The sequence below is a fragment of the Carcharodon carcharias genome, chromosome 10, assembly GCF_017639515.1.
Source record: "Carcharodon carcharias isolate sCarCar2 chromosome 10, sCarCar2.pri, whole genome shotgun sequence".
Classification (NCBI taxonomy): Eukaryota; Metazoa; Chordata; class Chondrichthyes; order Lamniformes; family Lamnidae; genus Carcharodon; species Carcharodon carcharias.
In genome coordinates, this window is record NC_054476.1 from 130,921,536 (window position 1) to 130,993,624 (window position 72,089).

Sequence of the window (72,089 nt, forward strand, 5' to 3'; positions counted from 1 at the left end):
TTATCTGTTGTGCTATTTCCTGATGGGTACTGACATGAGGGGTGTGCAAGCAGAAGGTTTACCCACCATTCTCATTGCTGACAAACCAAATGCAATCTCTTAAGGTGCTGTGCTGTGCTGGCAAGAGAAGCACACTAGACCTCCGGTCACCTTGGATACAGCCTGTCCAGAACCTGATGTTTGGTATGCTGTGACGCAGTTCCTAACTGACCTGCCATTTGGTGATAATGTACAGAGATTTTTTGAGTGCCTGTTCTTAAAAATCTTGATCAAAGCAACATTTCCTGGCATTGTAGCTGGATGTTATTAAAATTAAACTCTAAAAATAAGTGAGAAGCTACCTTGAAACATGGTTATGCGGAATGTAATCTTTAGAAACCTTTGCCTAAACAGGGATATTAGGTGCACCAATTCCTAAGCTTCTCCCCACAAGATAATGAACATTGAAAGTCTACTGGGGTACTGCAACGACAGCTGTTTCTGTTGTCACCAGAAATGCACAGACGCTACCAGGGGTCTCCACCCTAGGCAGGGAGATTCAGCCAGCATGCACCCTCCTAATCACCGTTGAATGGCCTCTGCTGGAGAAAGTACCTGCTGTTGGGTTGGGGAGGATTGGGCAGAACTTGTCAGTTATCAGCCGACATACCTGTTAAGGTTCACACATGAAAAATGGTAACTTATAAAAGGATAGCTGGAGACAGTCCCAGCAGGGGAGCACAGCAGCCAGCAGGGCAATCCCGGCAGGGGAGGAAAGGAGATCAGTGCAGCCAGCAGGGCAGTCCCAGCAGGAGAGGAAAGGAGATCAGTGCAGCCAGCAGGGCAGTCCCAGCAGGAGAGGAAAGGAGATCAGTGCAGCCAGCAGGGCAGTCCCAGCAGGAGAGGAAAGGAGATCACTGCAGCCAGCAGGGCAGTGCCAGCAGAGGAGGAAAGGAGATCAGTGCAGCCAGCAGGGCAGTCCCAGCAGAGGAGGAAAGGAGATCAGTGCAGCCAGCAGGGCAGTCCCAGCAGAGGAGGAAAGGAAATCAGTGCAGCCAGCAGGGCAGTCCCAGCAGGAGAGGAAAGGAGATCAGTGCAGCCAGCAGGGCAGTCCCAGCAGAGGAGGAAAGGAAATCAGTGCAGCCAGCAGGGCAGTCCCAGCAGGAGAGGAAAGGAGATCAGTGCAGCCAGCAGGGCAGTCCCAGCAGGAGAGGAAAGGAGATCACTGCAGCCAGCAGGGCAGTGCCAGCAGAGGAGGAAAGGAGATCACTGCAGCCAGCAGGGCAGTCCCAGCAGAGGAGGAAAGGAGATCAGTGCAGCCAGCAGGGCAGTCCCAGCAGGAGACGAAAGGAGATCACTGCAGTCAGCAGGGCAGTCCCAGCAGGGGAGGAAAGGGGAAATTAGAAACAAAAACAAATGCACTTTTTGAAGGTTCTTTACAACTAGGGGAGTGCAAAGGATGGGGTATATCATTCAACTTATGAGAAATCCCCTAATTGAGCAGCGGCCTGCCTCCTCTCTCATGCCTCACGGAGCCGCCAGGTATTCCTATACCTGTCGGAAATGCCTTTTTTGACTTCAAAGCTTTAGTCAACACCACAAACCACTTCCTAATTAATATGCTGACAAGAGTCCCATTCATCTGCTTTGGAGCTCACCGCAGACTGCTTTGCTGTACTTTCATGAGCAGGATGTGAATGGGAGCAGGTAGGGCTGGTGTCACAGCCTGTCTTCATTAATAAATCTCACTTTGAAATGTGGGCGTGTGGGCTGAGACTCCTGCTTTATGAAAGATTGAATTTATAAAACCTTAGAACTTTATCTGGTGGGAGACAGAAGTTCTGGATAATTCCAGTCAACTCTGTGTTACCAGAATATGTTATGGTTGGATAGGATTATTGCTAAACCAGGAGCTTGATAGACTGATTGTATGGCCGATATACATTAAATGAATGATCACAGTAGCTTATGTGTCAGCCTTTTCATTCAGTCCAGAAGGCAAGTCTTGTGGGAATTCTTTACAGCTCCGTACTCCCCAGACTTATACATTCCCATTTTCTTTCCCTCTGGAACTTGTTGTGAAATTTTTCTGTAATCTCCTTCAGTTCTAAAACCTTCCAAGAACTCTGCCAAAACCAATTTTTGGCTCTTGGGCATTCCTGATTGTCATTACCCCATCATTGCTGGCCATGCCTAGGCCTCAAGCCCTGGAGTTTGCAGCCTAAACCTCTCTGACCCTTCTCTCTCTTTTAACAACATCTTAGATTTATCTCGTGCCATTAATGTAATGAATCATCCCAAGGCCCAAGGAGCATTATAAAACAAGGTATGACACGGAGTCACATCAGGAGATACGATGTCAGATGACCAAAATCTTGGTCAAAGAGATAGGTTTTAGGGAGTGTCTTAAAGGAGGAAAGGGAGGTAGAGAGGCAGGGAGGAGAAGGGAGGGCATTCCAGAGCTTAGGATCCGGGCAACTGAAAGCACAGACACCAACATAGAGCAATTCAAATTGTGGATGCACAAGAGGCCAGAATTAGAGGAACCGAGACATCTTGGAGGGTTGCGGGGTAGGAAGAGGTTACAGAGTTAGGGATGGGTGAGACCATGGAGGGATTTGAAAACAAGGAGGAGGATTTTAAAATCCAAGCATTGCTTGACCAGAGGCCAATATAGGTCAGTGAGCACAGGGGTGATAGGGGAACAAAACTCTCCTTCAAGTGCCTCTTTAAAACCTACCTCTTTGCTCAAGCTTTGGACATCTGTCCCAATACTTTCTTGTGTGCTTCAGTGACATTTTTTGTCTAATAACATTCCTGTGAAGCACCTTGGGATATTTAACTACATTAAATGGTGTTTTCTAAATGCAAGTAATTATTGTGATTGCTGTCAGATTCCAGTTTCTTGAGCATCATCACCTCTCCAATATATCACTTAAATGGTTATTCTTCATATATGAGCCTAGATGTAAATACCAATGTGTTTTCCCCGGGAAGGCCACTTGTAATCACTACTGACACCCACAACCCACCCCATCCCCTCACAACCCCAACCCCCATTCCATTACTATCTAGGCTGGAATTAATTAATTGAGCACACTCCTGAGACTGATCGTTGGACCTCCTGTGTAGTGTTTTGAGAATATCATTGTGCATTCTTTCCACTTGAGGCTACCATACGGGCATGTATGAGCAGAGGGAGACTGCTAGTAAGAGATAATTGAGGATCCAGGTTTAACTGCTCAGGCAGTTTTAATTTTAAATGTCACTGGCTGAATATATAGCTGTTTTTATCCCAAGAACGTCACATTCCGCTCCCCTTTTCTAGTAACTGCTGCAAAAGTAAACAGCAAGAGGTCACTCACATTTAACCTTTCTCCAATCTCCATTCCTTCCTCCTTCTTAAATACATAAAGTTTGAATGAGGAAATATACTGTCTGTCTGCCATGTTTACTGGATCTCCTTCTGACTCAGAACTTCAAGCAATTACTGTTAATCTTTACCAACTGGCAGCAAAACACAGATGAGACAATTAGTTGGCTTCAAACTACAACTAGTGCTTTATTTTAAATTTAATTAACATTAATTGAACAAAACCTTTGGGGGAATTTTCTCAGGCTGCTGGAGGTAGGTTTGGGGTGAGCATGGGAGGACAATTCTGGAAAATGAAGTCCCGATGTAATCCTGCCACCTCTCAGCTTTCCCAGGTGTGGGGAGCCTATTGAAGGACCTAAAAAAGCAATTAAAAACTATTTTCAGCAAACAATGCCTCGTCCCCAAGAACACATTCAGAAGCTGTGTGAACTCCAAAGGAGGCAATGCAGGGTCCTCCAGCTCAGCAGAACCAGCAGCAGGGGCAGCAACTCCAGAAGGAGCAACAGCTCCACATGCATCTGGATGCAACGGACAGGACAGTCACATAGCAGTGATTCCCTCAGCACAGGGTCTCTGGCAAGGATCAGATTCCTGGACCTTCCTGAATTGCAGTGTCTACAAAGGATACAGCCCTCACAGCAGCTCATCACAGAACTCTGCTCTCTCATGGAGGAAGACCTAAGGCCAATAGGAGCAGGCGACCACCTATTGTCCACGGTGGTCAAGGTGAGCAGTGCTCTCAATTATGTTACATCTGGTTCCTTCCAGGGTTCAACTGCTGACATACATAGAATATCACAATCTGCAGTGCACACCTGCAGCAGCCAGAGTATGGACGCATTGTTTGCGAGGGAATCCAACTACATTAGCTTTGAGGCAGATGTGGCCAGTTGACACCAGAGGATTGTCAGGAGCTGCCTCACAGGATTTCCACCAGCCCAGGGGGTTGTAGACTTCACCCATGAGGCAGTGAAAGCTCCATTGCAACAGCATAGCATTTGTGTCAATAGGAAGGGATCCCACTTTTTCAAAGTGCAATTGGTATGTGGTCTGTACAAGAGGATAATGAAAGTATGTGCAAAATATCCAGGGAGCTGCCATGACTCCTTCCTCCTTCAGGTGCAGCTGTTCTCTCCCCCAGTGAGAAACCCCACCACAGAGGCAAGGAGGGTTGTAATCCTCCCACCAGTGTGACAATAGCGTAAACCATTGGCTTGCTCAAAATGAGCTTCCATTGCCTTCAATACTCTGTGGATGCTTTTCAATATGACCCAGCAAGGGTGCCCCCAGATTGTAGTGGCGTGCTGTGCCGTCTATAACCCGACGCTGCAGAGAGGATTGGAGCTGCTGCCAGAGGAAGGTGGAGGGTACCAGGCATCCTCAGTGAGGAGAAACAGGAGCATCCTGAAATGCAGTTTGTGCCTGCAGGCATGGACCTACATGCCTGAGGAGCCTGCAACGCCTTCATCCAGGCACACTTCAATTGAGCTCTGTAGGTGCAGCATTTCACCCCAGAGAAACCAAACACCCTCCCCCTGAAACCCACAGTCTCCCCAATACAGTCAGGAGTCCACCAGTTATATTCAATGTCTTACAGATTCATCAATGAGTTTCGAGCCATCCGCCAGCATTTACCTGCCCAGGCTTAACTACACTATGACAATTATCAGCTTACACAAAATGATGCCTTCATTAAAAAAACTCCTAGACATGTGATAGTGATGTGTAATAACTACCCAAGTGATTCCCTTTGTTCAACTAAGACTGTGCCTGTGTCTTCTCTCTCTTATTTCCATGTGGTACTACCACTGTGGTTTCAGCAGGACTGGAGGCAGGCTACTCATTGCCCTGCTCGGACATATGAGATGGGTGTTGTGGATGCCTTCTGGGTTTTTGAGTCTGTGAGGGCCCTGCTGCATGGGCAGATGCTGTCATTTGAGCACTATGCAGCATGTATGCCTCTGTCCTAATGCTTTCATGGGTCACCTGCATCTCTCCATTGGCATTGACCTACACTGCTGCTGTTTTGCTGATTGCCAAGGCTTCATCCTCCATAGTGGCTGGTTTGACCTCGAGTGCAGTTCTACCCCTGCTTCTCTGAGTCTCCCAGCTGATGTGGGCTCTCTTCTCCTGCAGGGAATAAAGGCAGTGAGTTAGGAATATGAGGAGTTATGTGACTGCTGAGGATGAAGGGGAGACATTTGGGGGGGATGGCTGTGGGCTGGAAGTGAGAGAGCACCAGGTTGCAGGTAAGTGTTAATATTGTCTGTTGAGATGGAGATTTGAGGAGGGGAGAAATGAATGCGTGTGGCAGTAAAGCCTGTAGCTTAGAGAATTGCTATGCAGAAGATTGCTAAGGAGATGGAAGAGTGATGACGGCCAGCTGAGACACACAGGGCTCTCACTTAGCTGGACCTCAGGAAGGCATTGAAACATTTACAGTGCTGGATCCACATCCTCACACCACAGGTCTGCATACCTCCTCTGCGACTTCAACCGAGGCTTCTTGGTGAGCTGGCTGATCTCCTGCCACCCTCTTCTCTCTGTTCTTTGTCTGCTTCCATTCATCCATGAACTGGGGGCAGCCTTTCCACACCTTCCATCCACTAAGGGAACCTCCAGTATTCTCCCTCCACCTGGACCCTTTGCTCTGGCCTCTTACCTGCCCTTGATCTTTTCATTGAGAACTGTCGGTGTGACACTGGCCTTCTCATCTTCTCTACTCCTCTCACCCACTCTAACCTGTCTCCTTCTGAACTTGCCGCATTCCATTCTCTCAGGTCCAACCCTGACTTTGTTATCAAACCTGCCAATAAGTGTAGTGCTATTGTTGTCTGGCCTACTGACCTCTACCTTGCAGAGGCTGAGTGCCAACTCCTAGGCACTTCCTCCTACCTCCCCATGAACCATGACCCCACCACCAAACATCAAGCCATTGTTTCCAGGCCATTGTTATTGAATTATTTCCCCTGGAAATCTTCCCTCCACAGCTTCCAACCTCAGGCTCCCAAACCTGCACATTCTGCTTCTACCTCCTTCCCAAAATCCACAAACAGGATTGTCCTGGTAGACCGATCGTGTCAGCCTGTTCCTGCCCCACGGAACTCATTTCTTCCTATCTTGACTCCGTTCTCTCTCCCCTTGTCCAGTTTCTTCCCACCTACACCTGCGATTCCTCTGATGCCTACATCATATCAACAATTTCCAGTTCCCTGGTCCCAATCACCTGCTCTTCACCATGAACGTCCAATCCCTTTACACATCCATCCTCCACCAGGATGGCCTGAGGGTCTTCGCTTCTTCCTTGAACAGAGGCCCGAACAATCCCCTTCCACCACCACTCTCCTCCGCCTGGCTGAACTTGTTCTCTCACTGAGCAATTTCTCCTTAAACTTGTCTCACTTCCTCCAAATAAAAGATGTAGCTATGGGTACTTGCATGGGCCCCAGTTATGCCTGTCTCTTTATGGGGTATGTGGAACGTTCCTTGTTCCAGTCCCACTCAGGACCCTCCCACAATTCTTTTTTCAGTACATCAATGACTGTTTCGGTGCCTCTTCATGGTCTCATCTGGATGTGGAAAAATTTATCAATTTTGCTTCCAATTTCTACCCCTCTATCACCTTCACATAGTCCATCTCTGACACTTCCCTTTCTTTCCTTGACCTCACTGTCTCCATTTCTGGCAATGGACTGTCCACCAATATTCATTACAAGCCCACTGACTCCCACAGTTATCTTAACTACAGCTCCTTGCACCCTGCTTCCTGTAAAGACTCCATCCCGTTCTCTCAGTTCCTTCGCCTCCATCACATCTTTTCTGATAATGCCACTTTCCAAAACAATTCTTCTGGCATTGTCTTCCTTCTTCCTTAACCGAGGTTTCCCACCCATGGTGGTTGTCAGGGCCCGCAACCATGTCCGACCCATCTCCCGTACCTCTGCCCTTACAACTTCCCCTCCCTCCCATAATCATGATAGGGTCCCCTTTGTCTTCACTTTTTACCCCACCAGCCTCCGCAATCAAAGGATCATCCTCTGCCATTTCCGCCAACTCCAGCATGATGCCACCACCAAACACATCTTCCCCTCAGGCCACGGGATACCCTGGTCCACTTCTCCATCACCCTGAATACCTCAACCCCTTCCCACGGCACCTTCTCATGCAATTGCAGAAGGTACAACACCTGCCCCTTTATCTCCTCCCTCCTCACCGCCCAGGGCCCAAACAGTCCTTTCAGCACTTCACTTGCACCTTCTTCAATTTAGTCTACTGCTTTCGCTGCTCCCAATGTGGTCTCCTCTTTATTGGGGAGACCAAACACAGACTGGTCGACGGCTTTGCAGAACACCTTTAGTCTGTCCGTAAGCAAGAATCAGACCTTCCTGTTGCTTGCCATTTCAACACACCACCCTGCTCTCCTGCCCACATGTCTGTCCTTGGCCTGCTGCAGTGTCCCAATGAAGCCCAATACAAACTGGAGGAACAGCACCTCATCTTCCGATTAGGCACTTTACAACCTTCTGGACTTAATATTGAGTTCAACAATTTCAGACCATGAACTCTCTCCTCTATCTTCACCCCTTTTTAAATCCCCTTTTCCAAAATTTTATTTTATTTTTTATGCACTTATTTTTGCTTTTATTTATTTTTAATTTTACTCCTTTAATCATTGTTTTATCCCCTTTTTATCCCCCTTTTTATCCCACTTTCTATCCTTTTCGCCACCCCACCCCCAACAAGGCCATCTGTTACTTGTTCCATGTTGTTCTTTCACAGAGCGCTGACCCTTGTTCTGCTATTATCACATTCTATTTTCTTCCCTTTATGCCTCTATCAGCTCCTTTTTTAGCCCTTACCACTAACATTAACACTCCCTCTGTCCTTTTGTTCTTGGCATCTTTGTCAATTTCTCCTTTGCCCCTATCCAGCTTCACCTGTTCTGCCCCCCCTTAAACAGTATAAATTTCATCACATTTCTACTTCTCTTTAGCTCCGAAGAAGGGTCATATGGATTCGAAACGTTAACCCTGTTTCTCTCTCTATAGGTGCTGTCAGACCTACTGAGTTTTTCCAGCATTTTCTGCTAACTGGGGAGTTGGTTTCTTGACTGGGAAATTGACCTGCCATTGCTCCAGAGACTAGGGCAGTAAGATTCAGCCTTTTGTCCCTTTACATTCCTCATGCCCTGTCTCTCCCTGAACCAACCTCTCTGATGCCAGTTTCACACTCTCAGCTTAATACACTTTCTAGAGTTGCTAGAACACTAAACAAAAGCTACACATTTTCTAATTGTATCAGTGTCATTTCTCTCCCTCCCAGATAAAACCTTCAACAAAGCTTTTCAACAATTTTCCCCGTGGGTTTCAAATGTAATGGAAAATATTGAGAAGAAAGTGCAAGAAACTAATGGGAAAATTTCCCTTAATATAACTGACAGAATAAGACTGATTTATCCTGGGAAGTTACGTTACACATGCTTCTACTGCACAATATCAGTTCAGCATTAGAGTTGGCTTTGGGAGAGGCAGAGGCCTGGCAATTCAACCTTTACTGAAGGCATTAAAAAGCACAGATGAATAAATTAAATCATACCATTATGAAATTGTTAATTTAAAAATAGCTGTTTACAACTGCAACATAAGCAAACAAAAACAAGAAGTCAAGTTGTTTAGACAGAAAGTGAGCACAAATGTAGAGGGATTATGTTTATCTTGGATGTAAAGGAACATGGGCAAGAGTGCAAGGCCATCCATTTACATTCCGAGTTTGAGCCAACCAGGCAGAATTTAAAATGAGTAGCTCATATGCTATCACCTGAGCTATGCTATCACCCATTTAGAATTTCACCCCCAAAACATTTAATAAAACATATGTCCTTTTGACCTTATACAGTTATTAACATTTAGATGGAAAAACTTGACCAAAATTTTCAAATCCCAGTAAAAGTCAGTAATACTGGCACTTGTAATACTGGAGTTCCATTTTAAGGTATACAAGTCCAGTTCAGACAAGTTTTACTGGTTCTCTTCATTTCCAAGTTTTACAGTTTCTTTCTTCAAGTTTATTACTAAGTTTATTAATATTTTAAGCATATAAATTGATCGCTATACAAATTTAAGTACCATAAACATAGACTTATTGCAACTTGTACTTACCATATAGTTATTGGTTTATAAATTTATTATGATTTAATTTTTTGTATTTATTGTATATAGATTTCGTATATATAATTTTTAAGCCAGAGCTGACTGAATATTCTGAACAGACTTCTTTGCTTCTTAAGTGATTTGATTACTCAGGTTAATCATCAGTGAACCAAATGCAAAATTATCTTTCCCATATTTCGCTTTTCTAGTGGAAAAATACCGTGTTGCCTAAAAGCGTGGGAGAAGTGGGAATGAGATAGAATTCTTTGTTTGAATCCAAATCCTGTGTCAGTCAGATATGAACCATGCTTATGTGGAATTGACTGGAGCAGAACAGTGTTTTCAGAACATTGGCAACTCTTCAACCTTGTAATAGTTCATTGTGTTTGTACAAAAGCATTGACTGCACAGACTTCAAGGTTGTTAAGTACAGGGTAATGGAGAACTAGCAGCCTGTGACAAGTCTGTAGCACGGCCAAGGGATTGACATTACATCACCAACTGCATACTATAGATCAATTGCATGTCTCCATCAATTGGAAGCAGTCTGCCTGTTGCCTGTTATAATTTTCCAAACCCCTCCTCCACCCCCTGTTTTTTCATCCTTCTGCTGAAGGAGCTGATTCTTGAAGTACCGTTCACCTCTTTGGTACCTCATCCAACTTGTTATTCTTTCAGTGGGAAATGGAGAATGAACATTGGCAGACTGCTCTATCGGAGTGGACATTGCAGTCAAGTGCAGACCTGTTCTCATGTGCATATTCACAGATGCAGTTTCCAATAGGGATCACTGGACAGCAATCAATAGTGGAACCCCAACTGACGCTACCCACCCTCACTGGCCCAAGGAATTAAGGACCAAGTTAAGATCTCCACCAACACTTAGGGTGAATCGACTAACTTAGCACAGTCGGGGGACTGACCCTTGAAATAATTTCTAAATAGGACAGCACAGCTGCCAGTTGAGGTATTAGACATGTTCCGATTGCCTGCTCATAATGATGACAACAATATAAAGATATCCACACTTATGTATCCAGTAATGAGTACTCCCTATGGAATATCAGGCCCTGTGTTTATCGCAGTTATAAGATCATTGCAGGTGAGGAAGACCATTATCCCTAACTTAATTCATTCATTCAGAATGACTGTAAAGTTTTACCATTCTGGCATCCACTTGATTCTTAATGATTGAACAGATTTTTCCCTCCATTACTTCACCTGCAAGTTTGTTCCTTTTTCTGTGAGAAATATTTGCCTTTTACTTGTTTGAACCTCACAATTCAGTTTGAAATAATTTTCTGGATTTACCTTATCCAAACCCTTCGCTATCTGTTATACCTTCAAAAGTTCACTTCTCAGCACGACCCTCTCCGTTTGGAAAATTTTAAGTTCTCAAAACTCAGAGCACTGAAGGCAGTCTTGTGCCTCCTCTGGGCACAACCACCAGCACTTGGATCTATCCCTTGAGACTAATTGCCCAGAATTGTACACAATGCTGGAAGAGTGGACTGACTAGAGCACTATACATTTTGATTATTGCTTCCTCTGTCTTGTACTCTACTGTCCTGTTACATGGTTCAACAATTTATTGGCTTTATTGGTTGCTGTTGTACATCAGCTGGACATGTTGAGACTATTACAGCTTCCGGGTCCCTTTTAACTTCATCATGAACACCTTTGCTTTTTTATTCTTCCTGCCAAAGTGAACAACTTCACATTTTCATATATTATAGTCCATCTGCAAGATTTTTGTCCACTCACTCAACCTATCTATATGTGTTTTCAACTTCCTTATGTCCTCTTCATAATATACTTTCCTACCTATCTTTGTGTCATCTACAGGTTTAGCTACCATGCCTTTGTTACTCTCAGCTAAGTCATTGATATAAACTATAAAAAGTTGAGGTCCCAGCACAGACACCTGCAGCACTCCGCTCGTTACATCCTGCCAATCAGAAAATGACCCATTTATGCATATTCTCTGTTTTCTCCCAACCAGTCAATCTTCTATCCATGCTAATATATTACCCCCTGCACCATGAGCTTTTATTTTCTGCAATAACCTTTGATGAGGCCCCTTATTGAATGCCTTTTGAAATCTAAGTACAGTACATCTACAGGCTCCCCTTTATCCACGGCGCAACTTACTCCTTCAAAGAACGACAATAAATTGGTTAAACGTGATTTCCCTTTCACAAAACCATGCTGACCCATCCCAATTACCTTGAGTTTTTCTAAGTGCTCAGCTATAACCTCCTTAATGATTGGTTCTAGAGTTTTCCCCATGACAGATGTCAGGCTAACTGGCCTATAGTTCCCTGTTTTCTGCCTCCTCCCTTCTTGAATAGAGGGGTTATGTTTTCTACTTTCCAGTCTGATGGAATCTTTCCAGAATCTAGTGAATTTTGAAAAATTCATCTACGCATCTACTACTCGTTATCCACCTCTTTTAAGACTCTAGGATAAAGTCCATCAGAACCCAGAGACTGTCAGCCTGCAGCTCTAACAGTTTGCTGAGTAGTTTTCCTAGTGATTGTAATTTCACCAGTCTCCCCTCTCCCTTCCACCTCCTGATTTGCAGCCATCACTGGAATGTTTTTTGTATCCTCTGTAGTGAAGGCAGGAGTAAAATATTTGTTCATTTCATCCGCTATTTCCTTATTATCTACTATTAGCTCCCCATTCTCACTCTCTAGAGGACCAACACTCACTTTACTTACTCTTTCCTTTTTTAAAAACCTGAAGAAGCTCTTGCTATCCGTTTAAACATTTCTAACTAGCTTCCTCTCACACTCTAATTCTTTCTCTTGATTAACCTTTTAGTCATTCTCTGCTGTTCTTTATATTCTGACCAATCATCTGACCTGCCAGTCATCTTTGTGCAGTTATGTTACTTTTCCTTAAGTTTGATGCTTTCCTTAACTTGTTTAGTTAATCAAGGATGGTGGGTCCTCTCCTTAGAATATTTCTTTACGGAAGGAATATACTTATTCTGAATATTCTGAAATAGCCCCTTAAATGTCTCCCACTGCTCCTCTATTGATCTATCCTCAACCTAGTATCCCAGTTTACTTCAGCTAACTCAGATTTCATGCCCACATAGTTGTCGTTATTTAAGTTTAAAATACTTGTCTTAGACCCACTTTTTTCTTCTTCAAGCTGGATGTAAAATTCAATCATATTGTGGTCGCTGCTGCCTAGGGGTGCCTTTACTCTGAGGTCATTAATTAATCCTATCACATCACACAATACAGAGTCTAATTTAACCTGCTCTCTGTTTGGTTCCAAAATGTGCTTCTCTAAGAAACTGTCTCAAAAACATTCTATGAACTCCATCCGGGCAACACTGCTAATTTGATGTTTCCAACTGAGATGCAGATTAAAATCACCCATGATTACTGCCATATCTTTATCACAAGCACACAATATTTCTTCATGTATACTTTGTCCTACATTGTGGTTACTATTAGGGGGCCTGTAGACCACTCCCACTAGTGACTTCTTTCCCCTACTATTCCTCATTTCTGCTCAAACCGATTCTACACCCTGATCTCCTGAACCAAGGTAATCTAATGCACAAATGCTATCACTGATTAATAGTGCTACCTCCATCTTTAACTCTCTTCCTATTCTTCCTGATCTGCAATATGTACATTTTCAATGGATACATCCTCAAAATGAACATCTTCAATACTCATATCTTCGATAAGCACATTTTCATTGGGTACATTAATAAGGCAATACCTTGATAAGTTTGGAAGATTGGTTTGTAGGCTATAGCAACTATTTTTGTTAATCTATCCTATTAGGATTGAAAAAGAAAAAGAGAAATGTAGTCAGAGGAAAGTATGTCGGTTTGACAAGATTATACCTTCAACTGGATTGCATTTCATATTGCCTTCTATGGGGAAGTATAATGCCAATCTTGAAATTTGAATCTTTTTCCTTTCATTATTCCTTTCAATGCAAAGAAACAACATAATTAAAATACCAGGGATTACCACTGAAAATGTGCTTTTGAAGATATGTACATTAAAGATGTACATTTTAAAGATATGTTTTTAAAAATATCAAGATTGAAGATCTGCCTATTGCAGATGTAAATAATGATGGGAAAATCATTTAAGGTGTGAGTATTGATAACATATATACTGAAGATGTTAGGATAAAAGATCTGATGTGCTTTAAATATATGCATATTGCAGAGGTGATATTAAAGATATTAGGATGCTTATGTCAACATACAAATCAAAAACATACATATTGAAGATGTATGGATTAAGCATATGAGTATTAAAGATGTTAGGATAGAAGATGTGCATGCAAAAACTATTTGAACTGAAGGTGTGAATATTGAAGATGTGAGCATTGAAGGTATGAATATTGGAGATATGAATATTGAAGATGTGAATGTTGAAGATATGAATATTGGAGATATGAAAATTGAAGATGCCAGTATTGAAGATATGAATATTGAACATATGAATATTGAAGATGTAAATATTGAAAATGTGAATATTAAAGGTGTGAATATTGAGGATGTGAAGATTGAAGAGGTGAGCATTGAAGATATGAATTGAAGACATGAATATTGAAGGTGTGAATATTGAAGCTGTGAATATTGAAGATATGAGTACTGAAGATGTGAACATTAACCATATGAAAATTGAACATGTGAATATTGAAGATGTAAATATTGAAAATGTGAATATTAAAGGTGTGAATATTGAAGATGTGAAGATTGAAGATGTGAGTATTGAAGATGTGAATTGAAGACATGAATAGTAAAGGTTTGAATATTGAAGATATGAATATTGAAGATGTGAGTTTTGACAATATGAATATTAACCATATGAATATTGAACATGTGAAAATTGAAGATGTAAATATTGAAAGTATGAATATTGAAGTTGTGAATATTGATTATGTGAAATTTGAAGAAGTTAATATTGAAGATGTGAATAATAAAGATGTGAGTATTGAAGATTTGAATATTAAATGTGTGAATATTGAAGATGTGGATATTGAAGATATGAGTACTGAAGCTGTGATTATTAACCATATGAATATTGAACATATGAATATTGAAGATGTGAATATTGAAAGTATGAGCCTTAAAGCTGTGAATATTGATTATGTGAAATTTGAAGAAGTTAATATTGAAGATGTGAATATTAAAGATGTGAGTACTGAAGATTTGAATATCAAACATATGAATATTGAAGATGTGAACATTATGGGTGGAATTTTCTGAGCTCGGAGGTGGCGGGTGTAATAGGTGGTATGCAGGGAAAATATGGTGCGACCTGCTTCACGATGGCGTGAAGGCAGTTCACGATCGTCCACTCAGCCCGCTGAAGGCAGACTGCATTTCCTACCATCGGTCAGCGGGGAGCTAATTGTTATACATCAGCATATAATTAAAAGGCCATCCCACCAGGCTCTTGGAACCCCGCCATATTGTCCATCACGTCAGCAGGAAAGCACGCCGATGTGTTACACAACAGCACACAGGTGACGTGCAATTGGCGGCCTTCACTTTGGGGGGAACTGAGGTGAATAGGCAGCAGTATTCTCCACAGCTCACCTGTTGTTTACAGGCCTCAGGGGCACCAGGGAGGGGTTGGGTCGGTGGGCGGTGGGGGGTGGGTGTGCAGTGGAAACTGATGCCTGGCCCCCTAAGTGATGCAGGAGGTGGGGGTGTCCGGGGGCAAGTGCTGGCCAGTCTTGGAGGTGACTGCTGAAAGTTGTGGGGGGGGAGGGTGGGAGGGTGCGGTGTCTGGGGGCAAGTGCTGGCCAGCCTTGGAGGTGATTATTGTTGGTAGGGGTGGTCAAGTGCTGCCCTGGCACTGCATCCTGCACACAGGCAATCGAGATGGGGGCAGGAGAAGCGAGGGAAGTGGCTACACATTAGGGACATCTGTATAAACTGACTATGCCTCTACAACTGAGACAGATCAGGTGCAGCCACAGTGATATGATTGGGATCGGGCTCTTAGCCTGCCTGCCCATGCAAGCAACGTGGAGGAGCCAAAGGGCAAGCAAGTGCTCCATACCTTACCACTCCCCTTCCTGCCCCTCTACCCTACCGGCACAGACTTCAAGTCCGCCAGCACTTTATTAGACCGTGGAGCAGTTGGACTGCACATGCTGTACAATCTCCTGGCCAACACTGGCCATGTAGCAGTCACTGCTGGAGGCGCTCACAGCCCCTTGCAATCTCAGCATCCCAGTTTGGGCCAGTGTCCCCTATGTCACAGGATGACAGGGCAGCCATGCAGCGCACTCATCCCTGGCCATCCGAGGGGTGACCAGCACTCTCCAGGAAGCATTAAAGGGCAATCACACAGGGCCAGGAAAGGTGTTTAATATAGCCATGATAACAACGTCTCGCTCTCTCTCTCCCACGCTGCAGGAGGACCACGTAAGGAGCATGGAGTCTGGTGACCGAGATGTATGCCTGGTGGTCTACAGAGGCTGTAGAAGATGGAGGAGAGAGTGACGGAGGCTCTTGGCTGCACAAGGGCAGGAGCAACAACCTCATGAAGAAAGGGCAGCAGGGGCTCCCACACACATTGCCCAGGAGTGACAGTGAGCCGTGGCTGGCTGGCACCTAGCGACACCCAGGGTCTATAGACGCCGCCTGCCATTCCTGCAGATGACTGAGAACCAGTGTCACCAATGACTGCGCATGTCTAGGGATCTGGTGGCTCACATCTGCCACTTACTGCAGGACTTGGTGCCAAAGGGATATGGAGGGCATCCACTGCCAGTGGCTGTGAAAGTGACCTTGGTGCTGAATTTCTATGCCAATGACTCCTTTCAGGGCTCCACAGGCGACCTCTGTGGGATTTCACAATCCGTCACCCACAAATGTATCCATGGGATCATGGATGCCATCTTCTCCATGGCACACAACTTTGTCCACTTCGCCCAGGACCGGGACAGCCAGGATGCAAGGGCAATTGGATTCGGCCTGATCTCGGGATTCCCACAGGTGTATGGTGTTATTGACTGCACTCATGTGGTGCTCAGGTCTCCATTGCTACATATGGTGGACTTCATCAAGCACAAGGGCTTCCACTCACTGAACATGCAGCTGGTATGTGACCACCAGAAACGCATCCTGCAGATAAGTGCACGGTTTCCAGGAAGTGTTCATGAAGTCTACATCCTGAGTCACTCGCAGATCCCTGCAGTCTTTCAGGGTCCACAGAAGCTGCAGGGTTGGCTCCTTGGGGACAAGGGCTATCCACAGAGGCTGTGGCTGATGACCCCTGTGCAGCGGCCTCAGACTGCAGCAGAGTGACGCTATAGTGAGACTCATGCAGCAGCTCGCAACTTGGTGGAGCAGACCATTGGGATGCTGAGGATGAGGTTCCAGTGCCTGGACCGGTCTGGTGGAGCCCTGCAATACTGTCTACAGAGGGTGTCACACATCTTCGTCGTCTGCTGCACCCTTTACAACCTGGCGCTGCAACGGGGAGAAGAGCTGGCTGAGGAGGAGATGGAGGAGCTGCACGTCTCCTCCAATGAGAAGGATGCCGACGGGGATGAGGGTGAGGGGGTCCTCAGTGGTGACGATGACGGAGTTGAGGCTCTTGCACTGGCTAGACGAGGCAGGCTTGCTCAGGAGGTCCTCATAGCTGTCAGATTTGTGGAGGATGATACCAACATGCAGTGAGGACACTCCATAGATCTTCACATAGCCGCTGAGAATGTCTGACTCCTGGCCAAGGGCAGCTCACTTTCGCTCCATGATCAGGGCCATCTCAGAGATGCAGCCAGGAAACTTTAGATGCATCTGATGCTGTGTCTGCCTTCAGCACCTCAGCCCTTCAGGAGCTGGTGCACAACATCACTGATCACAGATGCTGGTGTGATGGGGGCCAGCCCCACCTTAAAGGTGCTGAGAGCACACAGAGAAAATGAAAGAACTATGTGGCACCTGCCCACAACATTCTGGCAGCAATGACCAGCACCGCCAAGGTGCAGGCATCAGTAATGTTTCCAGGGTGTGTGAGGCTGGACCGTCACTGTGGTCTGAAGGCTGCACAGAGCACAGGGAAGAGGCCCTGGACTGAGACACCTGCCTTTTATATCATGCAGAAAGGTTTCACATCTGAATGACAAGAACACTGCTCATCAGAACAAGGAGCCATTGGCAAGGAGACATTCTTAGGAGTTTATTGACAATAGTGAACAGTATGTACAAGTGATCAGCGCCCATGGTCAGGCTGTACAACTACTTTCCTAACCCTGCCGCAACATCTTGGTGCTCCCCAGACATCCACAGCAGAGGTGAAGGCTGTCTGCTGACTGTGACATCCCGTCTGCGATGACTTTGGCGGGTTTCTCTGGAGGGCTGAGATTTAGTGGGCCCCAGCCTGCTTTCGGGGTCTTGCTGTGTGGCAGTGGCACCCTCCTCAGCCTGTGAAGTTCGATCTGCAGAGGTCACAGGAAGAAGAGATTCAGATGGGCCGGTCACTTCCAGAGTCACCCGGGTGGATGGCCTGGAGTGTGCACCTGCTGATCCTCCTCTCTATGGGTGCCCTAGGGCACTTGGCTGACTCTGTGAGCAGGAGGAGTAGCTGGACCGAGATCGAGCTTCACAGCATGCCTCTCATGTACACACTGTTGGAGGCCAACTATGGCATCAGCGATGGAGTTAAGCAGCAGTGTAGGAATGACATCCGGGACCAAGATCTCCATGGTGGCCACCATCCTATCAGTGTTGACCTCGCTGAGTTGGCATGCCAGCGCTATCACCTCAGCCTGTAGGCGGACAGACTCCTCCATCGTGCCTTACAATCTGAGGAGTGCAGCGAACATCCCTTCCTGATGTTCCTGAGCTTGTCTTTGCAGCTTCAGCAACTCTGACATGACTGAGTCCAGAGGCTTGTCATCTGACTCGGACTCAGCAACGTTCTGGCCTCCAGCAGTCCTCCAGGTGCCTGGGACCTGGGAAGTCCCTGCCTCCACCTGCTGTGGATCAGAAAGTGTGATGTGCTCACCAGGTTGTGACCATGAGGCTACTCTAAAGCTAGGTCCCACCGAGCTGTGTGTCTCTGGGCTGCTGCAGGATGTGGGTGAGTGTCGTGATGGGTCTTCAGGGAGGGTGCCTCCAGATTCCTCTTCAGAGGTTTCTTCAAAGCTTGATTAGACGCCCTGGATCATGGACTCTGTCGGCTGTTTGGCAGATGTGCCTGCAAAACAGGACACATATCTCATGGCATGGTTGTCTGATGGATGTTGCACTGCTGGATCCTCACATGTTAAAGCAGCGCCGACCTCACTGTCAGCACAGGACTGGTCCCGATCATCGCCGGCCAGCTGGATGGCTCTGTTTTTGAATTCCGGCATCCCTCCACCTGCCTGTGACCTTTCCCTCTGTTGTGAGCCAGTCTGTCCTGCGTGGATAGAGATGGGGAGAGTGTATCAGGATGCCTGTCAGGCCAGATGATAAGTATGCCTGGCCTGTGTGGGTGATGAGTGCTCCCATGGATGGGATGAAGACAATGACAGTATGTGTGAAAGAATGAACGGTGATGTCCCTTACACCGGCAGTGAGTGAGGGCCCTGTGGACGGGTTTGTAAGTGTGTGAGTTGGGAGTGATGAGAAGAGTGACTTATCCTGCCAGAACAGAGGAGATCATTCATCCTTTTGTGGCACTGGGTAGCTGTCCTCCTCTGCAGGGTGTTTGCGCTGACCACCGCTACCACCGCCTCCCAAGGTGGGCTGGTGACTTTGCTGCCCATCCTGCGAGCAGAGCCCAAAGGGCATCCATGAGGGACCTGTTGTTGAAGTGGAGGGCTTCAGTCTTTTTTCCTTTGCTGGCCATGTCTCCCAGGCAGCAGCGGTCATCTGGTGGCGATGAGTGCTTTGTTAGCGGTAGCCCTTTAAAGATGGCGGCCGGTGTGATGCAACAATGGGGTAATGGCGGGCGGGTGAATGATAGCCCATTTGCCATGGAAATGGCATGTTTCGTGGGAGTGAATAAATAATGAGGTGGGTTCGGGACATTACAGCATGAAAACCCACCATTTTCATTGGCGGGTAGGATTCCATTTTACCCGCTCACTACTGCACTTAGTGCAATTCTCAGAAAATTCCACCCTAAAATTTGAATATTGAAGGCGTGAGTTTTGAAGAAGTGAATATTGAAGATTTAAGTATTAAAAGTGTGAATATTGAAGATATCAGTATTGAAAATTTGAATATTAAATGTTTGAGTATTGAATATGTGAGTATTGAAGATGTGAATATTTAATTTAGGAATATTAAACATATGAAGATGTGAACATTGATAATGTGAAAGTTGAAGATCGGAATAATGGAGATGTGAATATTGAAGATACCAGTATTGAAGATGTGAATTTTAAATATCTGATTATTAAACATATGAATATTGAAGATGGAGGGGGTGGCTTAGTGGTATTATCCACTGGTTTGGTAATCCAGAGACCCAGAATAATGCTCTGGGGACCCAGGTTCAAATTCTATGATGGCAGATGGTGGAATTTGAATTCAATAAAAATCTGGAATTAAAAGTCTAATGATGACCATGAAATTATTGTTGATTATCATAAAAAACCCATATGGTTCACTAATGTCCTTTAGGGAAGAAAATCTGCTGTCCTTACCTGGTCTAGCTTATTTGAGATTCCAGACCCACAATAATGTGTGGTTGACTCTTAAATGCCCTCTGAACAAGGGCAGTTAGGGATGGGCAATCAATGCTGGCCTAGCTAGCGATGCCCACATCCTGTGAATAAATTTTAAAAATGTGAATGTTGAAGATGTGAATGTTGAAGATTTGAATATTAACCATATGAATATAGAAGATGTGAGTTTTGAAGATGTGAATATTGAATTTATGAATGTTAAACATATGAATATTGAAGATGTGGATATCAATGATGTGAATATTGAGGATTAGGATATAGTAAGTGTGAATATTGAAGATGTGAGTATTTTAAGTCTGAATATTGATGTGAATATTGATCGCTTTATTTGCCTTTCGGCTCAGGGAAACCCAACCTATGTACTTTTGCACACCATGAAATGTATACCTAACCTTGTCTCACTTTGTCTGGGATTTATGTGTTTTCACACAGGAATGGAGTTCACTATATGTTTTGCAAGTGCGATGGTGTTTGGACATGGGGGCGGGTCATTTAGAAGGCCTGCCTTGTCTTTTCAACACAGTAGGCCCGCTCCCAATGCCATTGAAAGACTCCAAGACGTCACCTCTCACCCCACCCACCTTTCAAGCCTCAGACGCTCCCTCAGATCACCCATGCCACTTCCAAGCCACCTCAGATCACCAAAGCCACCTTCATGCCCCCTCAATCCCACTTCAAGCCCAAGCCACCAAATGCTCCCAAGTCTATTCCATGCCCATTCCATTGTATGCCCTCTCACTACCTCACTTGCCATGCCATCCCATGCCTCCCAAAGCAGCCATGCAATTCCATGTCTCCTCACCCCCAATCAATCCCCATGCCATTTCCATGCCCTCCATATATCCTCCTTAGCCACTCACCCAGTTGCATATGTACATCTGGAAGAGGCGAGTGTGGATTTTGCACCAAAGCATTCCTGACCTGTGAGAAGGGCACACAAAAATGGTGTGGGGTCAGGAAGGAAGAGTTAAATTGCTTTTTGAGTAAAATAAAATATAGTTTATTGGTTCGTGACACAATTCGCACCTCCATTGGGTGATATAAATCCCACCCTGAAAGTGTGACAATTGAAGGCGTAAATGGTAAGATGTCAATAGCAACAGGAATTATTTTTAAATCAGTGGAAGAAATCAAATCTCTAACAGTCGAATAAAATCCTGAACTCAAATACTTTCTCATTGACACTGGAAAAAAAAATTCTCCAGTACAAAAAAGTGTAACCCTTTAAGTGCCTATTAGGTTGTAAACAAACAAGAAACCACATCAAAGATGTATTCTCTTATTATAGCCTCTTAAAAGTTTAAATTGTTCTTGGATCAATAGACCACCTGCTGAGCTGAAGCCACTTATAGCTTTTGAAACTCAGCCAAACATTTATAACAGCTACAGCTGTCATAAAATAGCTTTCAGCTATATTGCCTAAAACTGACAGTACAGAATTGTGTCCTATTTCCATTTCAAAGCAGAGTCCTTGTCAAGCAATGGATGGGAGCAAGTGCAGAGATTTTTCCCATCTTTCAAAAGAAATTTATTTTTAACAGACAGAGCCATCAGTCGATTTAAATCATAGCACAAAACATGGCAGCAGAGAATGACAGACTTTTGTTTTTACTTTTTTTGCATTATGGCACATCCTGCAATGGAAAAAGTACTGTAATGCATAATAAAACTTACACAATGGTGGTCAAGGGTCAACATACTTTTGGAGGACAGATCCCTATGATGAATTGCTGCATTAAAAACACATTTATATTATAACACAGCATCCAATATTGACATTTGAATTTGTCAAAACATCTTACACTTACCTTTCAGAATATTCTTGACTCCTGTGCCTGCTTCCCACAGTGGCCATGAACTCTCCAAGGAGGTACACTTTTTTAGGACTTCTAAAATCCACACCAGCATGAAAATTGTGCCCAGGAGGAAATATAATTTTCCTCGTGATCCTTTCAATGGGGACCCTGTCCTTGGAAGAGGCGAGTGTGGATTTTGCACCAAAGCATTCCTGACCTGTGAGAAGGGCACGCAAAAATGGTGTGGGGTCGGGAAGGAAGAGGTAAATTGCTTTTTGAGTAAAATAAAATATAGTTTATTGGTTCATGATGCAATTCGCACCTCCATTGGGTGATATAAATCCCACCCTGAAAGTGTGACAATTGAAGGCGTAAATGCTAAGATGTGAATATTAAAGATTTGCAGATTGATGGTATTTTACTGAAGATGCGAATTCTTAGTTATGTGGATTGAATATTTGCTTTGGAGATTTGCTTATAAAAGTTGTGAATATGGCAGATATTTGTATTTCGATTTGCAGATTGAAGATGTTGAGATGAAGACTTGTATTATGGAGATATTTGTACTTAGATGTGTAGATTGAAAACGTTTGTACTAAATTAAATGAAAATTCCTGTCATTTTACATTGAATGTTAACGTTTTCATAAAGGCTCTCTTCATGCCACAACTATCTCCATTTTAGGCTGTTTTAAAATGAACTTAACATTATCACTGTTAGTTCCTACAAATATACTTTCCAATCTAAGTACCATATGACCTTCAGCTTGCAGGAAAATAAGAAGCATCAGAGAGACAGAGAGAGACATCAGAGTAAGAATAAGAGAGTGAGAAAAGGGAAGGATTTTGTTGGGACAGGCCCTGTTTCAGCCTGTCAATTCTCAGTACTCAATTGAAGCTACTTCAGTACCTGCATTTGCACATCAAAAACTTGAAGGATAATGCCTGCAGGCAGGCAGATAATAATGAGTTTGCCTGAAAAAAGAGGAAATAAAACAGAGCTGCAATAATCTTTTTAATCAAAGTTCTTGTGATAGTTTCCTTTATCACTTTGCCAGCCCAAATCATCAATGGCAAAAGTTTATTCCCTTCATCATTGTAATCTTTGCACTCTGGCTATCAAGTTGGCAGCTTCTTAATTTTCTCCACTTTCTCCAAAAACTCCTTCAGTTTTCCCCCTGTTCTCCTGAAAGAGCTGATTCTTTCTGGGATATGGTTCCTTGAACATTGACTGTCCTCCAGTACCTCACTCAAGGGCCATTGTTTATGCAGGAGTTTCAATGATAGCTCAGCCAGATCCTGTGTTCAGCTGATGCTCATGTATGCTGTTTCCCTACAGCTCTGTGGTGGCTGTTTTAATGAATTCTGTCTCACATCTTGTCATGTTGAGGTATCACTTAGTGCTATGAGGAATGAGAGTAGGCCATTCAGCCCCTCTGGACTTGCTCCTCCATTCAATTCGAGGTTGGCTGATCTGGACATCATTTTCCTATCTTTTCTCTGAATTGTTCGACAACATTATTTAACAAAAATTTATATGAAGTGAATTCATGATCTAGGGTGGCAGACACTAAATAGCCACTAGGCTACTGTATCCTCCAAATGCTTACTTTAAGAATCAGACTGTGAGATCTGAGTCCACTGGCTCCTCACTCAGCCATCTTTGCTGCCTCAGTTGCCTCTAAAGAGAAATGAATGACTTCTCTTCCATTCCCAATGCACTGAGTCCTTTGTACTCTGTGCATTTTCTAAAATACTTCCTAATCCTGGTTTTTTATACTCAGAGGGTTGTGAATCATTGGAATTCTCCAACCCAGAGGGCTGTGAAATCTCAGTCTATGAATATATTAAAAGCAGGGATTGACAGATTTCTAAATACCAAAGACATAAAGGGATAGAGGTATAGGGTGGAATTTTATGGCAGCATTGTGGCAGAGGCAGGAGTGTAAAATGCGGCGAGCCATTCAAAAGTCCATTGACTTTGGTAGTAACGTAAAAGCCTGCCAGCATAAAATTTCACCCATAACGGGGGAAAAGGCATTGAAGTGGATGATCAGTCACGATTGTGTTGAATGGCAGAGCAGGCTCAATGGGCTGAATGGCCTACCCCTGCTCCCAGGCTCCTATGCTCTTATTCTCCATTGCCTTTCTTCTGAGCTGGTGAGCGCAACAGAGAAGGCAAATGAAACAAAGGGCAGAATCTTGCCCTTGTTGGGTGGGCTTGGCGGGGGCGGGTGGAGGTGGGTTGGGGGGGTGTTGAGAAGCTGAACGCCGCCCACGATCGAGGCCGGAAGGTGATTTCATGCTGTTGGGGGCCAACTAAGGCCAGCCCAGTGTGAAACGTGAGCGGCAGCGCTCAGCGCTGCCTGTGTGGGTGCGGGGAGGAGGGTGTGTGGGGCGAGTGCAAACTTCATGCATGCATGTGAGTGCGCACTACAGATTCCCCCTGAGGCCCAGAGCTGCCTCAGGAAGATGAAGAGTTATAAAAGAAAATAAAGAAGTTAAAAATGTAATAAAACATGTTCCCTCATGTGACTCTGACCCGTGGATGAGGTTTCCTAAAAGGTGCAAAGGCTGCTTGGCCTTTTCACCTGCCACATAAGGTTTGACAGGCAGCGAAAAATTTAACTTAATTCATAAGTTAATGGCCTTAACAGGCCTTTTAATTGTTGGCAGATCCGCTGCCGACTCTGGTGCGTGTCCGCCAACCGAAATATCCGCACGATACTCGCCAGAGTGCCTCATTTTACACTCAAGTGGGTCAGGCGCGTGCCCACCTGCTGAGCAAAAAACTTTACCCAAAGAGTAAAAGAAATGGGCTGTGGCCAGAAATGAAAGATCAGCTTCCTTCTCCTTCTCCTCCTCCTCTCATCAATACTCTCCTCTTCTCCCCACACGTTATCATCCTCATCCTCCTCCTCCTCCTTCTCATCTTCCCGCTTGGCTCTGAATGATTTGTGGAAGAAGAGGAAAAGAGCCAAGAATGAGTGTGCAATACCAAGTGAGCGTGATATGTTCAAGACAGCAATGCTATAGAGATTTCTGGCTGCTGGGCTCAGTAAACAACTGTAACAATTGCTCACAACCCTTAACACCTGCATGCATATCTCTAACACAGCTCACTATAGCTAAAGTGGATTGTCTCCCCTGTCCAGCTTCACTGTCTGCTCCTCATTAGAATTAAGCCACTTAATGTGAGGGATTTCCCTCCCAATCCCAACGGCCCATCTCTCCCAGGTATTTGTTGTAGTTGTCTAAGGAAGAGTTTCCAAGGCACAGAGTCTGAACAGTAACTATTTATTGTAGAACATAACTATGTACAGATATATAAGACAGTAGGCTTCTTCAGTCCAAGCCACAAGCTTTCTCCACTTAGACTACTACCAGAATACTACTAGTCATATAGCTCCCTTTGCACCATCATGTAGGCAATATTGTTTTTCCAGTCCCACATTAACCCTTTCAGTCCTGAACACCCTAATACGACAGTATTACTCACAGTTTTCTCCTGCAACAAGAGAAACAAAGGCCTAAATCTTCTGATCAGCAGTGGAACCATTAGCAGAATTTTACGCTGATCAGGGGACACAATGACTGATCGGACATAAAATAGCGTGAGATGATGTCGGGCAAGCGTCCCGACGTCATCCCACATTTGCGCAAAATTTTGGTCAGCGGATACACGCAGGTGTCAGAGCTGCACCCACCATCAATTAAGAGGCCAGTTAAGGCATTTAAAAAAGCAATTGAAACTGATTTTTGTTGCCTGTGTGATTTCACGCTCATCGCACAGGCAAAACAGGCAGGTGGGCAGCCGACAATTTGCAAAACCTCATCCACGGCTGGGATAAAAAGGGTCAGCAGCATTGACTGTGTGAGTAGTGAGGAGTTTGGGAGATAGTTTGCTGGTTGCTTATTGGTGCTTGGTAGCTTTATCTCTGTTTGTGGCTTCATTCTTAGCATTCCCAAGTTTCATTTCAGGACTCACTGGTGTCTCCAAGGCCCCTGGAGGATTTGGACTGTGTGGAACCTTCCAGGTATCAGATAGCCTTCTCTTACCCTGGTGATGGGGATTGTGCTCTCCGCTGGAGGCACCCCCTCTGAGGAGGAAGAGAGCGGCAGAAGGGAGAGGAGGCCAGGTGTCCAAATGTAACTTCCAGGGGAGGGACCTGTGGGAGGAGGGACGCAGGCACAAGGGGTGCAGGCCCAACAGGAGGTCCAAGGCAGAAGGGGCCGCAGAAGATGCCACTGTCCTGCTGCCAGGGTTTATAGGCGGTGATGCAGCAACTTCAATATGTCTGAGGCGCAATGCCGAAGGAGGCTCCATCTCTCAAGGGAGACAGTGACTTCCATTTGGCAGATGATTGGGCCTGAAATCAGCTCTGGCTGTGTGGGTGGAAACTCCATGCCAGTGGCTCTGAAATTACAGTGACCTTCAACTTCTATGCCTCCGGCTCTTTCCAGGGGTCAGTGGGGGATCGGGGTGGAGTCTCCCAATCAACTGTCCACAGTTGCGGCAAGCTGGTGACAGAAGCTCTGTTCATTCATTTCCATACAGATGAGGCCAGCCAGGCTGAGTGAGCCAGAGGATTTGCAGCGATTGCTGCGTTCACCCGGATACAGGGTGCAATTTGCTGCACACATGCAGTCATTAAGGCATCAGCAGGTCAGCCGGGTGCCTTCATTAATAGGGAGGGATTCCACTCCATGAACGCGCAGATAGTGCGTGATCATAGGATGCAGATTCTGCAAGTCTGTGCAAGGTACCCAGGCAGCTCCTATGATGCTTACATCCTGAGACACTCCCAAGTGCTGAGGCTATTCAGTGCTCCAGCCCGACTGGATGGATGGCTGCTGGGTGACAAGGGCTACCCCTTGAAAAGATGGATTATGACGCCTCTCTGCCACCCAAGAACAGAGGCTGACCAGCGTTACAATAGGAGTCATGGTTCCACAAGGGCGGTGATAGAGAAGACCATAGGTCTTCTGAAGATGAGCTTCCAATATCTGGACCGTTCAGGGGAAGCACAGCAATAACCCCCCAAGAGAAAATGTCACTGATTGTGGTTGCATGCTCTCCATAATCTGGCTCTGGCAAGGGGGGACCCACTGGAGGAAGAGGATCTTGATGCAGCTGCACGGGCCACAGAGGATGAATCAGGTAGTGAGTCAGAAGAGGAATACGGTGAGGAGAATGCTGAGGGCATAGAGGCAGACCTCAGTAACCTCCAGGGAGGTAGGGACACCAGGGACACCTTGATCCAACACTCCTTCAGTTAGGCTGCCAAAACCTGCTTCCACCTTATGGCAGGGCTGCTGCCTCTATCCCGGGTGTCTGAAATGATCTTTTCCTTTGACCCCAAAGTCCACTCAGTGCCTGTGCAATAAAATTTAGAACCACCCACGTCCAGCATTACATACTGGCGCACCCTGCACCACATTAAATTAAAATGGTGAAGCATACACAGACCATTACGACAAAAAAGAATTTATCTCATGTTGATAGTCCAAGCAAATTAACAGAACCTTCCCTAGTCTTTAACCCCAGATCAGTTAAAATAAACAAAACATTGCTCAACAGAAGATTGCCTGTGACCAGTCCCTCCTGTGCTCGTGGTGTCTTAAATTTAAGTTTACAAGTGCTATGTCTTGGTGCCCTCCACCCCTCCCCTCCCCCAAACCCCACCCCCCCCCACCCAGTCACTGGCACCGGCATTGGAGGCAGCTGCTGACTGTGCTGTCCTGTTGGCCTTGATGACCTTAGCGGTTGCCCTCTGGCCAGTGGAGCCTGCGATGGCCCTGCCTGGGAGGGAGCAGCCAGTGCCAGAGCTGGCATCTCCCCAGCCATCACAGCCTCATCAGATGCCACAGTCACTGGCAGAGAGGCAGAGGAACTGCTGCCATCATCCAAAGCACCCTGTGAGGAGCCCAGAGACGAAACTCAGCTCGTGCGCCAACAGGACCTCCCTGCTCGCCATTGATGGACGGGCACCTAGTTGGGATACTGGGACCCTCATCCACCTCCAACACAGACATTGACCACCTGAGCTCAGTGCTTGTGTGAGGGCTGGCAGGTCCAAGTGCAACCCCAAAGACCCCTGATTCTGTCCCTGGAGCTGCTTCTTCATGACAGTCGCCACTCTCTCAAAGGAGGAGGCAGTGGACTCAGTCATGCAGGTCAAAAGAGTGCTCATGCTCCAAATGGACTCTTCCACAACAGAGATCATGGGTATGCATATCCTCATGGATCTCCGCCAGATCTTCCTGCACATCCCGCTGGACATCCAGCATCTTCCGCCTAATGGACGGCTTCAGAGGCTCATCATCTGCCTTTGACTCAGCATCATCCTGGTCCCCAGCAGCCCTCCGACCCTGGGCACTATCTGCCTCCGCCTGCACCTCAAGTGAGTGTGAAGTACCCTCATCGCTGTGCACCAAGATACTAGCCACCAATCTAACGCCCACTGAGGTGCTGGTGCCTGATTCAGAGAGTGGATGTGACATGGGTGCATGTAGAGCCTGGTCATCCTCTGGCGTCAGAGGTGGCTCTCCAAGGTCCTGCAATTGGGTGTGTGATGGCAAGTCTAAAAAGGAGAACAACAACATGTCATTTTTTTAAGTCATCACACTATCACTGTGTATGCCAGGCACCCAGACAATGGAGATCTGCATCATGGTGCTATCGTCTTTCAATGATCAATGGAGTCTCCAGCTTCAAGGCTCCCATTAATGATGAGACTGCACTAGAAAGTTTACACCATCCGAAACTCTCACCTCTGTGCACTGCACTCTTACCTCTGTCTGGCACCCCAGCCTCTCCACGGCCAGTTGATCGAGGTGCATGTTGCCTCTCCAGGTCCAGGGCATCCTGCTCATACCTGGCTAGGATTAGGAAGTTTTGGGGGGGCTTCCGCTTATCCGTGACCTTTCAATGTTGTTAGGGACTGTCTTCTCCTGAAAGGACAGAGGTGCATTGATTATTCCCCTCTCTCCCTACAGCACCATTGCAGCCTGGCCAACCCCACTTGAGGAACACCTTGCAGGGCACATCCGAATTGTGGCCGTCGAGCAGCCAGGCACTCAGTCCAAGCAGCCAGGCTCACCCACTTTGCCATCTCCGGTGTCATAGGTGGTTGGCACCCAGACTCTAACACCCCTGAGCTTCACAGGAGGACCGCCAGCCCTTATCACTTCACCACACTGGTCCATGCCAACATGGTACTCACCCTTCAGAATGCAGCTGGTCATTAAGCCTCTTTATGCGCTGGACCTGGGTGCACTGCACCACATCATGGCTGCTGGCCAGTGCTGCCACCTCCCGCCAAGCCCTTTTTGTCAGGCGTGGTGGCCTCATCCTTCCATCCCCATGGAGAAGGTTGCCCCTCCTGGCAGTTACCTCCTCCAGGAGGACCGTGAGGCACTCATCAGGAAACTGGGGGAGCAGAGTGCCCATCCGACCTGCCCTTTGCCTGGCGTCTGCAGCCGCACTTGATGCCATAGCTTCCTGGTCACAACACTGAAGATGTCTTCGTCATTTGCAGCCTTCCAGGGGCTTCCTGTGCTGTTTTTAAACTGGCTGCTGGGTCGTCCCTTCCCAAACATTGGGGAGTCGCATTTCATGCTGATGGGCCTTAATTGACCAGCTGGCATGAAATCGCGGTCGAGGGCTGATCGCAGGTGATAGCCCATTTCCAGGCCGATCCTGGGCCTGCCAATCGCACCCGCCCGCCGACCTGAAAATTCCATTGGACACAGGTCATTCAGAAAACTGCAGGCTTATCTGGTTATGTTTAAAAAGGTCAGGCTTCTGACCCACGATGCAGAGGAACACCCTCAGTGCAGAAATCCACGTACAGACCAGCAAAGGGGATCAGCCTTTTTTTACAGCACTAGCTGCTGTGTTCTGGTAAGTATTTAAAGATCCGGCCTTTTAATGAATGAGTGTGGTAATAGAACGGATGAGTGATTGGGTGAGTGGGTGTGTGAGAAAATGGGCATGTGGGTGAGGTGGGTAGGTCGGTGTGTGGGGGAGTGGGTAGGTGAGTGATGAGGGTAGGTGGGTAGGTTGGTGTGTGGGGGAGTGGATAGGTGAGTGATGTGGGTGAGGTGGGTAGGTGGGTGTGTGGGGAAGTGGGTAGGTGGGTGAGGAGGCTGGGGGTAAGTGGGTAGGTGGATGTGTGGATGAATGGGTAAGTGGGTGAGGTGGGTATGTGGGTGTGTGGGTGAGGTGGGCAGGTGGATGTGTGGGTGAGCAGGTAGATGAGTGGGTGAGGTGGTTAGGGGTAGGTGGGTAGGTGGGTGAATGGTAGTTGGGTGGATGGGTGAGGTGGGTAGGTGAGTGTCTGGGTGAATGGGTAGGTGGGTGAGTGGGTAGATGTATGAGTGTGTTGGTGGAGTAATGGGTGATGTGGGTAAGGTTGGTGAGGTTGGGAAGTGGGTGAGTGAGTAGTTATTCAGGGCGGTATTTAGGTCGGGTTGGGGGGTAGTTGGGTGATCAGCATGTAGTCGAGTCAGGTGTGTTAGGTGGTCAGGGGTAATCGGGTGGGGTTGGGTGGTTAGGGGGTAGTTAGGTTGGGTCAGGGAGTAGTTGCATCGCGTCTGCTCAGGGGGATAGTCAGGTGGTCGGGGGGGTGGGGTGGTTGTTAAATTGGGCTGGGAGGTAATCAGGTCTGCTCTGAGGGGTGGGGGAGTTGTAGTCAGCTCGGAGCAGTATTCAGGTTGTCAGGGTTGGTTGTCACAGGGGCCAGGTGGTTGTTGGAGTGTTTGGGGGGTATCAGGTAGCCTGGTGGTCAGGCGGGTGTTTGGGGGTCAGTTATATAGTTACTCAGGTGTTAGAACAGGTTTTAAACAGTCTAACATTTTCTGGGTAACTATTCAGTTAAGTTCTACAGATCAGTCCCAAGTTTCCCTCGCTAACTCAGAGTCGGAGACACTTGCTCAGGGCCCTGGGGAGCAGGGGAATTGCCAATTGGAAATTTAAACTTCCCAGGCAATTCTCACTTGGATCTGCGCATCAGGGCTTCCTCAGGGCCCTGATGAACATCTTTGGTCATATGGCTGATCTCTAACAATCCAGATGCCGGAAGGTTTGGGCCAATATTTTCTAAGGTCAGCATCTGGTGGTTTTATCCGACAGCCAATGCAACAGGAAGGGCAAGTGTGTGAAACAACCTGGGCTGTGGTGTGAATGGTTTGGTGTAACTAGCTAGATACAGCTCCTCGGTTTAATTCAAACTGGTCTCAGAAAAACAAGATATTTCCTTTCCTGTTTGTTACCTAGTTACCCTCCTGACAAGTGTGCACGTGCGAAGATTGAATGGAGACAAGATGGAGTTTGGCTAGATGAACAGTCTGTTGGCACTTGCTGTGTAGTCTCACATATGAATAATGAACACTGGGGACAGAATTTTCTGGCTGGCGGGGGGGGAGAGGGGGGGAGCGGGAGAGGGCATGGGCGGGCGTGGACCCGATCGCCATCCGCGATCAGGTCTGTGCTGTCATTTTACACGGACGAGTCAATTAAGGCCTGCCCAGCGTGAATCGCAGCTCCCGAGGACAGCAGGAGTGGGCAGGCGGCAGTGGGATTGCAATGCCCGCTGAGTCCAATGGCGACCCCGCGGCCTGTTTTAAAAAGCTGCTGCAGCCTTTCAAAGGCTGAAAATCATGGCCAGTGGAAGGACTCCCCAGAGCGCTGCTGGTGAGCAGACCAGGCAGGAGGGTAGGGCAGGGGGGTTCTTGCCCCTTGTTTCTCTGATGATTGCCTTGCTGCCCTCCTCGAGGAGGTGGCAGCATGGTAGGAGGTCCTGGTCCCCCAGGGCAGGAGGAGGAGGCCCCCCCCCCACCACCCCCCACATGACCAGATGTGCCTGGGAGGAGGTGGCGGATGTAGTGAGCTCCTGTGACGTGGTGCAGCACACCTGGATCTAGTGTCACAAGCACTTCATCAACCTGTTGCGCTCAGGAAGGGTGAGTACCATGTTGGCAATGAGTACCATGATCAGCAAGTCAGCTCTCTCCCACTGGTGCTGCCCCCGTCCCCAAGTCCGAGTGTAGTGACTGCATTGAATCATTGACGGTCCTTCGCTAGGTGGGCCAGCAGATATTACCCATGCCAAGGTCACTCTGAGAGGGTGGTGAAGAGATGGGTTCTGCCCCCGCAGCATGTGATACACTGAGACCTACATTACTGTTTTGGGAGCAACCTGGAGGAGCTGCACCGAGGCGCAGTGCTGGAACTCCAGGATATGTCAAAGTCAGGGTGGTGACATGCTGGGAGGGGAGCTTCAAGGTGGCGTGGCACCAATCGATCTGCTGTCCTCTGTGCTCCACGTGCTTGTGCCTCCTTGCTATGGAAGGTTAGACCGTGTGGTGCCTAATGTGATGTAGGCAGCATTTGGCCAAGGGGGTGGGGACAGGCCTAGCATCTTTGTCTGAGTGTGCAACAGTAGCGGGGCGAGAAGACACTGGACCCTGCAATGTCCCACGCTGGTTGGGGTGGGCCGTCCGCAAAGAGAGTCCAGGTAAAAGTAGCACTAATCAATGTTCTTCTCTCTTTTTCAGGAGAAGAATGCACATAATGCAGCCAAGCGGGTGAGGACTGGGGGCAGGCTGGCACAGTTAGCGATTCTTAGCCACTTCAAGCAGGAGACCCTAGATTTGGAGAGGGACCATGCGCCCAGGTCCACCGGTGTCGGTGAGGTTGGGGTGCCACGGGCAGGTATGTTTGCCCAGCAGTGAGGTCACCATTGTTCTCCCAGCAGCCATGGCAGAATGTTCAGTGATTGAAGTTTGCAACATAGCTTGACCATTGCTTATGGAGGATGAGCGTGTAATTATCCGCGGGACAGGGATGCACTTTGACATTGTCTCCACATTAATTGATCCAATGTCCTTGTTCTTCCTTTCAGCATCAGTGGAGCAGGGCTGGGAGGAGGAGCAGCAGAGGCCCCTTCTCACACCTGAGGGCCCTGAAGTCTCACCAGCATCACACCATCTCTGCCAGGCAGGCACCAGGGCAGATATAGCACCTCGGTGGGAATTAGAACATCGGCTTGTGTCCCGGGGCACAGCGGTGAGGGCACTTCACAGTCACTGGTGGAGCTGGCAGAGACAGAGAGTGCCCATGGCGCCAGCAGTAGGAGGACTGCAGGGGACCAGGCACATGCTCAGTCGGTGTATGATGATGCGACACAGCAGGTGCAGGAAATGTGGCCAAGTGTGTGGGAGCACCTGGGGGAGATACATGAGGCTATGCTTGGCTTGGTCTCTGTGGTGGAGGAGTCTACACGGACGATCGCAAAAGCAATAAGCCACTTGTCCAAGCGCCATGCGTCCTCCATGGAGAGAGTGGCGACTCTTGTGGAGAGGTTCCTCCAGGAGGCCCATCAGGGCTTCCTGGGGATGCGCTCCAACCAGCAAGCCCTCACATTAGCATAGACCTCTGCTGGTCAGTGTTAGTGTGGGCACCAAATTTCCCAGCTCGGTGCCCATCCATCCATGGTGAGCAGGGAAGTCCGAAGCGACTTCACGTCAGCCCAGCAGCTGCCTGTCCTATCTGTGGGCACCTCTCAGGGTGCTCCAGGTGACGGATGCAGATCCTCTGTCCCTCTGCCCCTCTCCCAGTGACCGCTGCATCCGGTGAGGCTGTGAAGACTGGGGAGATGCCAGCTGTGGAACTGGCAGCTCCCTCCCAGGTGGGGCCAACACAGGCTCCACAGGCCAGTGGACGACCGTCAAGGTCTTTAAGGCCAACAGGACAGCAGCGTCAGCAGTTGTCTCAGATGCCACTCCCAGCAAGGGGACAGCACCAAGACGTAGCACCCAAAAAAGTAACCATAAGGCACCTTAGGCACACCACGGGTTGGCCCGCAATGAGGTCTTTGTGAGTTGGTGTGATTTTAAACACCTTTGTCATTTTGTTTCATTAAGTTTCTTTGGCTGCAATATTAATTTCAGACATGTCACCATGGCTGAGGGTGCCTCTTTTCTTCTGCAGGTGGATGGTTTCCAATAATGTTATGAATGTTCTGTGAGACATTCAGCTTTATTAACAAGGACCTTAGTTAATGTTTCTAATCAGGCAGATTTTGCACTTAGGTATTGAGTATGGAGTCTGCAGCCCAGGCTTGTCCTGGAGGTCCATATGTGGTGTGCTAGCTGAAGGTTTGTTGGATTAAAGCCTCCTGGATGTCCCTGCCTCCCTGAAGTATGCTCAGGTCAGCATCTACCCACTCAACATTTCCCTGTGCGTGCTCATCCTCGGACTCACTGCTGGACTCATCGTGTGCAGCCGCAGCCACTGCGTCAATGTCTTCATCGTCCACAGCATCTCCCTTTTCCAGTGCAAGATTGTAGAGAGCGTAGCATACAATCATTATCAGTGACACATGATCTAGGGGTTACTGGAGTGTGCCCCCTTGTGGAGGCGTGGCCTCTATTGTACCACTGTTCAGCTTCTGTTCTTGAATGACGGAGAGGGAGCAAGAGCCACTTTCTGAGGGGATAGCCCTTGTCACCCAGCAGTCATCCATCCAGCCAGGCTGGAGCACTGAAAAACCTCGGCACCTGTCTGAGTGTCTGAGGATGTAGGCGTCGTGGGAGCTGCCTGGGTACCTTGCACAGACTTGCGGGATCCGCATCCTGTGATCACGCACTATCTGCACGTTCATGGAGTGGAAGCCCTTCCTGTTGACAAAGGCACCCGGCTCACTTGCTGGTGCCTTGATGGCCAGATGTGTACAGTCTATTGCACCCTGGACACGGGGGAAAGACAGCAAAGGCCGCGAAGCCTTTGGTTCGCTGTGTCTGACTTGCCTGGTCCCAATAGTAGTGGATAAAGGTCAATGCATGGCTGAACAGAGCGTCTGTAACCTGCTTGACACAAGTGTGGACAGCTGATTGGGGGACACCACAAAGATCATCCACAACCCCTGGAAGGAGCCAGAGGCTTAGAAGTTGAGGGCAGCTGTGACCTTTAGAACCACTGGCATTGGGTGTCCACCCACACAGTTAGTGGAGATCTCAGGCCCAATCATCTGACAGATATAGTTGACTGTCTCCCTTGAGAGATGGAGCCTCCTTCGGCACTGCACCTCAGACATATTGAGGTAGCTGCTTCGCCGCCTGTATACCCTGACAGCAGGATAGTGGCGTCTTCTGCAGTCCCTTCCGCCTTAGACTACCTCTTGGCCCTGTGCCCCTTGTGCCTGCACCTGTTCTCCCAAAGGTGGCTCCCCTGGAGGCTGAATGTGCACTCCTAGCCTCCTCCCCCTTCTAGACCTCCCTCCCTCCTCAGAGGAGCTGCATCCAGTGGAGAGTTCAGCTCCCATTCCCAGGCTAAGGGAAGGCTTCCTAAAACCTGCAGGCCCAAAAAAGATTCCTCCCTGCAGAATGCTGACCTGAAGGGTGAGTCCAGACCAAGCAGCTGGTATGCGTTTTGAAGTATTGCAGATCACACGGGCAAGTATCAGTAATTTTGAAACATCAATATTTGACAGTGCACACTCGCGACTGCACTGAGCCCTCTTATCCCACCTGTGGATGAGGTTTATACAAATGTGTCCTACCCACCTGCCCGTTGCGCCTATGCGCCGTCCTGAAGATTGCATGGGTGCCGAAAAATTGGCGTCGATTGGTGCCTCAAGGGCCTTAAGCGGCCGGTTAAATAATGGCTGGCATGCATCAGATATCAATGGGCGCCTGCCCAACGAAATATCATGATGGCACGCAGTCACATCGGGACACTCGCCTGGCATCACCGCGCGTCATTTTATGCGCATGCACGCGGGGCCCACCCCTGCTTGCCAATGGGAAAATTCTGCCCTGGGCGTAAGGCTTAGTAAAACAATGAGCCTGGTGAGAAAATTGGCCAAAAGGAAGTTTGGGGCAAAATATGTTGTCTGGTTATGTGATGCTCTAATTCAGTGAAATCACATGGAATTAAATACATATGAACATTCATACGAACATACGAATTAGGAGCAGGATTAGGCCTCTCAGTCCCTCGAGCCCGCTCCGCCATTCAATAAGGTCATGGTTGATCTGATTTTAATCTCACTCCACATTCCTGCCTACCCCTTTGACCCCTATGCTTATCAAGAATCTAACTAACCATTCCTTAAAAATATTCAGTCTCTGCTTCCACTGCCTTTTGAGGATGAGAGTTCCAAAGACTCACAACTCTGTGAGAGAAAACATTTCTCCTTCTCTCTGAATTAAATTGGTGATCCCTTATCTTTAAACAGTGACCCCTAGCTCTAGATTCACCCACAAGAGGAAACATCCTTTCCATATCTACCATTTCAAGACCTCTCAGGATTTTACATGTTTCAATCAAATCGCCTCTTACTCTTCCAAACTCCAAAGGATATAACCCTAGCTTGTCCAACTTTTCTTCATAAGACCACCCTCCCATTCCAGGTATTGGTCTAGTATACCTCTGAGTGGATTCCAATGCATTTACATCCTTCCTTAAATAAGGAAACCAATACTGTACACAGTGTGGTCTCACCTATGCCCTGTATAACTGAAGCATAACCTACTTACTTTTACATTCAATTCCCCTCACAATAAATGATAACATTCTATTAGCTTTCCTAATTACCTGCTGAACTTGCATATTAACCTTTTGTGATTCATGAGCTAGGACACTCAGCTCCCTCTGCATCCCAAAAAACTGCAATCTCTCACCACTTAGATAACATGCTTCTTTTTTATTCTTCCTACCAAAATGAACAATTTCACATTTTCCCACATTATACTCCATTTGCTAGCTCTTTGCCTACTCACTTTAACCTATCTATAAGCCTTTTTACACTCCTTATGTCTTCTTCACAACTAACTTTCCTACCTATCTTTGTGCCATCAGAAAATTTAGCAACCATACCTTCTGTCCCTTCATTCAAATCATTTATGTAAATTGTAAAAAGTTGAGGCCCCAGCACTGATCCCTGTGGCACACCACATCTTGCTGACCAGAAAATGATGCATTTATGCCTACTCTGTTTCTTGTTAGCCATCCAATCTTCTATCCATTCTAATATGTTACCCCCTACACCATGAGCTTTTATTCTCCACAATAACCTTTGATGTGGCATCTTATCAAATGCCTTCTGGAAATCTAAGAACAGTACATCCACCGGTTCCCCTTTATCCACAGCACATGTTATTTCTTCAAAGAACTTCAATAAATTGGTTAAACATGATTTCCCTCTCACACAGCCACGTTGACTCTGCCTAATTACCTTGAAATTTTCTAAGTGCCCTGCTATAACATATTTAATAATAGCTTTTACATTTTCCCTATGATAAATGTTAAGCTAACAGGCCTGTAGTTTCCTGCTTTCTGTTTCCTTCCTTTTGATTAAAAGAGTTACATTTGCTATTTTCTAATCTAATGGAACCTTCCCCGAATTTAGGGAATATTGGAAAATTAAAACTAACACATCAACTATCTCACTATCCACTTCTTTTAAGACCCTAGGATGAAGTCAATCAGGACCAGAGACTTGTCAGTCCGCAGTTCCAACAATTTGCTCAGTACCACTTCCCTGGTGATTGTAATTTTCTTGAGTTCCTCCCTCCCTTTCATTTCCTGATTTACAGCTATATCTGGGATGCTACTAATATCCTCTATAGTAAAGACCAATGCAAAATACTGGTTGAATTTACCTGCCACCTCCTTATCCTCCATTATTAATTCCCCAGACTCACTTTCTGTAGGACCAATATTCACTTTGTTACAAAAACAGAAAATGCTGGAAAAACTCAGCAGGTCTAACAGCATCTATGGAGAGAAAAACAGAGTTAATGTTTTGAGTTCGTATGACTGTTCTTCAGACCAAAGCAGTCATACGGACTCAAAACGTTAACTCTGTTTTTCTCTCCGCAGATGCTAAGTTTTTCCAGCAATTTTCTGTTCTTGTTTCAGGTTTCCAGCATCCACAGCATTTTGATTTTCACTTTGTTAACTCTTTTCCCTTTCAAATATCTATAGAAACTCTTAGTATTTGTCTTTACGTTTCTAGCTAGCTTTCGCTCATACTTTAATTTTTTTCCTTGCTTAATAACCTGTTTGTCATGCTTTGCTGTTTTCATATTGTGTCCAATCTTCTGACCTGCCACCAATCTTTGCATGATCATATGCTTTTACTCTGGGCAGAATTTTACAGCCCCAGTGTGGTGGGGCGGGGCCGTAAAATGCAATGAGCCATTCAAAAGTCCATTGACTTTGGCGGCACCGTAAAATACTGCTGGAGTAAAATTCCGCTCTTAAAGTTTGATACTATCTTTAACTTTTTTAGTTAACCACTGATGGTGACTCTTTCCCTTGGAATTTTTCTTTCTCGTTGGAATGTATAAAATGGGCAACATAGAAACAGGTCATTCAGTCCACATAGTCCTTTGTTTATCTTCCACACATGCTTCCTCCCACCATAATTCATCTAAGACCATCAACATGTCCTTCTATTCCTTTCTCCCCCATGTGTTTATCTAACTTCTTCTTAAAGGTATTTATGCTGTTCATCTCAGCAGCCTATATGGTAGCAAGTTTTATATTCTAATCACTCTCTGTATAGAGAGGTTTCTTTTGAATTCCCTATTGGATTTATTGGTGATTATTTTATATTTATAGTCCCTAATTTTGCTCTCTCCCACAATTGGAAACATCTTTTCCACATTTATCAATAAAAACCCTTGCATAGTTTTAAATTCATCTATCAGATCACCCTTCAACCTTCTCTCTTCTTGATTATTTCCTGATAGCTGTAACATCTCAGTTCTGGGATCATCCATGTAAATTTTTTTTTTGCATCCTTTCCAGTGCCTCTATCTTTTTTATGATATAGAGACTAGAACTGAGCACAGTCCTTGAGCCCTCTAAGGTTCTATACAGATTAAACATCGCACCTCTGCTTAGCAAGTCTATCTTTCTAGAATTGAATTCTAATGTTTTATTTGCTTTATTTCTGGCTTTATTAACCTAGCTTGTTATGTTTAGTGATTTGTACATCTTAGATTATTAGACTATTTGCTCCTCTATGCCATTTAGATTCTTATTTTCCAATATTGCTTCCGCATCCTACTTTGCAACCTTGGACATCTATGTTGAAATTCATTTGCCAATCACACCCTGCTCTGCAAGTTTATTTGTGTCAACTTGTATTGTGTTGCAGTCTTCTTCCCTATTAACTATAATTCTCAATTTGGATTTCGTCTGCAAATTTTGTGATTGTAGTTCCAGTTCCCAAGTTCACATTGCTTAGCCGATTCATTTAAAAAGCTTCATTTTGGCCCACAAGAACAGAATTTAGTTCTTTTAAAGTACCTTTCTTTGGCAAGTTGCTGCACTCCCTGTGAAAATCCTCTCTACAGTCCACCACCCACTCAAACACCATGCTGCTTGATTCCCAATGTGGCAGATGGTCACAGATCTGCAAATCTCTGGGTGGGAATGTCATGCTGGCTGTTCGGCCACTGGTCACAATTCATCCTTTATTGGTTGTGCGTGTTTACAACAAGGTATTATCTGAAGAATTATTGGACTTTTAAATGAAGGTACTTACACTTAGGAGAGTTGATTATGCCAAACAATACATTTAGACTGATATCTGATGACCCTTTGGTAAAGACAGTGGTAAAGGATACGGACCAGTTGGGCCCATCTTCCCTTTCCTGGTCTTTGCCAAGTTAGATCCTCTAAGCAGGAATGGTAGAGAGGACCTACAACCAACCATAGTAGCCCAGAGCCAGGGAGAGAAAAATTATCAGCCAAGGTTCCCACTCCTGAATGCTGCCAGATGGTACCTGAGGGAAGCCGTGCATGGGGGTGCCAGGTGAGATGATCAGGATCAGCAGTTGTGCTGCTCACAGTTAAATGGCCTCAATTACTGTCTTGGCAGACATGTGAAGAATACCTCATGGCCAAGGTACTAAAGGGTGGCTAGTGTTCATGGATATATCCCAGAATGAAATGAGGGGGCGTAACCCTTTCTCCGATTAATATTCCCTGTGAATGCAACTGGCTTACCATGAGTGCAAGAGTGTGGAACTTCAGCATGGGAGGGAAATAAAATTGTTATCCACCATAAAGGGAATCCCATTGAAAACACACTGCAATCTTGATCTAACTGGCAAGGGTTTGACATTTTGAAAATGGTGGGTGCTTGGCTTTGCAAATGAGTCCCAGTATTTTTTCAGTCCATACCTTACCCCATCCTGCTCTGCCTAATCTTTTCAAGCCATATATCCTACTCCCCAGCCTCTGACCTTACCACCCTGCTCTTTCATGCCTCAACTCCATGAGTGGCAGAAATCTTTACCGCCCTGCTCCTGCATTCTAACATTGCCTCCTGAAACTCCCACCTCCAGCACCACCTCTATCTTCCAACATTTCCACCCCACCTCTTTGCTGGAGCTCTTATTTATTGTCCCTATAATTCTGACAACTCCTACAAGGTGCCTAATCACCCTCTCAATCCCATGGAGCATAGAACAAGCATAAAACAGGTTCAACAGAGGTCAATTTTCAGGACCAACACCCTGCTCTACCAGGTGTCCAAGGCAGCTGCCTAAAACAAACGATGATCCCTTTGCATATGCTACTGAAGGTCCTAGCACTATTTCAGGACCCCACCCTCAGGGGAACTAGGCCACTGTAAGGGTAGCAGGCATCAGGTTTTCCACGAATAGATGTGGCCTAGCAAGCACCACCACTGGAAAGGTAGCTTTATTTTAAAGTTTGATGTGCAACTGGAAGAATTGCTTCTTTGGCTCCGTAACATTCAGGAGAAGCACTGTTGGCCTATAATCAGTACCCTACTTTAACTCTGCTCCACCCCCACTCCACTCCCACCAGCCCACTGGGCATGTGGCCCAGCACAAAACTGCCCCTAACTAACTGCTTTTAAATTACAATTTCAATCAGGAGGGCACAAGATAGCTGTAGAGATGATAAATGTCAGATTGACATTGGATGCTGAGGTTGAAGTAGATGGAGCTTCACTCTGGATCTAATTCTGTGCTGGACCTCATCTGTAAAGTGCTTAATACCCAAAGTGGGAAATGCTTTTTTTCTCGAACCCTTGTCACAATGAGCATAAAATTCACACAAAATCTTTATTTTTTAGTAAAAAGGGAAGGCTCTCTGTGAAAATGGGGAAACTCGTTATGTAGAAGTTGTACATCTTCAGAGTGATGGATCTTCCTGTCTAAATATTTATCCACAGTGTCACCTTTTTTCATCTTCTATCGGCTGAAGTGAATCCATTTCATTTGAGACCTACCCCTCAGTTAGGGTCAGAAAGTGTGATGCAGAAATAAAAGCGGACACAGTTTACAAAAAAAGAACCCAAAAATATATATTTGCATTTACACTATCATGAACATATACAAAAACGATATTCTATTGTTTGTCTTACCATAAATTAATACATCTACAATCATCGAGTAGACAAAGTGAAGTGAACTATAGGCAATACAAACTATTTGCACAACCTCTTGTATAGGGTCCAGCTAAGACAGACAATGATCCTGGAAATAGGAACAGAAGGGGATACACCTGTCCCAACGGCTATTGTCACAAACCCACATCCAACCTCATCCATCACTTCAACTTTCCAGTTTCTTTTCTTCCCTGAATGCTCAGACTCAAGTTGCTTAAGTGCTGGAAGTGGCAGGGGCAGGGGTAGTTGGGGTGTGTGCTGGGGGAGGGCTGATGAACACTGGACAGGGTCCCAACTCAGGTGCAAGGTTTTTAGGACACTAGTGGAGGAAAGTGGGAAGGGGTGGCTGGGCACTTTTTAAGATTACCTCAAATTCCCTAATTAGGTTCCTACTGGATTGCTCATCTTGTGAGCCAGGAACAAATCCAAGCAGAAAGGGCCAAGGAAATGAGGTATGAACCTAGCTTGAGTTCCAATACTTGATTTGCTGTTCATCAAAATCATTGGATTCTTCAATAACTGAACTTAAAAATGGAGATGGAAAAATGGTCTGCTGTTTAAAAACAGGCTGAGAGCCAATTTTTCCATGCATTACATACATGTTGTTTTAACATTTTCAAAATCATCCCCTCTAACAATGCAGCAGTCCATTAGTCAATGTTAGCCTGCATGGCATTCAGGTCCTGGAGTAGGACCACAAACAAGTGTGGTGCCAAGAGAGCCAAACTAGCCCTTTGCACTTGGAAAAACATGTTCAGTGTGTTTATAATTACCTGTCCTGCATGGCAGTATGGTGAGACATCCCACTCATAGAACCCATTCAGCAAATCTTCCTTTCCCTCTCTGGTTGAAAGTGTCACCTGCTTCCCTAAAATATGCAGGCTATCAAGTCAAAATAGAGTCAGGCTGTAAGCAACATTTCCAAGATATACTCACTGAGAAAATATTGTATTTGGTGTAAAACTCTCCTTACCCTAAGGAGCAGCTGAACATGAGTAATAAACGCTGCACACTTTGGAAAGGAGAGAGAATTTTGCTGACAACCTCTCAGGCCAGTGTTAAAAGTTAAATGCTGCCAGTATACTTCATTCGCAACTTACTGTCATTTCTTTCCCATAACTCACACTCCAGCCTCACCCAGGAGAAGCTGTCAATGACAAAATTCCACCATGGTTTCATTTGGAAGAATCTTATTGGTAAGAAACATAAAAAATGTGGAATCCAATTTTCTTAGAGATTTCCTCCTGAAGCTGCTGACCTCCTTGGGTTCAAATCCACTGGCACTGGCTGCCTTCTGGCACCTTGTTCAAATAACCATTCTTCATGTGTGAGTCTGAACAATAAAGTTATTAGGCTATTCGTCTGCAGGGAGCATCACCTTAGAGCCCCATCCTATTCTCCCCAGACGTAGACATGCATGCACTTTCCAGATGTGACACCAATCAGCAAGCAAGAGTGGAAATGCTGTTTTATTTGATGCTCCTTGGGGTGCTGAGGGCAGTGTTAGTGTCTTACTCCCACTGTAACTCCAGCACTTAATGATCAACACATTATTTAATTAAATATTCATTGAAAAAATAAAGAAGCATAAATCTACTGATAATTATAGCCCTCTGTGTCCTGAACTCTGGGTGCTTTATTTGGGAATATCACTTTGGAGGATCATTATAATTGTGAAATCAAAAAAGGCCAGCAAAACTCTAGTGGCATTGCTCATGGTACATCAGGGTTCCACACCAGCTAATGCACAGTGCATTATTCTGTTGCTGCTATGGGTAAACTGTATGAAATCTAGCTTGTCTTGTTAAAGCCATGGGTCTAATTGTTCTACTCCTACCTGGTCAATAATAGGTTAAATGTGTTTGGTGACATCCTGAGGTTTTTTTTTTATTAATTACAAGATGTTTTCTTTCACTGGAAAATTCTTCTGTACAATGCAATTGACTGCCTTTTGTAATATATGGTGCACAGTGTAACAGTTCCCAATCTTTAAATATATTTACGAGCAAATCTCCAGTTGTGTTGCTCGTGCTGTTGTATTAGAGATTTAGCAACAAACTGTGATGAGGAAGGTGTGAGCAGGAAAGTGTTACAGAAGTTAAGTGCAATACATACACTACAGAGGGATTGACCAATAATGAAACTTTACTCCAAAACCAATACACAAGTTTCCCAATCTCTTTGCTTTTAGATCCCTTATTCTTTTTACCCTTCACTGCATTAGTGCACCCGCTGTGCTGACAAGACGCCCCTAGTAAATGGGTAATCTGATATTCATCAGAGTACCACCATTTCTGATGCTGATACCGCATGACCGAAATTGGTCATACCTCTAAAACAGGGGACGGACCCTCAACAGGTTTAAGAAAAAGTGTAACTGATGGTTTTGGGTAGTTTAAGTGAGCAATGCCAAAGTGCGGGCTGTTTAAAGGGGCAGTGTTGATGTATTGGATATTTAAAAGGAGTGCTGTTGATATCCTGATTAAAGGGGCAGCATTATCACAGGGAGTGGGGGAGGGGGGATTTCAAACAGGCTGGAGCAGAGTCTGAAATAAGAACCCTGATGACCTTCAGTGCAAGTTGCTAAGGATAAGTTTGCGCTATACTTGATGCCACATCTGGTGCAGTGCGAACTTTCATCATCTGGCCTCCATTTCCTTCAGAGTTAGATATTAAAACAAAAAAAGAAATCAATAATAGCAGAAGAAATCAGTGACACCTATCGCTCCTCCTTTTCCCACGTCAAAACCCTCTGACATTTCTTGTAAAGAGCTTTACTGGGGGAAGGTTGCAGCCAGCAGAACGTTCTTCAGCTCACAGTGTGATCCCCACAATAAGATGCATTGACACTCCCAAACAATCTGACAACTCCCCCCTCCCCCAACCACAGCTCGCCTGTGCACCTTGCTCCAGTCCCTTCAGTGGGGGAAGGGGAGCAGCACAGTCAATTCAAAAATCACCACAAAAAATTACAACCAACATACAATACAGATTAACAACTGTAAAAGAAAATACAAGATGCAAGGAGATATCTACACATACAATAGCAGAAAGGGATGGGAGCTCTCACTCTTTCCCGTTCCCTTCAAAATGAATTATATTGCACAATAGGAAACTTGGGGGTGGGGCAGGGAGATTAGGGTATACTTTAGGGCTGATAATTCTACCACTTCATTTTCCAAGTCATGACACCAGCTGTGGAGAGGGCATTGTCCATTATGAGCTGGCACTCTCACCCCTTCCACCTCAAGTCACTGTGAGGGGGCCTGTGTATTATTGGGCCTGTAGCAAGCTCCCCTGGCATCACTACCTGCTGATTATCTTCCCAAAAAATGGCTCTCCAGCAATGTGGATGAACTGCTACTACATTACAATGATTCACCCCTCATTAACAGAAAGGAGGCCTCATTATAACCCTTTACTGACAATTGAAAGAATTCAACTGCCAGCATGCTCAGGGACTGAAGTTACACCTGTTTTTGGGGGATGTGTGGGAGCATGGTGTTTGGGAGTGCTTTTTAAAAAATAATAAAGACTATAAAGCCGGAATTCAGGGTGAAATGCAGCATATAGATAGGGTATCTAATATTTTTGATACCAGCAATTTATGCTTTTAAAACGAATTCTCTCCAGTTTTTCTCTCCTTGCTAAGGTATGACTCCATGGCGGTAGGTCATCCTATTTCAATTAGCCATGCGTAAGGCTAGGCTGTAAGGAATGGCATGATATTTGAACGTGAAGGGCATCGTGCCTGAACCCGACTGCATCTTCAGCTGAAGATGCCCACAGTTTCCAGTGCGGGTGGGCTGGATAGCAATTAGCAAACAGGTTTCTGGCGAGGTTTACCCTGTCTAGACTGGGTTGGTAGAGCCGAATTAAGAAAAGCTGTTCCCATTAACTGACTGTACAAGAGCTAGGGGACACAGGTTTAAGGTTTGGGGCACGCAATGCAGGGGCATGTGAGAAGGACTATTTTAGGCAGCAAGTAGCAATGGCCTGGAACTTGCTGCCTAAGAGGATCGTGGAAGCAGAGATGATCAAAGCTTTCAAAAGCAAAATGGATGAGCACTTGAGGGGAATAAATTTATAAGACTGCGGGGATACAGCAAGGGGAATGGGACTGACTGGATTGCTCCACAGAGAGCCAGCATGGACTCGATGGGCCAAATGGCTGCCTTCTGTGCTGTAATGGCTCTAATTCACAACTCTTACTTTAGCTGAGATCTTAGACAAGGGATTAAATTGGGGCAGCCTCCCACCCTTCCAACACCCAACCCTGGATGGCTCAGTACATAGACATTAATTGCATTGAGGGATATCAGGGGAAATCTCAGGTACAGGATGGAGGTGATGGGTGCAGACAGGGTGAAACATAACCCAATGCAGAAAAATTTGAGGGAGCCCTTCATTACTCACCACCCCATTGCCTCCCTAGTCCCGCTCCATAGTACCATTATATTTTCCCACAGGACTATTGGGAAAGGAGCTTAAGAAAACTTCAATAAAAGAATCAGCAGATAAGGGACTTTCAGTAGTTACAGGACTGCGGTGATCCAGAATCTGCATCACTGCCATTATCTGTACTCTGCAGAAACATTTTAACAGATCATTCATTGACCAATTGTTATTTCATGGATAGCTAGGGTCAGTATTATTTCTCTGGCACCTGAGGATTAATTTTACTTTCTTCACCTGATAGGGTTAAATATTTTTCAAAAGAAATATTCTGGGGCAGAAACTGAGAAATAAAAAGTCCTTTGTACTGAAATGCGAATTACAAGTTAGCAATGTTTTTGTTGGAAGAATGAAGTGTTTATATGGAAAGTATTAAATGTAAGGGAAAGAAACATTTTAAAATTGGATATTTTACATTGGTGTGAATGTCGCCTGGCCTGGAGAACCAAATAAGCCCCAGGAAAAAGATCATATGGTTCTCAGATGAGTTGAGTTTTTTTTTCCGCAAACTTTCTGTCCTCCTCCCCAGAAGGAATCAACTTACCATGTGATACTTTCCACAGGTATTGATGACTTGAGTGAGCCCCCACCAGTTCACTGGACAAATGGCCATTCCTTACAGCTGACCTGCGCCCCCCCTCACTCCCCACCACCACCACCAACAGTGAGATTCAGCGAGTTACTGAAACACAAAAGGGGGCATCACATCTGCCCTTATAAAACTGCTGCACTTCCAGCGGCAGTCGCTGGATAACATTGGGAAACACCGGCGGCTTGTCGCCACACTTACAGGGGTGCTGAGGGCAACTGCAGACCCTTGCCCAATTTGCTACCCTTGCCTGACAGCATTGAACAAGAATTAAACCTGGGACCTCCTGCTTCTCATTGCTTTAAGCTGCCTTTATGGATCTTCCAGTAAATTGAAGAAAATCTTGTCGCAAAACACCAGAGATATTTTCAAAAATAACTAATTATCTTTGGGAATGATTCAGAGATAATTGTAAAAATGCATTTTACGTTCAAAAAATAACATTTAAAACATTACCAATATTTAGGTTTTTTCAATATATGCTTTGATACTGTACACCCCCGCAATTTGACGATAAAGCTTTGTAATAAGACTGTTCCAAGCTGCATGACTGCAAAGAGAGATTGATAACATTTTCCCTTCTACAAGCTTGGCAAGGTGACATTCAGAAGCACTCGGCGTTCAAGAAAGAAAAATTTCCAGTTTCAGCTCAAAATGAATCAAAACTCTTCAGCGTTCTGATCTGAGCTGGGTACGGCTCACTCTTGGTGATGTTAGAAAGAGACCATTCACTCTCTGGCTTTCTGAAAGACTGCTATCCCCCCATATTCTACACGCCAATAGGTCTTAGAATGGGAATGATCTTAAACCTTCACATGGATTTTACAGGAATTCCTAAACAAATCCTATAGGTTAAGAGACGTCAGTAATGTGACTATTAGAACTAGTGAATTACTTGGCCAGGGGCTGGTCCCTGAGCCTTGTACTGGGTTGTGGGCACACACTGGCCAACTGTTCTGCTGGTGTTTTTACCTGGTCTTAGTTACACATGAGTTGGATTGTCCAGGTAAGGGTCTGTTTTGCTCATGTGGACCATGACAGAAGGTGCCTTGTAGTGGCAGTGGCTGGCAGAGCAGTTGACCCCACTGCAGGGCTTCCCCCGAGTCCTCACCGATAGCTTTCTGCTGCATAAGTTCTGCCAAGTCTGAAGAGTCTTGGAGCTCCAGACCCATATCCCACTGGTGATTCCCACCACCAAGGACATGAAGATCTTTAGCATGAAGACAGCAACGGTAGGCACTGAAGTGTCCAAAGTGCAGTCCAGAATCCTTCTCCCTGGATAGGCTAGGCAAGGCTGCTCAGAGGCAAGCACTTTCCAATAATCCATGTTCAACCTTTCATAGAAATAGCAGACAATGACACATGTGGCGGGGACGGTGTAAAGGATGGAGAAGACCCCAATCTTCACCATTAATTTCTCCAACTTCTCCGTATTGGTGCCCCCAGTCTTCATGATCCTGCGGATGTGAAAGAGAGCCACAAAGCCAGTTAGAATGAAGGAGGTCCCTATCACTAAGTAACAGGACAGAGGGATGAGCACAAAGCCGGTTAGAGCATTTACGTCCATGCTGCCCACGTAACACAGACCAGTCAGCTCATCACCTGCCACCTTCCTCATGGTCAGTATAATGATGGTCTTCATGGCTGGGACACCCCAGGCAGCCATATGGAAATAGCTGCTATGAGCTTCAATGGCCTCGTGGCCCCACTTCTTTCCTGCAGCCAAGAACCAGGTTAAAGTCAAGATGACCCACCACAGGGAGCTGGCCATGCCGAAATAATAGAGGATGAGGAAGACGATGGTGCAGCCAGTACTCTCCAGGCCCTCCTGAATGACATACAACTCTCCGTTCTCCCGGTCGCAGGCGATGTTTTCAGCCCCGGCTACCGAGCGAATGATGAAGGCCACCGAATAGACATTGTAGCACATAGACAGGAAGATGATGGGTCTCTCGGGATACTGGAAGCGGTGAGGATCCAGCAGGAAGGTCAGCACCGTGAAGGCAGTGGAGACGAAGCAGATCGTGGACCAGACGGCCATCCAAATGAAGGCAAAGTCTTTATCCCCCTTGGACCAGTAGACATCAACCCCTGGCGAGCACTTGGGGGCGCAGGTCAGACTCTTCTCCACATATTGGAACTTGTCGGGATTGTCACAGGAGCCAAGGGGCCCCTGGTTCCTTCCGTCTGCAGCTCCCGGGAGCCTGGCTCTGGGTGCCACGGGCAGCATGCCCTGTCCTTTCTGCGGCTCCCCAGTCGCGTTCTCGGGCGCCTCCATGCACAGGGCGTTCGGGTCGTTCCTGGTGGGGAGTTTGCTGCAGTCCAAAGACTCGGGCCACCCAAAATTGAACTGAGCCATGATGGGGGCGCAGCGCTGGCGGGCTTGTTCACACATGGGTTTGCAGGCGGGGATCGAGGTGGAAACTTGGTCAGTGCACATGGGGGCATAGAGAGAGCAGAGGAAGAGCCGCAGATGGATGTGACAGCCGTACTCGACCAAAGGGGCGAACTCGTGCAATTTGATAGCAGCTTCCCGCTGGTTCTGGTGCCCCATGTAGTTGGGCATCCTGGTCATGTTGTAGCCAATCCCCAGACACATGGGGATTTCGATGGGCTCGCATTTCGCTTCTCTGCCTCTCTCGTGGTCGATCGAGCCGATCCCCCAGCAGCTCCCGAGGAACATAGATTGGCAGAAGAGCGCAATGGAGAGGCCGCGGAGAAAGCGCTCCATTCTTCAGTGAACAGAATGAACCCTGGCTGATGCTCTCACACTGACATCGCCCCTCAGCTTCTGGTGTTAAAAGAAGCCGAGCGCTGCGGAGCCGGGCTGCAAGCTCCAAACAAACGGCCCGTTTCAACACTGCCGCCGACTCATTCAATCCCTGCAAGCTAGGCGGCTGTCAAACTTTCCAGAGACTGATCCCAGCACAAATCCCAGGCGCTTGCAATGCTGTTTCGAACCTGCACCGCGCTCGCAAAACAGGAGCTCTGATCCAAATCCGCAATGGCTTTGAATTGCAATGAGGGGGATTTTTTTGTTTTGCGTGTGTTTCGCAGACACAGGAAGATTGCCCCGACTCCTTGCCAGGCTCTGTCTCTCTCTGGTGGGAGGCAGCAGACGCTGGCGGCCAGCTCCCGCTCAGCAACCCCAGGGAGACTGCTCAGCATGGGGAGCTAACAGTGAATGCTCAGTCCCCTCCACACTGCCTGCCCAAACTGAGCAGAAACTCATCCTGCCAATAGCACCAGGTCCCCGGGAGAGTTCAGGGGGCGAGACCAGCCACCCAGCGCCCCGCCCATTGCCGCCTCCCATTGGCTTCCACTAACACCCCTTCCCACACTCATGGTGATATTATTGGCTGCCACCTCTGCCACTCAGGCACAAATGGGCGGGACCAGCAGTCACATGCTGAACAGATAGCCACCGCTTGCAAAACAGAGCTATAAGAGACTTCTCTCAGTTGGTGTCACCCCCTACTGACGGAGTGAGCTGATTTTTTTTCTTTATTCCTATTCATGCAAATTCCGCGAATAAAATATATTTTCAAGTATTTTGAACAGCCCACAATTCATCCAAAATGTTGGCAATGTACATGTGTGTACAGTTCTCACCTTGAAATGTCCCTTGGTGTAAATTACCCACGTTTGAAACTCGATCTGTTAACTCGAGGGTCGTGTGCTGTTCTGAAGAATGCACAAGTCACTGCAGCAGATTTCTCACTCATTTCAAGTTCTGTTTAGCCGGGGACAAAGATCATTTTGCTCTTATCTAATAAAAACAAAGTACTGCGGATGCTGGAAATCTGAAATGAAAACAGAAAATGCTGGAAAAACTCAGCAGGCCTAGCAGCGTCTGTAGAGAGAGAAACAGAGTTAATGTTTCGAGTCCGTATGACCCTTCTTCAGAGCTGCTCTTCCCCAGCATCCCAGGGGCAAGCCTAAGTGCGGAGGGAGAGCCAACCCACCTTACCCGCCCACCGGGGATCAGGCGTTAGGCCTCCCACCCTGGAGATATACTTGTCTCTAGGTTAGATGCAGAGTGTTGAGAAAATTAAAATCAGCATTTTAGCACGAAAACAGAATTTCTATTAAACGCTCTTAAGACCTCGGCAAGGTATAGGGACAAGGAGCTGTGGGTAGAGTGAACACATATACAGGTTGAGATTTTTTTTAGCCAAAGTATTAACTTAATTCACAAAGAAATCAGTTTATAAGTAGCCATTAATTGACTGAAATGTAACTTCCCCAGACAACTGCACAGACATCTTGGTTCGTTTGAGTGGACAGAAGACGATACACTCACATTGGCGTTTTAAAATTATAAAATATAGCTGATTTAAAAAATAGTTTAAACGTTAAAATAAAAAAAAACTCGAAGAATGCTAGATCTTTGTGCAACGTTCCTATTTAATCTCCCCCGGATAGAGTAGAGAAGCTGGATAATGCACTGTAGAACAAACGTTACAAATATACGCCGTTTACAGCACCCTCCCCCTAAATCTATCCTTTACTTATCGACAAAGAGACAGGGTTCTTACTGATCAGACCTGTCCCATCGTGTTTAACATGTTGCCAACAAAGATAAATAAGTAAACTGTTAACGTTTCTCTCTGCAGATGTTAAAAGAGACGCTATTTCCAGCACTTTCTGTTTTTATTTTAGATTTTCACCACTTGCCGTTTTCCTGTTTCCACACAGTTGTGCGATTATTTAACATTTCCCCACAATCTGGTGTTATTTTTAAATTCCAGTCTCACTGTAAACTTTATTTGGAAACAGACTGTTGTTTGTGCTGCTGTTGCTGTGACCTCCGGAGCTGCTGTTTTTTTTTGAAAGATGTCAATTCTGTCAGAATGGATCAATCTCCTTTAATTCTCTTTTGAATCCTTGTCACTGAGGAGACCGTTCTTAAAGAAGCGCCGAAGAATTAAAAAGGAGCTGTGAATGCCATTAGCTCGCTTTCCAAAAAGTCTTTTCACCTCTGCTAAGGGTACAACAAGAGGCGATTGGAGACAATGACAAAAAAGGATGGAACCCCGGGGAGAGAGTGTGAGGAAGGAGCTGGGGATTGGGGGCACATCTTTGCGCCGTTGCATTTGTCACTCTCTCTCTTTCAAAGTGCTTCTATTCTCAGCCTCACTGCCGCCTTTCATTCAAACAATGCTCTGCCCTTTTTGAGCTGAAAGTAAGAATATTGGAAATAAAATGAATTCCCAGTCTATCAACCTTATTCCCTCACTAGTCTCTGGATAGTATCTATCTATATATATATCTATCTATGTGTCTACCTATCTGTCTGTCTCTATTTCTGTGCATGCTACATCTCAGTTCGTCAGGCTAAATCTAGAAGTGCATCTTTCTGCATGTTTCTAGCACAGGAATCACTTTCTGACTCTTTGCTAGCCCATTTTCTCTATACCGTGATCCTTTACCTCGATTTCCTATTGTTCAGCCTTTAACTATATCTATCTTTCACTCTTACTTGTCTTTCCCTCTATTTCCCTGTTTGCCTGTTTTACCTGTCCCTAAGCCGGCTTTTCTCTCTCTCACTTTTTCTGCCTCTTTTATTGCGGCCACGCTGTGCTTTCAACTTCCTGTTGGAGAGCCTTGCACTGAATTCTTGTTTCTTAATGTTGAGGGCGGAAAACACATCAAAGACAAATAACAAATAAAGCTGGAATCTTATATATCTGTATAAACGCATAGGTACATATATTCAAGTACATGCACACCTGTGTGTGTGTATAGACACATATGTGTAATACACACACACACATATATAGATGTACACATATGCGCGCATTGACGTGTTATTCGTCATGGGTCTCAGTGATCAAGGTACGCAGAACCGGAGAAAAGGACAGAAGGGAGATTTTCCGCTTCCGCGCGTCGGGAGCCCACTTGCGGACTGCTAGCCCATGATTTCAACACATTTGTTTCAACGGTAAATTTGCCCGGAGAGATGAGGGTGAAGTCATTGGACCACTTCTCGCCTCGGTTGGAGGGAGTTTGAGTGGAGAGGGTTACAGTCCTGTCCCCCTGGTTGTCCAACTTGTCATCTGTCTGTGTGGCTCCCAGTGGGAACACCAACCTGGTACTTTTCCCCACAACCCAATGCAGTAAAACATTGGGTGGACTGGATAATACAAACGGAAGCAGGTTATTTGACCATAAATGTAGAACCCGGAATGTATCCGATCAGGAGCATTGTGTGTTCACTCTCAGACTAACGCAGCTGCAGGCTCCTCTCGGCTGACACAGGAAGAGTATCAGTTGAGAATTTAGAAATTCATGTTCAAAGGTTGGGCGCTACTCGAGGTTGTTGTTGCCTTTCGGAGGAATGTAGAAATTCGGCAGAATCCTTTCCTGAGCAGGTGGGGCAAGTCTACAGCTGCCTTCACTCAAACAAGAGCTGAAACAATTAATGGGGACACTACAAAAATCAAGATGGTCTTGGTGTTAAAAATTTACATAGAGATGTGGCATTAAGTTTGTTCAGTAAGGCAATAAACAAATCCCCCTCACATTCCAGATGGTGGGGAACTGGACAATTGCACCTATGAACCTGAATACCAGCAAGGACTCATTGATTTAGGGAAAATTGGCAGTAGTGGAGTAAATCCACAGAATAAGGAGGAATAAAGTATTTAAGAAGTCATTGCCTATTGCAGCACAAAGGCATATGGACCACCACGTCCTCAAGAAGAAAAGACTTGAATTTCCATAGCACTGTGATATGGTGTAAGAAGAAGCTGTTCATGGCCTTGGGGCATCCCAAAGAACTTCACAGCTAGTACAGTGTGGGGAGGTAGTGGAGTAGTGTTCTTGTTGCTGGACTAGTAATCTGGAAACCCAGGGTAATGCTCTGGAGACCTGGGTTTGAATCCCACTGTGACTGATGGTGGGATTTGAATTCAATAAATAAAACCTGGAATAAAAAGTCAGATGAAGACTATGAAGCCATTGCTAATTGTTGTAAAATCCTATCTGGTTCACTAATCCCCTTTAGGGAAGGAAGGAAGTCTGCTGTCCTTACCTGGTCTGGCCTACATTTGACTCCAGACCCACAGCAATGTGGTTGTCTCTCAAATGCTCTTTGAACCAGGGCAATTAGGGATGGGCAATAAATGCTGGCGCAGCCAATGATGTCCACATCCCATGAACCAAAGAAAGTTGTTGTCAGACACACAGCAAGCAATTTGTGCATTGCAAGATCCTGCAAAGAGATAATGAGCTTTTAGTAATGTTGAATATTGGCCAGAACACCAGGAGGACTCCTTTGACTGCTGCTATTGCATCTTCTATGTCCATTTGAGAGGTAAACACATCTCATCCAAAAGACAGCACCATTCAGTCAGTGCTGAAGTGTCAGCCTAGATTAATGTGCTCAGCTCCTGGTTGGAGGGTTGAGTACACAAGCTTTTAAACTAAGGGAGAAGAGCACTACCATAGAGGCATGCTCGATTCCCAGCTTTTGCTGACTTAATCAACCTCAGCTGGAACAACAGTGGAGCTATTGTAACTGACCACTGCGTTTCTGTGTTAGAGAGAGGAAAATCAGCCAGGGTTCCTCCTCCTGATTGTTACCCAAAAACGCCTTCTGGAATGTGCATGTACACTGATGTTGGCTGAGAGTGGGATCAAGCTTAATTGGAATGCCCTCCATAGTCAAATAGCTTTGAAGTGCAATGTTTTGGCTCACACACGAGGGATGACCACTTAGGTCAGACACAAAAGGACTCTGCTCAGTGAGATTTTGCACCATTCAGGGGGAAGGGAAAAAAAACTGAGGAGAAAAATAAGCAAATTGTTTTTAAGCCATTTAATGTTTTGCAATGAGAAACAAAACTGGGCTAGCAGCTGTGTCAGACACCAGGTGATGAGCCTTTCTGCTGGTGTTCACCTGCAAGGACTTACACAATAACAAACCCTGTTTATAAATGTTAGATAAGGGGAACTGCGGAGCTGCAGCCGTGTGAATCTCACATTTATAGCATCTCATGTTGGGATTGTTCTGTCAATTATTAATCTCCTTCAATGACAAAGAGGAGTAAATACAAATCATACATGCTTTGTGTTTATTGTCATCATGCCCATTAGAGAAGGAATTTCAATTTCATTACCAGCAATACTTAAGGAGAAATGGAAAATTATATTTGGAACCAATGTTCAATTTTTTATATTAGTTTGTAGAATCATATCAAAACCAGGCTTGCAACTGCTGCATGTATCAACGCAGCCCCACGTTGGTACTGTTCCTGCATGCATCGATCCACACCCTAGGTTTCTGCATGTTCCTTCTATCACACACAGTTGAGCCTGCCCTTGATTAGTTGGGTATAAAGTAAACTTGGAACAGCCATTGTTGCAGTTACTGCATGTATTGATCCAGTCTCACTCTGGTGCAGTTACTGCATGTATTGATCCAGTCTCACTCTGGTGCAGTTACTGCATGTATTGATCCAGCCCCATGCTGTGCAGTGATTGCATGTATTGATCCAGCTTCACTCTGGTGCAGGTACTGCATGTATTGATCCAGCCTCACTATGGTGCAGTTACTGCATGTATTGATCCAGTCTCACTCTGGTGCAGTTACTGCATGTATTGATCCAGCCCCATGCTGTGCAGTTTCTGCATCTATTGATCCTGCTCCACACTGGTGCAGTTAGCGCATGTATTGATCCAGACTTACTCTGGTGCAGTTACTGCATGCATTGATCCAGCCGGATACTGGTGCAGTTAATGCATGTATTGATCTAGCCTCACGCTGGTGCAGTTACTGCATGTATTGAGAAAGCCTTACCTGGTAGATTAATGCATGTATTGATTCAGCCCATGCTGGTGCATTTGCTGCATGTATTGATCCAGCCTCACTGTGGTGCAGTTACTGCATGTATTGATGCAGACCCATGCTGGTGCAGTTACTGCATGTATTGATTCTGCCCCTTGCTGGTGCAGTTACTGCATGCATTATTCCAGACTCACTCTGGTGCAGTTTCTTCATCTATTGATCCTGCCACCTGCTGATGCAGTTACTGCATATATTGATCCAGTCCCATGCCGGTATAGTTACTGCATGCATTGATCTGGCCCGATGCTGGTGCAGTTACTGCATGTATTGATCCAGCCTCGCTCTAGTGTAGTCACTGCATTTATTGATCCAGCCTCACTCTGGTAGACTAATGCATGTATTGATTCAGCCCCATGCTGGTGCATTTGCTGCATGTATTGATCCAGCCTCACTGTGGTGTGGTTACTGCATATATTGATGCAGACCTATGCTGGTGCAATTACAGCATGTATGGATGCAGCCCCATGCTGGTGCAGTTACTGCATGCATTGATGCATCCTCAGGCTGGTGCAGTTACTGCATGCAATGATCTAGCCCGATGCTGGTGCAGCTACTGCATGTATTGATCCAGCCTCACTCTGGTGCAGTTATTGCATGTATTGAACCAGCCTCACGCTGGTGCAGTTATTGCATGTATTGATTCTGCCCCATGCTGGTGCAGTTACTGCATGCATCATTCCAGCCTCACCATGGTGCAGTTTCTGCATGTATTCATCCAGCCTCGCTCTGGTGCAGTCACTGCATTTATTGATCCAGCCACATGCTGGTGCAGTTACTGCATGAGGCTGTATCAATACATGCAGTAATTGCACCAAAGTAAGGCCGGATCAATTCATACAGTAACTGCACCAGAGTGAGGCTTGATCATTACATGCAGTAACTGCACCAGCATGAAGCTGGATCAATATATGCAGTAACTGCATCGGCATGGGTCTTGATCAATGCATGCAGTAACTGCACCAGTGTGAGGCTGAATCAATAGGTGCAGTAACTGCACCAGCATGAGGCTGGATCAATACATGCAGTAACTGCACTAGCATGGGGCTGAATCAGTAGATGCAGTAACTGCACCAGCATGAGGCAGAATCAATACATGCAATAACTGCACCAGAGTGAGGCTGGTTCAATACATGCAATAACTGCACCAGCATGAGGCCGAATCAATACATGCAGTAACTGCACCAGAGTGAGGCTGGTTCAATACATGCAATAACTGTACCAGCATGAGGCAGAATCAATACGTGCAGTAACTGCACCAAAGTAAGGCCGGATCAATTCATACAGTAACTGCACCAGTCAGGCTGGATGCATTAATCCAGCCTCAGGCTGGTGCAGTTACTGCATGTATTGATCCAATCTCACGCTGTTGCAGGTACTGCATGCATTGATCAAGCCTCACTCTGGTGCAGTTACTGTATGAATTGATCTGGCCTCACTTTGGTGCAATTACTGCAAGTATTGATCCAGCCCCATGCCAGAACAGTTACTGAATGCGTTGACCTGGCCTGATACTGGTGCAGTTACTGCATGTATTGAACTAGCCTCACTCTGGTGCAGTTACTGCATGTATTGATACAGTCCCAGGTTGGCACAGATACTGCATGTGTTGATCCAGCATCATGCTGGTGCAGTTACTGCATGTATTGATCCAGCCTCACTTTGGGGCAGTTACTTCAGGTATTGATACAGCCTCACTCTGGTGCAGTTACTGTATGAAGGGATCCAGCCTCGTTCTGGTGCAGTCACTGCTTTTGTTGATCCAGCCTCACTCTGGTGCAGTTACTGCATGTATTGATTCAGCTCCATGCTGGTGCAGGTACTGCATGTATTGATCCAGCCACATGCTGGTGCAGTTACTGCATGCATAGATCAGCCTCAGTCTGGTGGGGTTTCTGCATGTATTGATCAAGACCCATGCCGATGCAGATACTTCATGTATTGATTCAGCCCCACACTGATACAGTTGCTGCATCTACTGATCCAGCCTCATGCTGGTGCAGTTACTGCACCTATTGATTCAGCCTCACACTGGCGCAGTTACTGCATGCATTGATCCAGCCTCATGCTGGTGCAGTTACTGCATGTATTGATGCAGCTTCATGCTGGTGCAGTTACTGCATGTAATGATCAAGCCTCACTCTGGTTCAGTTACTGTATGAATTGATCCGGCCTTACTTTGGTGCAATTACTGCATGTATTGATACAGCCTCATGTTAGAGCAGTTAGTGCAAGTATTGATCCAGCCTCATGCTAGAGCAGTTAGTGCAAGTATTGATCCAGCCTCACACTGGTGCAGTTACTGAATGCGTTGAACTGGCCCGATACTGGTGCAGTTATTGAATGCATTGACCTGGCCCGATACTGGTGCAGTTACTGCATGTATTGAACCAGCCTCACTCTGGTGCAGTTACTGCATGTATTGATAGAGCTTCATTCTGGTGCAGTTACTGCACGTATTGATTCAGCCCCATGTTGTTGCAGTTACCGCATGTATTGATCCAGCCTCACTTTGGTTTAGTTACTGTATGAATTGATCCAGCCTCACTTTGGGGCAGTTACTGCAGGTATTGATCCAGATCCATGCTGTTGCAGTTACCGCATGTATTAATCCAGCCTCACTCTGGTGCAGTTACTGTGTGAAGTGATCCAGCCATACTTTGGTGCAATTACTGCAAGTATTGATCCAGCCCCATGCTGGGCAGTTAATGCATGTTTTGATCCAGGGTCATGCTGACGTAGTTACTGCATGTACTGATCCAGCTGCATGCTAATGCTGTTACTGCATGTGTTGATATAACCCCATGCTGGTGCAGTTACTGCAGATATTGATCCAGCCTCACTCTGGTGCAGTTATTGCATGTATTGATCCAGCCTCCTGGTGATGCAGTTACTGCATGTATTGGTCCAGACCCACACTGGTGCAGTTACTGCATGTACTGATCCAGCCTCATGCTGATGCAGGTACTTCCTGTATTGATCCTGCTCCACACTGATGCAATTATCGCCTGTATTGACTCAGCCTCATGCTGGTGCAGTTACTGCCTACATTGACTGGCCCGATACTGGTGCAGTTACTGCATGTATTGATTCAGCCCTATTTTGGCGCAGTTACTGCATGTATTGATCCAGCCTCACTCTGGTGAAATTTCCGCATGTATTGATCTAGACCCATGCTGAGGCAGTTACTGCATGTATTGATCTGGACACATGCCACTGCAGTCACTGCAAGTATTGATCCTTCAGAGCCCTGGTGCAGTTGTTCCATATATTGATCCAGCCGCATTGTGGGCAGTTAATGCACGTATTGATCCAGCCTCACTCTGGTGCAGTTTCTGCACGTATTGATCGCGCCCAGTGCTGGTACAATTACTGCTTGTATTGATCCTGTGGAACTCTCGTGCAGTTGTTGCATGTATTGATCCAGCCCCATGCTGATGCAGTTAATGCATGTATTGATCCAGCCTCATGGTAATGCAGTTACTGCATGTATTGGTCCAGACCCACATTGGTGATGTTGTTGCATGTGTTGATCCAGCCTCATGCTGAGGCAGTTACTGCATGTATTGACCCAGCCTTATTCTTGTACAGTTACTGCGTGTATTGATCCAGCCACATGCTGGTGCAGTTACTGCGTGTATTGATCCAGCCACATGCTGGTGCAGTTACTGCATCTATTGATCCAACCTCATGCTGGTGCAGTTACTGCATATATTGATCCAGACTCACTCTGGTGCAGTTACTGTATGAATTGATCCAGCCTTACTTTGGTGCAGTTACTGCATGTATTGATTGAGTCCCATGCTAGAGCAATTACTGCATGTATTGAATCAGCCTGTTACTTTATGAATTGATCCTGCCTCACCTGGGTGCAATTACTGCATGTATTGATCCTGCGGAACTCTGGTGCAGTTGTTGCATCTACTGATCCAGCCTCATGCTGGCAGTTGGTGCATCTATTGATCCAGCCACATACTGGTGCAGTTAAGGCATGTATTGACCGAGCCTCATGCTGATGCTGTTACTGCATGTATTGATCTAGCCCCACACTGATGCAGTTGCTGCATCTATTCATTCAGCCCCATGCTGGTGCAGTTACTGCATCTATTGATTCAGCCCCATGCTGGTGAAGTTGCTGCATCTATTCTTTCAGCCCCATGCTGGTGCAGTTACTGCATCTATTGATTCAACCCCATGCTGGTGCAGATACTGCATCTATTGATTCAGCCCCATACGGGTACAGTTACTGCATGTATTGATTCAGCCCCTCTCTGGTACAGTTGCTACATCTATTGATTCAGCCCATGCTGGCGCAGTTACTGCATCTATAGATTGAGCTCCATGCTGATACACTTACTGCATGTATTTATTGATCCAGCCCCACACTGGCACAGTTACAGCATGTATTGATCCAGCCTGATGCTTATGCAGTTACTGCGTGTATTGATCTAGCCTCACTCTGGTGCAGTTATGGCATGTATTCATGTAGCTTCATTCTGGTGCAGTTACTGCATGTATTGATTCAGCAACATGCTGGTGGAGTTACTGCATGTATTGATGTAGCCCCATGCTGGTGCCGTTGCTGCATCTATTGATTCAGCCCCGTGCCGATGTACTTATTGCATCTATTAATCCAGTGCCCTGCTGGTGCAGTTACTGCATGTATTGATCCAGTCACATGCTGTTGCAGTTACTGCATGTACTGATGTAGCCCCATGCTGGTGCAGTTACTACATGTATTTATTGATCCAGCCCCACACTGGCACAGTTACAGCACGTATTGATCCAGTCCCAAGCTAGAGCCATAACTGCCTGTATTGATCCAGATCCATGCTGGTGCAGTTACTGCATGTATTGATCCAGTCCCATGCTAGAGCCGTTACTGCCTGTATTGATCCAGATCCATGCTGGTGCAGTTACTGCATGTATTGATCCAGCCTCACTCGGGTGCAGTTACTGCAAAAATTGATCAAGCCTGATGCTGATGCAGTTACTGCATGTATTGATCCAGCCTCACTCTAGTGCAGTTACGGCATGGATTGATTCAGCAACATGCTGGTGGAATTACTGCATGTATTGATATAGCCCCATGCTAGTGTAGTTACTGCATGTATTGATCCAGCCACATGCCTGTGCAGCTACTGCATTTATTGATTCAGCCCACGCAGATGTAGTTACTGCATCTATTGATCCAGTCCCATGCTGGTGCAGTTACTGCATTTATTGATCCAGTCCTGTGCTGGTGCAGTTCTGCATGTATTGATCCAGCCTCATGCTAGGGCTGTTTCTGCAGGTATCGATCTCGACCCATGCTGGTGCAGTTTCTGTATCTATTGATCCAGCCCCATGCTGGGCAGTTACTGCACGTATTGATCCAGCCTCACTCTGGGGCAGTTACTGCATTTATTGATCCAGCCTCGCTCTGGTGCAGTTACTGCATCAATCAATTCGGTGCCATGCTGGGGCAGTTACTGCATCTATTGATTCAGCCCCATGCAAGTGCAGTTACTGCATTTATTCATTCAGCCCCATGCTTGTGCAGTTACTGCATGTATTGGTCCAGCCTCTCTCTGGTTTAGATAATGCATGGATTGATCCAGCCTCACTCTGGTGCAGTTAACGCATTTATAGACCCAGCCTCATACTGATGCAATTACTGTATGTACTGATCCAGCTTTACTCTGGTGCAGGTATTGCCTGTTTTGATCCAGGCCCATGCTGATGCAATTACTGCATGTATTGAGCCAGTCTCGCTCTGGTGCAGTCACTGCATTTATTGATCCAGTGCTATGCTGTGGTAGTTATTGCATCTATTGATTCAGCCTCAGGCTGGTGCAGTTACTACACCTATTGATTTAGCCCCATGTGGGTGCTGTTACTGCATCTATTGATTCAGCCTCATGCTGGTCCAGTTACTGCATCTATTGATTCAGCCTCATGCTGGTGCAGTTAATGCATACACTGATCCAGCTTTACTCTGGTGCAGGTATTGCCTGTATTGATCCAGCCCTATGCTGGTGCAATTACCGCATGTATTGAGCCAGTCTCGCTCTGGTGCAGTCACTGTGTTTATTGATCCAGCGCTATGCTGTGGTAGTTACTGCATCTATTGTTTATCCCCATGCTGGTGCAGTTTCCACGCCTATTGATTCAGCCCCATGCTGTTGCAATTGCTACATCTGTTGATTCTGCCCCATGCTGGTGCAGTTACTGCATGTATTGATGTAGTCCTATGCTGTTGCAGTTGCTGCACCTTTTGATTCAGCACCATGCTGATGCAATAACTTCATGCATTGATCTTGCCCCATGCTGGTGCAGTTACTGCAATTATTGATCCAGTCCCATGCTGGTGCAGTTACTGCCTGTATTGAGTCAGTCACATGCTGGTACAGTTACTGCATGTATTGGTCCAGCTTTACTCTGGTGCAGTTACTGCATATATTGATTCAGCCGCATGCTGGTGCAGTTACTGCCTGTATTGATTCAACCCCATGCTGGTGCAGTTACTGCATGTATTGGTCCAACTTTACTCTGGTGCAGTTACTGCATATACTGAGCCAGCCTCACTCTTGGACAGTTGCTGCATGTATTGATCCAGCCACATGCAGGTGCAGTCAATGCGTGTATTGATCCAGCCTCAGACTAATGCAGTTACTGCATGTATTGATCCAGTTTTACTTTGGTGCAGTTATTGCATGTATTGATTCAGACCAAATACTGGTGCAGTTAGAGCATGAATTTATTGATCCAGCCCCATGCTGGTGCTGTTATGGCATGTATTGATCCAGCCTCACTCTGGTGCACTTGCTGCATATATTGATCTACCCTCGCTCCGGTGTAGTTACTGCATGTTTTGGTGCAGCCCAATGCTGGTGCAGATACTGCATGTATTGATACAGCCCTATGCTGTTATTGTTAATGCATGTACTAACCCAGCCTCATACTGATGCAGTTACTGCATGTTTTGATCCAGCCTCAAACTGATGGAGTTACTGCATGTATTGATCCAGCCTCAAACTGCTGCAGTTACTGTATGTATTGATCCAGCATCACTTTGGTGCAGTTGCTGTATGTATTGATCCAGCACTATGCTGGTGCAGTTACTGCATGCATCAATCCAGCCCCATGCTGGTGCAGTTTCTGCATGTATTGATCCAGCTTTACTCTGGTGCAGTTTCTGCATATATTGATCCAGCCCATGCTTGTGCCGTTACTGCATGTATTGAGCCAGCCTCAAACTGATGCAGTTACTGCTGTATGGATGCAGCCCCATGCTGGTGCAGTTACTGCATGTATTGATGCAGCCCCTTGCTGGTGCAGTTACTGCATATATTAATTCAGCCGCATGCTGGTGCAGTTACTGCATCTATTGATTCAGCCGCATGCTGGTGCAGTTACTGCATGTATTGATCCAGTCACACGCTGTTGCAGTTACTGCATCTATTGGTCCAGCCTCACTCTGGTGTAGTTACTGTATGAATTGATCCAGCCTCACTTTGGTGCAATTACTGCATGTATTGATACAGCCTCATGCTAGAGCAGTTACTGCAGGTATTGATTCAGCTTCATGCTGGCCAGTTAATGCATGTATTGATCCAGCCTCACTCTGGTGTAGTTACTGCATGTATTGATTCAGCCCCATGCTGGTGCAGTTACTGCATGTATAGATTCAGCCCTATGCTTGTGCAGTTACTGCATGTATTGATCCAGCCTCATGCTAGAACAGTTACTGCATAGATTGATGCAGCCACATGCAGGTGCAGTTAATGCATGCACTGATCCAGCTTTACTCTGGTGCAGGTATTGCCTGTATTGATCCAGCCCCATGCTGGTGCAATTACTGCATGTATTGAGCCAGTTTCACTCTGGTGCAGTCGCTGCATTATTGATCCAGAGCTATGCTTAGTAGTTACTGCATCTATTGTTCATTCCCATGCTGGTGCAGTTTCTATGCCTATTGATTCAGCCCCATGTTGTTGCAGATGCTGCATCTGTTGATTCAGCCCCATGCTGGTGCAGTTACTGCATGTATTGATGTAGTCCCATGCTGTTGCAGGTGCTGCATCTTTTGATTCAGTACCAAGCTGATGCAATTACTTCATGCATTGATCTTGCCCCGTGCTGCTGTAGTTACTGCATGTATTGATCCAGGCCCAGACTGGTGCAATTACAACATGTATTGACCCAGACCCAAGCTGGAGCAGTTACTGCATCTGTTGATTCAGCCCCATATTGGTGCAGTTATTGCTTCTATTGATCCTGCCCCTTGCTGGTCCAGTTACTGCAATTATTGATCTAGCTGCATGCTGGTGCAGTTACTGCATGTATTGATCCAGTCCCATGCAGGTGCAGTTACTGCCTGTATTGAGTCAGCCGCATGCTGGTACAGTTACTGCATGTATTGGTCCAGCTTTACTCTGGTGCAGTTACTGCATATATTGATTCAGCCGCATGCGGGTGCAGTTACTGCATCTATTGATGTAGCCGCATGCAGGTGCAGTTAATACATGTATAGACCTGGCCTTCTACTGATGCAGTTACTGCATGTACTGATCCAGCTTTACTATGGTGCAGGTATTGCCTGTATTGATCCAGCCCCATGCTGGTGCAATTACCGCTTGTATTGAGCAAGTCTCACTCTGGTGCAGTCGCTGCGTTATTGGTCCAGCGCTATGCTGTGGTAGTTACTGCATCTATTGTTCATCCCCATGCTGGCACAGTTTCTACGCCTATTGATTCACCCCATGCTGTTGCAGTTGCTGCATCTTTTGATTCAGCACCAAGCTGATGCAATTACTTAAGCATTGATCTTGCCCCATGCTGTTGCAGTTACTGCATGTATTGATCCAGCTCCAGAGTGGTGCAGTTACAGCAAGTATTGACCCAGACCCATGCTGGAGCAGTTACTGCATCTGTCGATTCTGCCCCATGTTGGTGCAGTTACTGCTTCTATTGATCCTGCCCCATGCTGGTGTAGTTACTGCAATTATTGATCTAGCTGCAAGCTGGTGCAGTTACTGCATGTATTGATCCAGTCCCATGCTGGTGCAGTTACTGCATGTATTAATCCAGTCCCATGCAGGTGCAGTTACTGCCTGTATTGAGTCAGCCGCATGCTGGTACAGTTACTGCATGTATTGGTCCAGCTTTACTCTGGTGCAGTTACTGCATATATTGATTCAGCCGCATGCGGGTGCAGTTACTGCATCTATTGATGTAGCCGCATGCAGGTGCAGTTAATACATGTATAGACCTGGCCTTCTACTGATGCAGTTACTGCATGTACTGATCCAGCTTTACTATGGTGCAGGTATTGCCTGTATTGATCCAGCCCCATGCTGGTGCAATTACCGCTTGTATTGAGCAAGTCTCACTCTGGTGCAGTCGCTGCGTTATTGGTCCAGCGCTATGCTGTGGTAGTTACTGCATCTATTGTTCATCCCCATGCTGGCACAGTTTCTACGCCTATTGATTCACCCCATGCTGTTGCAGTTGCTGCATCTTTTGATTCAGCACCAAGCTGATGCAATTACTTAAGCATTGATCTTGCCCCATGCTGTTGCAGTTACTGCATGTATTGATCCAGCTCCAGAGTGGTGCAGTTACAGCAAGTATTGACCCAGACCCATGCTGGAGCAGTTACTGCATCTGTCGATTCTGCCCCATGTTGGTGCAGTTACTGCTTCTATTGATCCTGCCCCATGCTGGTGTAGTTACTGCAATTATTGATCTAGCTGCAAGCTGGTGCAGTTACTGCATGTATTGATCCAGTCCCATGCTGGTGCAGTTACTGCATGTATTAATCCAGCCCCATGCAGGTGCAGTTACTGTCTGTATTGAGTCTGCCCCATGCTGGTGCTGTTACTGCATGTATTGGTTCAACTTTACTCTGGTGCAGTTACTGCATATATTGAGCCCGTCTTACTCTGGTACAGTTGCTGCATGTATTGATCCAGCCACATGCAGGTGCAGTCAATGCATGTATTGATCCAGCCTCAGACTAATGCAGTTACTGCATGTATTGATCCAGCTTTACTCTGGTGCAGTTATTGCATGTGTTGATCCAGACCCACACTGGTGCAGTTACAGCATTTATTTATCGATCCAGCCCCACACTGGTGCAGTTACTGCATGTACTGATCCATCCTCGTTCTGGTGTAGTTACTGCATGTATTGGTGCAGCCTCACTCTGGTGCAGTTGCTGCATGTATTGATCCACCCTCGCTCTGGTGTAGTTACTGCATATATTGGTGCAGCCCTATGCTGGTGCAATTACTTCATGTATTGACCTCGCCCCACTCTGGTGCAGTTACTGCATCTATTGATCCAATGCTTTGCTATTACAGTTGCTGCATGTATTAATGCAGCCCCATGCTGGTGCAGTTACTGCCCGTAATGATCCAGCCTCACACTGGTGCTGTTACTGCATGTTTTAATCAGCCCAATGCTAGTTTAACTACTTCATGTATTGATGCAGTAGAATTTCAACTGCACATTGTCCATGCCAGTCCTGAATTCTATGTCCACTTAACCTTCACCAGTCCTGTAATCTGTTTGTGCTCGAGAATAAGGTTAGACCCCAGGTCTATGATTTTAGTGCTGTTAAAATGGGGGCTGTTACAGATTCTCAGCAATTCTCATAGCTGTAACACGCATGTTGTTTTGTGTTAGTTCAGGAGCAGAAATTGGGTTCTGATGAACCTATAGGCCTTTTAACCCTGGATATAGTTTTTATAAAAACTTGGAAGAAGTAAGAGTTTTAAAAATATGAATTGCAGAGGGAATGAGTTATGGCCATAAAGGTTTGGGGTTTTCAGTCCTTATATAACATTAGGGACCATATTAGGTAAAACTGGGATTCTGCGCTGCATTCTTCCCTTTCCTCACTCTGAATTAAACCTTTATACGTGTCCTCCATACTTGAAGCTCATACCAAACATGTCCCACCCTCCAAATCCTCATCCACATGAATTGGCTCTTTGAGTCATGTCTCTCTATTGCTTTGATTGATGAGTTTTAGGCCTATTTATTCTATCAGTCATAGTGGGGGCTCACCCTTGATTGCTGGGTGACTGGAGCAGCTAGTGATTTGTACCCAGCTGTGCAGATACTAAAAGGACCAAAGGTTGTCATAGAACAACCACAGGAACAACTTTTATTTATAAAGGGTAATGAAACGTCCCAAGGCGCTCCACAGGAGCATTATAAAGTAAAGTTTGACACTGAGCCACGTATGGAGATATTAGGTCAGATGATCAAAAGCTTGGTCAGAGAGCTGGGTTTTAAGAAATGTCTTAAAGGGGACGAGCGAGGTAAAAAGGCGAGAATTCCAGAGCTTGGGGCTGAGACACTGAAGGCACGGTCACCATTAATAGGGAACGCAGAAGGGGCCAGAATTGGAGGAGGGCGGGTTATCTCAGCGGGGGTTGTGAGGTTCGAGGAGATTACAGACATAGGGAAGGTCAAGGCCATGGAGCGATTTGAAAACAAAAGTGAGAATTTTAAAATCAAGAAAGTTGAATTGTGAATAAACATATAAAGTAAATCATATGATGACTGTGTGTTACATAAATTAGAAAAAGAACAAATCACAGATAATTATTCTGAAACATGGGTGAATTGGAAGATATGAGTCTTTTGATCAGTGACAACTATCAACTGTCACAGGAACTGTGGGAGGTGTGCTGAACAAGATTTATTCTAGCTGATCAGAATTTGAAGTTTACTGCCCCCAAGTGTTTACCCAATACATTGCAGTGCGTACAAATGAAAAGGCTATTAATATTGCTCAAGATTTTGCTTTAGCAGAGCATCTAATGGTGTCTGCCATTAGTTAGACGTGCCTGGTCTCTTTAGCTCAAGAAGAAAGCCCACAAAGTTCTGAAAGTGCCAGCTGATAATGGCACAGAGGGGGAAACAGTGAGGGTATCTGGGGCCTGAGTGAAAGGACCAGCAACTGAGTATCTCCTTAAGCAGTCAGATCGAAGGTTTGGAAATAAACAAGTGGAATGACAGTGACTTAGAGTGGGTAATTCAATGTCAGATCAGGAATAGAAAGAGAGACAAAGAAAGATTGGATTAAGTGAGAAAAAAAAGACAGAAAGGAAAAGTAAGATAATAAAAAACGACATCTTTAAAATCTCCTATAGCAATCCACAAGCTGAAGAAAAGAGTTTTTACACTTGTAATAGTTAATTTTCAAGACTGCAGAGGTTGATTGGAAATAATTAAAAATGATCATGTTATTAAATGGCTGCTTATGCTAATTATTAGCCCTAATTGTTTGGAAAAATTTGAGTTTGCACCTACCATGGTAAGGCAGCAACCTGATGCACCTCAATGATGAGGCAGACAGTAAGAAACTGTTTTCATGAAGCTAACAGCAGAGTGGAACATCTTAAACAGCTACTTTTGATTATGTGCATTTAATCGTGTATCTGTCATACACTTGAAATCACCATTACAGTTCTGCATAAATAACAACAGTGCTGTAAGCCTCACTATTACTTTGACAACAAATTCCGGTCCAATAAGGAATAGGACTCCTGGTGAGAAGCTTTGGAAGCATATAACAGGCACAGAGGTCAGCAGAAATATTCTTCTCTATACTACTAGAGACACTGCAATTGGGGCAATTTCCAGTTTGCAGACAGAAACTGCTGCTGACAAAATGTATAGCTTCCCTAATGGTGACTTAGCAACAGCGGAGAGGAAGGGACATTACCCAGTCAGAGCAGCACTGGGCTCTAGTTGCTGCCAGAAACACAGAAGACTAACAGATTGAAATCTGCACACTGCTATTTCTTCTCTTGTTCAATGGATAGTTATTGAAGATGAACTAGATCATAAAGGCAATCCTTAAGTGCCCTAGTATTTTAGGACAATGGCATCACACCACGTTCAATACACAGAGTGATTGCCTAACACCGCATCAGCATACAGAGTGATTCTCTCACACCCTATCCTGCACCCTATCCTTTGCACACGCTCCTTCCTTTTCCCATCAGTGGTGTCACTGAAGTTACTACACTGTTGGGGAGTGTCTAACTACAATGTGACAAGTTTACATAGACTGATTCCATTATAAATGTGGACACAATTATTTATAATGGGAAAAGTTGATAGAAAGTGCATACAGAAAACTGCTTTTCATATTTTACATAAATTTATTTTAAGATAATGCAACATGGGTGAGCTAAGGGTTTTGTGTGCTAAATTCACTATTCAGTTCTATCTCTGTAGTATTTTCTAATTGACAGTATACTTGTATACTTCAATATTGGCTGTTTTGTCTCAGTACTGCTGTAGATAGATTTGGAAGAGCAACCAGTTGTTTCTGGATAGTCACAATTAAGTTGATGGTTCTGTTCGCCTTGGGCTTGACATTTTACAGTCAGCTTGGGTCATGGCATCAACCAGATTGTTGCTGCATCAGTCAATCAATGTGCCTTTCTAATGACCCAGAGCTGAAACACTGAGATTTCAATAATTTTGTTGACTTGAGTTAATTCCAACTGCTGCATTGCAAATGTCTAAAATGATTTGTGAAGCTATTCACTGACTTCCCTAACAATTCCATTGAGCAACTGTGTTGATATTTCACAGATGAACCACAAGGTTTGCAGAGCTCTCTTGTGGCCAATTGGGTTAATGAGCATGAATGAGGCTGACCAGGCCTTACTGAGACTTGTCAGCAGAATGCCAGCAAAGGAACTGGGAAGTCACTATGTAATGTTGCCTCTCAATGCCTGTTTGTGTGCTGCATATTCTGCAGCACAAAAAAGTGCACAGTTAGGTTTAAAAAAAAATCACTAATATTGGTCAATAATAACAATCTCGTCTCTCAAGCTTTATTTGCTAATAGAAAGGTGGATATGGCATATTGTTTGGTCTATCAAGGAATTTTATGCAATATGATTGGGTATAACCATACATTTGATGCTGCATTGTGATGCTCACCATGATGCTTGGGAGGATTTCTTGGTGCCCTGTCTCTACCTAGAAAGATCTGTGTGTGGCATCAGTCTTATGGCCAACTAGTGTAATTAATTCCTTTGGGGAGCAAAGGAGAGTCTCTTTGGGGATCAACTAGTTCCAAGATGGCATGCTTAGTGATAGGAGATTGGTTTAAACTCATTCTGGTAGACTCAGTGATTGGATAACTTCACCAGACAGGTCTATAATATTCAAAGATGGTTTTCCTTATTGTCCAGCCAGCTCAACTAATTGGTGGACCTCGGAGAGGTGGGCCCATCACAGTGAACTTGGACACTTCCTAATCCTGCAAGACATTGCCTTGTGTTGGATATTCTTGACTGGACAAGCAGCAAGTAGCTAAACATGAGCATGAACATCTGCATATAGTTGTGGGTCCTCAAATTTTAGTGTTACCAGCTAGATCTTAGCTCTCTGCACATAAGCCAATCCTTTGTGGAGAGTGAGTGCACTCTGCATTGGACAGTTAGAAATGTACCCATGCATTGTTCTCAGTCTTCTTAGACAGTCCCTCAGGATCGAGGATGACTTGCTTCCACTCTGGTTTGATGGATTCTGAGGTGGCTGATAAGTCTGTTGTGCAATCTGCAAACTCTGTCAGATGCACGGCAGGCAATGCTTGAAGGATCGGATAGATGAGGTGTTGGGAGGTTTGTATGCCATCACTGAAGCCTCGATTTCACCTCTGTGTGTTCTTGATGAAGTCTCTCGATGTGTTCAGTGCCTTCCCGAATATACCTTCCTCATTTTCGTCAGTCACAAGCCAGGGACTCCCATGAGTTAGTGGGGACATTTGACCTCTTCAGGAATGCTTTCAGGACATTCCTAAAGCTTTTCTATTGTCGCCCTGGGAGTCTCCTGCTATGATCAAGTTCTGAGTAGAACAGTTGCTTTGGGAGTCTGGTGTCAGACATATGAGTGACATGTCCTGCCCAGTGGAGCTGGTTTTGAGTGTTTAGCACCTCGATGATGGGCATGTTGGGAGGGGACACTGTTGCTGGACCACCTTTCTTGCACCTGATTTGGAGGATCTTGTGAAGGAATCACTGTTGGTGCTTCTCCAGTGCTTTAAGGTGCTTGCTGTAGGTTGTCAAAGCCTGTGAAGCATATAGGAGCGAGGCATCACTGCTGCCTGGTAAACTATAACCTTAGTCTGGGGTTTGAGATCCTGGTCCTCAAATACTCTTTACTTCAGTCAGCTGAAGGCTGAGCTGGCACATTGGAAACATAGACATTGGACTTCTCAGTAGTTTGGTTTAAATACTCTTAAACATAAGTTAGGGTTTAAAATGGAAGCTGCTTCTTCAATAAACACAAAATTAGAAATAGGAGCCAGTCACTGGATGTTAATGACCCCATAACACAATTGGAAGAAAAGAGACTTCTTCTGGTATCTCTGGTAACATTCCTCTTTCAACCAAAACCATCAAAAAATAGATTTACGAGTCACCTAGCTTGTTGCTGGTGCACAGAATGGTTACCATGTTCACCTGCATAACAGCAGCTATCGCATTCCAAAATAATTAATTGTATTTAAAGCATTTAAAGACCTGAGAGATACGACATGTTGAAAGGAGGTGTGTCTTTTAAAAGAAATTATCCTTTCCTATTAAATAATTGAACCTGGAATCTTCCTGGTGTGTGTGCCTACACGTGACCATGCATTAACCTACTAAGCCATGCACAACAGCCCATCAGATGCATTTCATTTCTGATGTGGAACCGTGCCATTCTTGGTCCTTCCACTGGAGGCAAAATCACATCTGTGCAGATACTACGGAAGTAAAAGAACAAATATTAAAAGTTATCCAAGCAATATATCGTGGGCTGGCCTACACTTCTGTGAGTTCATCCATAATTCAATCTCACAGTCAAGCACCAGCTTTGAGCTGGTGAGAAGCCATGGAATCAAGAACAGTGCCAGTCTGTTCCAGCAATGGAAACCTGTGGCTGAGACAGGCAAGTTTTTCACAAAGTACTGTCAATGTTTTATTAAGTGACTAACTTACCAGCCTCTCATGTCAGCCATGGCTCAATGGTAGCAAGCTTGCCTCTCACTCAGAAGGTCAGGAGTTCAAACTCTGCAGCAGAGATTTGAGCACAAAGCTGAAATTGCATTTCTGCGCATAACTGAGCAAGTGCTGCACTGTTGGAAGTGCTCTCCGCTCTGTCTGCCCCCTCTGGTAGATGCAAAAGATCTGAGGGCACTGCTTAAAGAAGTTCTGGCCAATATTTAATCCTCAACCAACACCAATATTAGCTGGTCATTATCACATTGCTGTTCGTGGGTCCTACATCATAACAGTGACTAAACTTCAAAAGTACTTCATTAGTTGGAGATTGGTTGGGATGTTTTGAGGTTGTGAAAGGTGCTGAATAAGTACAAGTCCTTTCTTTTTTTGTTTTTACCAAGGATCTTGTACTTGGGGTAGCTGAATACTGTTAGGGTCTTCCTGATGACTGAATATAAAAAAAATGACACTGCCTCATGTGGCACTTAGAGACCAGGGGCTGGATCTCCATGTGGGCTTGGGAAAACCCGACCTATGCACTTTTGTGCTTTCCGAAATGCACACCTGACCCATGTGTGACTTTGCTTGGGATTTTTGTCTTTTTACACAGATCTAGTTCACAGTACATTTGCAAGTGATGTTGGAGTGATGAGGATTGTGAGTGCAGAGGTGGGCTGGTTAGAAGGCCTGCCTCAGCTCTCCAGCATAGCAGCTCAGCTTGCAACATCATTTATAGTCTCCCTAAACCTTTAACAATCTA

General features: G+C 45.7%; 1 protein-coding gene across 1 annotated transcript; it reads right to left on the reverse strand.

Moving 5' to 3' along the window:
- Positions 1-47,456: 47,456 nt before the first annotated feature.
- Positions 47,457-49,178, reverse strand: LOC121283318 (frizzled-9). The gene has a single exon (XM_041197768.1). The coding sequence runs from the start codon at positions 49,155-49,157 to the stop codon at positions 47,457-47,459; it is 1,701 nt and encodes a 566-aa protein (XP_041053702.1). The 5' UTR covers positions 49,158-49,178.
- Positions 49,179-72,089: the final 22,911 nt, after the last annotated feature.

What these genes read in the sequence shown, in the direction of transcription:
- LOC121283318 (XM_041197768.1), bottom strand. Translation starts at nt 49,157, where the DNA reads ATGTTCCTCGGGAGCTGCTGGGGGATCGGCTCGATCGACCACGAGAGA.